This window comes from Colius striatus, chromosome 17, assembly GCF_028858725.1.
Source record: "Colius striatus isolate bColStr4 chromosome 17, bColStr4.1.hap1, whole genome shotgun sequence".
NCBI classification, from domain to species: domain Eukaryota; kingdom Metazoa; phylum Chordata; class Aves; order Coliiformes; family Coliidae; genus Colius; species Colius striatus.
In genome coordinates, this window is record NC_084775.1 from 1,197,170 (window position 1) to 1,268,683 (window position 71,514).

General features: G+C 48.8%; 1 protein-coding gene across 1 annotated transcript; it reads left to right on the plus strand.

Annotated features, from left to right (window-relative positions):
- The first annotated feature begins 27,179 nt into the window (after window positions 1-27,179).
- LOC133627114 (inositol monophosphatase 2-like) lies at window positions 27,180-46,366 on the plus strand. The gene is given in 9 exon segments (XM_062010309.1): window positions 27,180-27,218; window positions 27,412-27,729; window positions 33,885-34,018; window positions 38,410-38,514; window positions 40,863-40,908; window positions 41,745-41,797; window positions 45,178-45,336; window positions 45,519-45,670; window positions 46,251-46,366. Coding segments are annotated over 9 exon segments (1,122 nt in total).
- Window positions 46,367-71,514: the final 25,148 nt, after the last annotated feature.

The window sequence follows — 71,514 nt, forward strand, 5'->3', positions numbered from 1 at the left end:
ACCGTGGGCTGCCCCTGTCAGCAGCAAGTCATGAGTGTCCTGCTGGAGGAGGGGGGATTTTGGGGTCCCCTCCGTACCTTGGAGGCGGAAGGTGAAGACGTTACTGCTGAGGAGGCGCCGGCACATCGTGTTGACACAGGCTGGCACCGCCTGAACGGCCAAACCAAACAGCCCATGGAAACGGGCGGCAGCAAAGGCGAAACCCTGCAGCTCCAGGGCCTCGACCAACCACTGCTCCAGCACCGAGATTTTGGGAGGAAACTGAGGGCAGGGGGCACCCTAAAACCCCCACTAGACACCCCAAAACACTCCCCAAGACTCGTCTGGGTCTCAAAACAACTCAGAAGGCCCCAAACCCCCACTCAAAGCTGAGCGTTTGCTCTGGCACTGACATGTTTAACACCAGGGGAGGGGCTCAGGGTTAGAAGGGGACCCAAAACCCACCAAGACTCCTCAATATTTCCAAACACCCCAAAATGCCTCCTTCCCCCTGTCAGTTTTTTTTTGGCTTATGAAGCCCCAGAAGTCCCTCCCCACACCACAAAATGCTTGTGGCAAAATCCTCCTCCATGTTCCTCCCCTGCTGTGCCCCCTCCCCACCATCAGCGGGTCCTGGCTGAAGAAGCCCCTCACGCTGCCGCTGCTGCAGCCGATGCTCAAGGTGCTGCCGTTGGGCTGCTGGGTGCAGGGCAGCCCCGGACGATAGCAGGACAGCAACCCTGGGCTTGGGGGGGTCCTACATTAAGGGGGGGGGTCTTGGCCAGCCAGCCGATCCCTCGCCACACCAGACCTGCCCCCTCCCATGCGCAAGGCAGCGTGTCCGAGTGGCAGCAGCGCTCTGAGAGCACTCAGAGCTCGGAAAGGCTGGCGAGTGCCCAGGGACATGGTCCCATAGTGCTGAGACTGGGGGGGCAGAGAGTGTGTGTGGGGGTCACACAGGGGACCCCTCCCCACACAAACCAGCCCGGGAGCTCCCAGTGCCTCCCAGAAGATCCTAGTTGACCCCTCAGGAGTCGCTTGTCTCTCTCAGTAGTCCCCAGAAGGCTCTAATAGTTCCCCAGTAGCTCCCAGTTTTCCCCCAGAAACTCCCAGTGCTCCCCAGTATTTCCCAGTTCACTTCCAGTAGCCGCCAGTTCCCCCCAGTTCACCTCTCTGTAGCCCCTTGTCCCTCCCAATAGCCTCCGGAAGCCCCAGATAGGCCCCAGTAACACCCAGGACTTCCCAGTTCACACTCAGTAACTTCCAGTACTTCCCAGTGCCTCCCAGTAGCCTCCAGTTCATCCCTTAGTAGCCCCAAATAGCTCCCCAGTAAGTCTTTTCACCTCCAGTAACACCCAGTACTTCCCAGTAGCCTCCAGGGCAGCCCAGTGACTCCCAGTTCACCCATTAGTAGCCCCTTGCGCCTCCCAAAGAGCCCCCCCAGTAACTCCCAGTCACCCCCACTAACACCCAGTTCCTCCCAGTAGCCCACAGAGCCTCCCGATAGCCCCAAACCGCTCGAGGGGGGGTCTCTGGGGGTCTCTGGTGCTGGCTGAGGTGCAGTCCTTAGCTCAGTGTGCCCATCCACAGCTCAGGGCCTTGTGTCACAGTCACGAAGCTTCTCCTGCTGTTCCAGCGGCGCTTCCCCTGTGTCAGCGTGTGCCCGGCACCCCGCGTCCCGTCCCTGCCCACCACACAGCACACGCCGGCCCCGGCCTCTCGCCCCCTGCCCTGCAGGGAGCCCTCCACACTGACAAGGGCCCCCTGAGCTCAGCCTTCTCCTCTGCAGGGCCGCAGCCTTCGCTGCCCACAGCCATGTGCCGGCCCCTCAGCACTCACCCCTGGGGGCCTGTGTCCAGCAGCTCCCGTCTCTCTCGCCCTGCCTCTGCCTCTGCCTGTGGCTCAGGGGCTTTGCAGAGCCCGCCCTGAGGCTCCGCCGCCTCTGATTGGCTGCAGGCCTGTCACCGCCTTGCGCTGGGCCCGCCCTCCCTGAGGCGCCGCGGCCTCCGATTGGCTGCGCTCACACGTCCATCAGGGCCGTGCCCGCCTGCTGCGCTGCCATTGGCTGTGCGGGGCTCTGGCTCCCCTCTGGGCAGCCGTTGTCGGGCTCTGAGGGCTCCTGTGGCCGCAGCAGGCGGCTGGGACCCTCAGCATGGGGCTGCTGGGCCTCAAGCGCAGGCTGTGTGCAGGGGCACGAGGGGCTGGGTGCTGCCCGTGACGCTTTGGGCCCTGAGAATGGCAGCAGGAAGGCCGCTCTCCCATCGTCCCCGGCAGGTGCCCCGTGCCGGTCCTGCCATCCCTGACACGGCTCTGGAGCTGAGGCCAGGGGCTCCCAGTGTGACCTGGGCGCGGGTTTGCGATGCGGACCCTGAGGAAGCTGCTGTACTACCTGGCTTATGAGGCCGAGGTGCGCGAATTCAAGCGCGAGCACGGCTGGGAAGCACTGCTCGACCCTGAGAGCTGGCACAGTGCCGTGGGGCTGCTGGCCAGGTGAGAGCCCCCTTCTCTCTGCTCCCTCCAACATTTGTCCCCTGCAAACAGGACACCCCCGCAAATGCCCTTGGTGCTGGCTGAGAGGGGCTTGTCACCGAGGGCTGGCCCAGCAGACTGGAGAAGCCTGGCAGAGGCGGGTGCCCAGGAGCAGACACCCCCCAAAGCACCAGCGTCCCCTCCCGTGGGGCCTGGGCTGAGGGCTCGGGATGGGGCGTCCGTCCCAGGGCCAGGCAGGATGCAGCGAGGGCCAGAGACAGAGCCGGGGGGACGACTGGCCCGTGGGCAGCAAAAGAGTGTCGTCAGGAGGCTTTGGGGCAGGAAGGGTGCTTTTTGCTGGTCTTGGGCACTGCCTTTCTCCTGAGAAGTCCAGCCCTCAGCTAGTCAGTCCAGGGCCTTGCCCACCTTAGCGGTGCCCTTTTTCCCCCCACCCCCTGCCAGAGAGATGTGTGGTGCCGCGAGGGGCTCATGTTAGAAACTGATTCACTGCCTGGTGAATCTGCTGAGCAGGGAGCAGCCTTGCTGGGAGGTCCCTGCCACGGCGTTCCTGGTCGAGGTGAGCCTGGTTGCTGGGAGGAGATGGGGGGGAGAGCAGTCAGTGGGGCAGAGGGTGAGTACTCGGTGTGTTTCAGTTCCTGGCCTGCCCTGACATGAGCCCTGTGATGAACGCGCCCTGCAGCTGGAACCGAGGTACCTGGGGAGCGAGAGCAGCGTGATGCGGTGCCTGGTGCTCAGAGCCGTCATCGCCCTCTGCCACGAACCCGCGATGGTGAGCAAGGGGCAGCCGGCCGGAGCCGTGCTGGGGGCCTGGAGCTGGGTGAGGGGAACTGGGGGCTGGGGGCACACAGCTGGGGCTTGGCTGTGCCTTGGGAGCTCTGGCAGCTGCTCCAGGCCTGTTGTAACAGTGCAAGCAACATTCATCCCAAGATGTAGAGAAGCTAGGTAATGCACGTGCAGAGACATACACGGGCAATGTAATGCCACCAACAGTGTTGACTCAAACCCACCCTTCCTTTGCTAGCTACTTCCTTAGATGCTGCTTTCACCCCTGTGATCACCCAGGGCCCAATTGATAACCTTGCAGCAGCTGTTTCTGATAATTGGAAGTAGCTTGCCAGTTGCATTAACTTGTCCCTACCATCTTTATTCAAGCTGGCTGGTCCATGTCACATTTGTGCCTACAAATCCACTGCTGAGCTGCTGTTCCCACCACACTCAAGAAAGAGAATATGATTTCTATTTGCTGGTGAAAGCAACACAGGGAATGGGTTTGTCTGTTTTGGGTTCCCTTGGTCAAATCCCTTCCTTCGGATTCCCCGGAGATGGGCAGAGAGGAACCTCCTGAGGTTCAACAAGGACAAGTGCAGAGTTCTGTAGCTGGGAAGGAACAACCCCCTGCACCAGATCAGGCTGAGGATTGACCTGCTGGAGAGCAGCTCTGCAGAGACAGACCTGACAGTGCTGGCTGGTAAGAAACTGAATATGAGGCAGCAGCATGCCCTCGTGGAGAAGAAGCCAATGGCATCCTGGGGGCATCAAGCAGAGTGTGGGCAGCAGGGCGAGGGAGGTTCTGCTCCCCCTCTACTCTGCCATGGTGAGGCCTCATCTGGAGTCCTGTGTCCAGGTCTGGGCTCCTCAGCTCCAGGGAACTTCTGCAGAGAGGCCAGTACAGGGACCACAAAATGATCAGGGAACTGGAACATCTTCCTCATGAGGAAAGGCTGCGGGACCTGGGGCTGTTTAGTCTGGAGAAGAGGAGACTGAAGGGAGACCTTATTAACATCGACAAATATCTAAAGGGTGGGTGTCAGGAGGTCAGGCCGTCTCTTTTCTCTGTTGTGGCTAGCAACAGGACAAGGGGTAATGGGATGAAGCTGCAACACAAGAAGTTCCATTGAAACAAAAGAAAAAACTCTTTTACTGAGAGGTGAGGGAGCCCTGGCCCAGGCTGCCCAGGGAGGGTGGGGAGGCTCCTTCCTTGGAGGTCTTCAAGACCCACCTGGACATGTTCCTGTGTGCCCTGATCTAGGTGGGAGCTGCTTCTGCAGGGGCTTGGACTGGATGATCTCTAAAGGTCCCTTCCAACCCCCACCATTCTCTGATTCGATTCTATGATTCTGTGAAATCTCTCAAGTCTGGTACCTGGTTCAGGCATTAAAGGTGTCCCGCCTGGGAAGCCTGCTTCCCTTTTCCTTGCAGGTGCTATTTAGAGCATACACAGTTGCTTTTTGAAAGCAAAACCATCACAATAAAACCCCAAAGAAACAGCTGGGTGATTTCCCTTCCCCAGTGCTGGCCACTCTGCAAGGTGATGGCCGGCAGCACTCTCAGGGTGCAGGGCTGGGCCCAGGACAGGCCTTTTGCAGGCACCACACTTCTGGAGGCTCCTGCTAGTGCAGTTCCTGGGCACTGCTCAAGAAATGAGGGCACTTGTCCATAATTGCTAGTTTTGGTGTCCCCCCGTCACTCGGTCTGGCTCCCTGCCCTCATCTTTCACCTCCTCCCTCTCGGTCTTTAGCCCATCACTGTTTTTTTCTTTCTCTTTCTCTGTAGGACTCCTTGTCTGTATTTTCTAACCCCTCCCTGTGTGTCCTACATCCTGTTGCTGTTTTTCCTTTCTCCTCTCCTGCTCCCTGTCCTTTGCCTTTTTCTATCACCACGTTGTGCTTCCTGGCCTTACTTTCCCTCTCCCCCCCACAGCCTGTCCCCACTTTCCTCCCCATCTCTCTTGCTCAGCTGGCTGGAACTTGTCTCTTCTCTCCGGGCCTCCATCCTGCTCCTCACCCCCTTTTAGCTCTTCCTCTGACTCTCTCAGGCCATCGCTGTTCCACCCTCTTGCGCCTCCTTCTGCTGATCCACATCCCTCTGGTCCTTGCTCTCTCTGGATGCTTTGCTTTTCCTCCCCTCCCTTTCTCTGTCCTTCCCTATTCCCTTCTGTCCTAATCCCTGTCCCAGTTCTCTGGCACTCCACTCTCCTGCTGCCTTTTCTGTCTCTCTGCCCCCCTGTCCCTCTCCCTGCCTGTGTCTGTGTATCGCATGTCCTCCTTTCTGCCCTTCCAATCCTCTCTCTGTCCCTCTTTCCTGCTCTTTAGTGTTCTTTTTCCTCCTGCACTCCCTGTCTCCTTAAGCTCCATCCCTTTCCTGCTCCAGCTGTGGCCTGGCTGAGGTGAGGGCTCAGGCCAGCCAGGCCCTTGGGCAGCTGTGGGGTGTCTCCTGCCTGCTGCCCACCCAGGGCTGGTGATGGGACCTCCAAGCTGGAGCTGGGCCTGGCTGGGACAGCCGTGGGGGTGACCCGAGAGCTGGGGAGGGGCAGGAGATGGAGTCAGAGGCCCCGGGCACAGGCCCCGGGTACCCCAGCTGCCAGAGCCCCCGGAGCCGCCCCAGCATTTCAGTCTGACAGCAGCAGTGTGTGGTGCTGGTCACTCTGGCAGGGCTTTCACTCCATTTCCCTTCTCCCCACAGGTGCTGGGCCAGAGGTTTCGCAGGCACAGCCCGGCCGGGAGCTCGCCGATCTGGCTGTGCCGCTGCTTTGGCAGCCGCCGCGGGGTAGGAGGGGACAAAAGCTCTGCCTTGCTGGCTGCAGAGGGGCAAGTTGACAGACCCAGGTAGGGACCCTGGCTGTGACGCCAACCTGATGTTCTTCAGGAGTGAAAAACACAGTGTAGTGTTGGCTGGGGGTTGTTGTTCTGGTATCTCTGGGATTGATGTGACCTTTCATAGGCAGTTGTTGGGATTTCAGCAGACATTTCCAGTTCAGCCCGTGCTGACTGCTGCCCTGAGGTGCAGCTGCTGAGCTGCTGTTCCCACCACGCTAGAGAAAGAGAATATGGTTTCTGTTTGCTGGTGAAAGCAACACAGGGGATGTTTTTGTCTGTGTTGGTTTCCCTTGGTCAAATCCCTTTCTTCAGGTGCCTTCGTTTCCCTCAGTCATGTGTGTGACTGATCCCAGCAGCCCAGTGACTCTCCTGTGTGGTGTGTGGAATCCAGCTGTGCATTTGCGGAAGGGAGATGGGGGACACATGCCCTTGTAAACACGGTCATAAGAGGCATCAGCAGTTGATTTTCGGAAATGATCTTTACAACTTTCCTGTTGTTCCTTTTTGGATCTTTTTCTCATGATCACTGTTCACGTCCTTTCGACATGGCATTGGTAGTGCTGCGTCTCTTCCTAACCTTGGGGAATTTCAGTCAGCTCTGTTGGGAGTGTTTTGTTTGTGTTCCATTGAGCTTGTGGAGGAAACCTCAGGAGAGGTGAGTAACCACAATTAAAACAAGGAGGTAAGATTCAGCCAAGTCAGAAGTGCTTGATGTATTCGTAGGATGGACTTCCTGGGATGCTTGCACAGCCTGTTTGAGTTTGTCTCTGACTGGGACGTATAGTCTTGGAGAAAGGAGCATGGCTCAGAAATGTGCTTCCACCTGAACTCACTTGTAGGCACAGACGTAGCTTGGACCAGCCAGCTTGAATAAAGATGGTAGGGATAAGTTAATGCAGCTGGCATGCTACTTCAGAAACAGGTGCTGCAAGTTAATCAATTGGGCCCTGGGTGATCTCATGGGCAGAAGCAGCATATAAGGAGGTAGCTAGCAAAGGAAGGGTGGCTTTGAGTCAACTCTGGTGGTTGTACTGTGTTGCCCCTGTACGTCTCTGCACGTGCATTACTTAGACCCTCTACGTCTTTGAGTGATTATTGCCTTCACAACAACAACATTTGGTGACCCCGACGTGATTCGCTGAATCGGTTGGATCAAGAACCCTCGGCAGAAAAGCACTTGGATTCCTGCTGGAAAAGGCAAGTAATCTGAGCAAACTGATATAATGGGAAAAATGCTAAGCAAAGAGGAAAGTCCTATTGACACCCTCCAGCATATCCTTGCGGAAAAAGGATTCAATTATGAAAGAGAGCCTTTGCTAAGGCTTGTAAGATGGGGACAGGAAGTAGGTCTCTTTGCTTCCCCCCAAGAAGTATATGAAAAAGGACACTGGGAAAAGCTAGGAGACATGTTGAATAATGCTATTGGCTTGTGTAAATTGGTATCATCCATTATACACCAGCTAGAAGCTGAGCGTGCTGCCGCTGCTGCCATGAAAGCAGAAGCTGCTGCACCATCTGCGTTCCCAGTGGATGCTAAAAGATTCTTTGGAGGTGGTGACTTTATAGTGCCATCGGCTCCACCTCTAGAAGAAAATACTCAGAGATTCTTCGGAGGGGATAATGTTGTAATACCCTCGGCTCCACCTCTGGAAGAGGAGAGCATGGATGTGAGCCCACCTCCCCCAGAACCCCCTAGAGCACCGTTCCAGGAGCCGAATACACACATTGCTTCTCCTCCCCTCCCACCCACCCTTCACCATCCTGCCCCATCCCACCCTTCTGCTATACCTGAAGGAGTACCTAACAGAGAACGGAAGGTACGTTTTACAAATGATATGCCGTTGCCCCTGAGCTCATCAATCCCTGAGTGTATTCCTCTACCATCATCACCCCCAACTTCTAGTGAAGATCAACAAAGACAATTATTAAAGGAAGAGTTAATACAACACGGAGAAGATATGAAACACACTTTGGCCCAGCTGGAGGAACTGATAGAAAAACCAAAAGCAACAGCTAATCAGCTGTTGGAACGAATTAATGAATTAACCAAAACAAAGATTAAAGTTTCATCCCCACAGGTACTCAGAGACCCTCGGCCAGATGATTATGATCCGGCTAAAAAATGGAGAGGCCTCATACGTGATGCGGTAATCGAAGGTGAATTTATTCCGCAAGCCTTTCCAGTAATAACAGCACAAAGAAAACGACAATGGGCACCTTTAGATTGGAAATTGGTAAGAGAAGGCCAGAAAGCAGTAATGCAATATGGCTTGTCCAACCCATACGTTCAGACGTTACTGGATCATATTTTTGCCAGTGGGTTAATGACTCCATTTGACTGCCGGAAGCTTGCAGAAACTTTCCTGAAGCCCACTCAGGTATTATTATGGGAGTCTGAATGGGAAAAAAGAGTTGATCTGACAGTGGTGGAAAACATGGACTTACAACAGGGAGATCCGCGGCGAGTTGTCACAGCAGACATGATGCTGGGTAAAGGAGCATTCGCTGATCCTCAGGTTCAAGCCCGGCTGCATGAAGCTATCTTGCAGCAAACACAGACACTGGCACGTCAAGCATTTAAGATTGTTCCTGATATGGGGGTGCCAGTTCCCTCATATACAACTATTATTCAAAAACCTAATGAGCCTTTCATGACCTTCTTAGACCGTCTAAGAGCAGCTCTGGATCGTGTACCAAACATGTCGGCTGAAGTCAAGGCGGAAATAGGATTACACTTAGCAGTTGCTAACGCTAATCATGACTGCAAAAAGATCCTGCAGGCTCTCCCGCGGACAGCAACTTTGGTTGACATGATAGAAGCCTGCTCTAGAGTAGGATCGTCAGCACATTTAGCTGAGGCAATGGCAACAGCATTGAAACCTTTAGTTCAAGCCCACAAAGGAGATCGGAGGCCAAAGTGCTTTAACTGTGGAAAAATAGGACACGTGAAAAATCAATGTCGGTCCAGACCATTGGTATGGACAAACAGCTCCGCCAGGCCATCTGGGTCCAATGGCAGATTTCACGGTAATTGTTACAGATGTGGCAAGTTTGGCCATAGAGCCACTGAGTGCCGCTCTCGAGTGGCCAGACAAACAATGCATAAGGGAAACGGGTTGACGAGCGCAAAAAGGGCGAGCGCGATGACACAAAAACGCCCTTCAACACCAAGAGCTGCCTGGATGGCCTCAGATCAGCCACTGCAGGAAGCGCAGGAGTGGATGTGGAAACAGCAGTAGATGTAACCATCCACAACACAGAGGTAACAATTATCTCCTCTAACGTTAATGGACCCCTTGGCTATGGATTAAGCGCTTTGCTTTTAGGACGGTCATCGGCCTCTCGACAGGGTATTTTTGTGCTCCCCGGTGTAATTGATGCAGACTATGAAGGAAATATTGGAATAATGGTTAAAGTTTGGCAGCCACCAGTTCATATACCTAAAGGAACTAAAATAGCGCAATTAGTTCCTTTCAGAGCTAAAGTTCCTTTCGCAGGAAGTCGTAAGCGTCGAGACGGTGGTTTTGGATCCACTGGAGTACCTGAGGTAAGACTGGCGGTGCCGCTTTCACAGGGAAAGCCCACTCAGACGGTTGTATTCCAACATCCAAATGGTGAACACATGGTTGGGTACAACACATTACTGGATACGGGAGCAGATGTTACTATTGTGCCATTATCCTATTGGCCAAAAAGCTGGCCTTTAGAGAATTTAGACACCCCTGTTGTTGGAGTAGGAGGAATACAGATGACAAAAATTAGCACAGACCTGATTTCGGTATGTATACAGGGCGAAGAGAATAGATGTGTGCAAATTAGGCCCTATGTAATGAATACTTCAGTTTGGCTTTTGGGTAGAGACGCCTTAAGCCAAATGGGCTTTCGTTTGTCAAATGAAAATTTTTAATGGCGGCCATTGATGGGCGACCAATCCTGAAGTTAACCTGGCTAACAGATAAACCAGTTTGGATTGATCAATGGCCGCTAAGCAAAGAAAAGCTCGCCCACATTCATGAATTAGTAAATGAACAACTAGAGAAGGGTCATATTAAGCCATCCACCAGTCCATGGAATACACCAATTTTTACTATCCCTAAAAAATCAGGGAAGTGGAGGCTGTTACATGATTTAAGAGCTGTTAATGCAGTGATGCAGGACATGGGTGCTTTACAGCCAGGATTACCCTCTCCTGCAATGCTTCCAAAAGAGTGGCCCCTGTTGGTGATTGACTTAAAGGACTGTTTTTTCACAATTCCCTTACATGAGGATGACAGTGAGAAGTTTGCCTTTACAGTACCATCGATTAACAAACAAGAGCCAGCAAAACGATATCAATGGACTGTTTTACCTCAGGGAATGAAGAACTCACCAACTATTTGTCAAACTTATGTTGCCTGGGCGCTGGCACCTCTGCGCAAAAAATACCCTCGTGTCTTATTTTACCATTATATGGATGATATCTTGATTGCAGGAAAAGACCTGGACCAGCATCGCATTCTACAAGAAGTGAACCGACAGTTAAGCAACTCCGGGTTGGTGATCGCGCCAGAGAAGGTACAAATGCACGCCTCTTGGAAATATTTAGGTAATATTATCACTGATGCGCGCATTTATCCTCAGAAGGTGGCAATTAAAACAGATATTGCTAACTTAACAGACGTTCAAAAGCTGATAGGTGATATCCAATGGGTACGAACCATATGTGGTATCACAAATGAGGATCTTGCGCCACTAATGCCTTTGTTAAAGGGCTCAGTAGAGGCTGATAGTGCGCGAAGACTGTCTCGGCAGCAAATCCAAGCAATAGAAAAAATAGGAAGCAAGATAGTCAATAACTACAGTCACCGATATGATCCTGACTTGTCAATTAACATTGCTGTGATAAGTCAAAACCAGCATGTAATGGCAATCTTGATGCAATGGGATTCAGTAGCGAAAGACCCATTGAGGATCTTGGAGTGGATATTTTTGCCATATAATTTACAAAAAACAATTACCACGAGGCTTGAGGCAATTGCAAAAATAATAGTTAAGGCCAGGAAACGTCTGCTGGAAATAGCAGGGATTGAGGCAGACATCATTTTCGTTCCTCTCACAGATGAGTTCTTGAACTGGGCACTGCAACAATCTGATGAATTACAGTGGGCCTTATTGTCATATCCAGGAACTATAAATAATCATTATCCGGCCCATAAATTGTTCTCTGTTAAATTTCAAATGGAAGACCGGCCGTTGAGATCAGCAGTACCCGTTAAAGGCCTGACTGTTTTTACCGACGCCAGTAAGATCCAAGCCAAAGCAGGAGTGGTTTGGTGGGAAAATGGAAAATGGCAAAATCTAACTGTCCACTCCCCAGGCAGTTCAGTTCAACTGCTGGAACTGATGGCTGTAGTTAAAACTTTTGAGAAATGGTCAGACGTCCCATTAAACATCATCTCCGATTCCCTCTATGTGGTCGATGCTGTCACTCGATTAGAGAGAGCGCTGTTGAAAGAAATCTCTAATCAGAATCTGTATAACTTATTTCTGCGACTCTGGCATCAGATAAATGAACGGCAAACTGCTTATTATATTGGACATATTCGAAGCCATTCGGGCTTAAAAGATGGCCTATCAGTTGGCAATGAAATTGTTGACAAGATAGTGGCAGCTCCTTTATTGATACCTACGGGGCCAATAATTGACAAATTTTCTCAAGCCCGAAGATCGCACGATTTTTTTCATCAAAGTGCGAAAATGCTGGCGAAGCAGTTTGACTTGACCATATCGGACGCTCAGGGTATTGTTTCCACGTGCCCTGCATGCCAGAATCAGATCGGCCTAGGAGTAGGAGTCAATCCCAGGGGTCTGGCACCATTAGGTATATGGCAATCAGATATCACTGTCTATGCTCCTTTTGGGCGATTTAAACGTATACATGTTACTATTGATACTTATTCAGCCATGGTTTGGGCCACAGCCTTAACCAGTGACAGTTCTCGAGACGTCATAAGACATTGGAGGAGTTGCTTTGCTGTCCTTGGTGTTCCAAGAGAGATAAAAACTGATAATGGCTCGGGATACATAGCCAGTAAAACACGTAAGTTTCTAAACTTATGGGGTGTTAAACATACTACTGGTATCCCAGGAAATTCTACCGGTCAAGCCATTATTGAACGGACACATCAAACCTTAAAAGGCCTTCTAGAAAAACAAAAAACGGGGGAAGAGGGGGTGAGTCCTCAAGACAGACTAATGAAAGCCCTTTATACAATGAATCATCTCAGAATTGTGGCAAACCGGAATGAACCACCGGCATTAACACACTTTGCCCAAATGAGTCGGGATTTGGATTTTACTGACAAACCTAAAGTTTGGTATAAGAATCCCACTACTGGAGAGTGGCAAGGACCTGCAGATCTGTTAACGTGGGGAAGAGGCTATGCTTGTGTCATTACAGATCAAGGTCCCCGATGGATTCCGGCAAAATGGATCAAGCCACATCAACAGAAAGGACTTAACTGTAAGACCAATGGAAAAAACAGTCTTGAGGAAAGAACCAAGTGATCCACCCTCAATCCATCACTCTATTAAAATGTAAACCCTCGCAACTGTGGCACCACTTAGGCTGCTGTAAATTCCTTCAGCTATAAAAGAATTAAAGAACTTAAGATGACTAACAGATGAAGAGATATTTTCATCTTATTGATAATGCTCACAGATCAGCATGCTAAAGGATCTGAAGAAAAGTCCAGAACCACATCAGGAAAAAGAAATATCAGTGGAGCTACCAAGACCTCATCCCTTCCTGCCAGTGTGCGTCCCTCCTACCAACACATATCAGATTGTTTATTTTGACTTTATGGATTTCTGTATTGTATTGTTCAGCGATGTAGCTGTTATTGACCTTTTGTTGTAAACTCATGGCCATGGGTAAAAATATTTATGTTTTCTTCATGTACCTTTAATTCTGAAATGTGTTGCTAAAGGCTGGCTGGTTCAAAAAAGAAAAAGGGGGGAATTGTAGGCACAGACGTAGCTTGGACCAGCCAGCTTGAATAAAGATGGTAGGGATAAGTTAATGCAGCTGGCATGCTACTTCAGAAACAGGTGCTGCAAGTTAATCAATTGGGCCCTGGGTGATCTCATGGGCAGAAGCAGCATATAAGGAGGTAGCTAGCAAAGGAAGGGTGGCTTCGAGTCAACTCTGGTGGTTGTACTGTGTTGCCCCTGTACGTCTCTGCACGTGCATTACTTAGACCCTCTACGTCTTTGAGTGATTATTGCCTTCACAACAACAACACTCACTTGGATCATCGGTGCTGCAGAGCCCAGGTTGTGGTTTTTGGGTCAGTCCAGTTCCTGTGTGTGTGAGCCAACATCCAGACTTGACAAGGTAGTAGTGGTGAGGCACAGTGCAGCTGGAGCTCTTAGCCAGGCTGGTAATTCATCTGCAGAGCCAAGTCTAAACTACCAAGGTGTAATACAGAGCACTGTGTGGAGAACTACTGCAAAGGCCTTCCAAAGCCCATGACTGAGCGGCAGTCTGAAGTACTTTTGGGTTACTGTTTGTGTGTTGGCAGTCTCCAGCTGTCCTTTTGTGATTGCCTCTTCTCTCCATTTCTCTACAAAGAGAGTGTTTCTGCTGAGAGTGCCTCGGTGGTGAAGCACTCCATGCCAGGCAAAGATCTAGCTCAATGCCATCATGACATTCAGCTCAAAGTCAGCAGCAGCCTTGCTGTTTTCTGTCTAGTGCATCTAAATCCCCTGGCATGTCTTGTGTCAGCTTGTTGTATGAAGGTGAATTTAAAACAGGGACGCTATTTTCTTTACTTTTCCTGCTCCTGGGTGTTTAGTCAGTGTGTGTAAACCATTAGAATGAAATGCAGGGCTTCAGGAGTAGGGATTTGACCCATGGTGGAAATGAGTTTCTGGAGAGCTTTTCCTAAGGATTTCAAAGACATGATTTTCCTCTCAGAGACAGAGGTGTCACAGATGCATTACCAGCCGTTGTCCTCAAGATGCACTTTTGATCCTTGTAATGTGGTCTGCTGTCTTCAGCAAGACACCTGCTTGCTCTTGGTTTCCCTTCTTCAGTTGGTAATGCACAAGACAGTAATCTCCTGTTCTGAGGGACCTTTCCTGTGCAACAGCAGTGCTTTAGTATCTGTGAAAGGAGCTCATAGTTCTAGTCCAGTTCAATTCTCCTCAGTACCTGTTTGTATGACAACAACCTGTTCGATTGCAGGTCTGGTTTAGGGTGCACCCCTCTAAGTGGGATTGCAGTCAGTTACTCTTGCCACACGTGGGTGTGTGAGGCTTTTGGGTCTGTTGCAGTTTTGTTCTCTTTCTATTCTAGTGAGTGCTTTGGGGGCGGCGGGCGCGGGGCCTCAGGGCCCTGCTCTTTGGGGCTCATCTCTTGGGACAAATGAAGGTTTTGCTGCTTGTGTTTGATTCCCAGACCTGAAGATGTCTTGCAGCCTGCAGCTCGTGTGTTGAGATGAGAAGTGCACGATGTTAGATGTAACATCGGGCTGTCCTGTCTGTAGCGGGGTTCTCTGAAGGGCTCTGACACTCCACATTCAGACACTTGCTCACAAACTGACTGACAGCTTTTTCTGTGCTGCCTTTGCTTTCAGAACACACCAATGAGAATGCCTTGATCCCTAAGAACTCGTCGGTTATAGACAGAAGAATGCCACCTGCAGGAGTTAAAGCCACCAGCCAAACGTCTGCTCTGTGAATATCCAAGAAACATCACGTTCTTTGGGAGGGGTTTCAGTATGTTCACCTTTCTTCCTGGCTGTTGGTTTGCAGAGGCATTCAGATTCTGTCTGTCTCCTTCCAGCTGCTGTTAGCTTTTCTTACCATGGAGTAGATGTGAATGGAGCTGACCCACAGCAGAGTTACACTTTTAGGCCTGCCGGGACGTAGGGTGCAAACCACAGCAATGGGAAGCTTTCAGATGATGCGCTTGGGCTTGTTCTTGCTGGTTTTCAAGACAGCAGCCTGATGAGTTGTTCTGGTTTTTCTTTACAGGGCTCCTGAGTCACAGGACTTTGGGCTGAAAGCCTTTCAGCTGCACTGAATGTACCACGAGAGAGCAGTGTCTGTGCACAGAGAGATTTCCACAGTCATTGGACTCTGAGAACACAGCATTTTGATGTTCAGGCTTTAGAGTCTAGCTGCAAGTGCTTCATTTGAAGTTCTGATCCCTTGTGATGCTGTTCCCAGAATGAAAAGGAGTACTGGAATGCCCAGGAGTTTCATGGTGGAGGTGGATGATCCCAACACGAAGGGCGCGATGCTGACGAGCGACGGGAAAGACGCCATCCCAGCCAGTAACGCGTAAGTGGGGAGCTAATTGGACTGGCCAGAGAGTGAGCGAGAGGAACCATGTGTGTGTGTGAGAGAGAGACGGGCCAGCATCTGTCCTTGTGAGGGAGGCAGCAGTGTCAATGTATCTCAACCTTCCCATCTGTCCTCCGTTCCAAGATGAAGACAGTGCAGTCCTGCTGTTGGTGCCCCTGGAAGTTGCTTCATCTTGTAGTGTGCCCAGAACCTGCATTTCTGACCAAGAGTTCAGTGCTGTTCCTGGGGAGTCTTTCTCTTGGAAAGCTCCTTTTGCCTCTGGTTTAAGTTTCAAAGGCTTCTTGTCAACTTTCACCACTGGCTGCTGGCTGGAGATTTCCTCTGCCTTTGATCAGATGGCACGTGTGAAACCGGCTGAAGTTGTGCGGTTGCTCTGAACTGAGCAGGTGCTGCTGTGTGCTGACAAGAGTGGCTGTTTGAGAAAGGGATGGGGAGCACTTGTGGTTTTCTGTCATAGGGCTCCTTTTGCAGAAGCTGTTACAAAGACTTCCTCCTTCTCTAAAATGTGATGACTCGGAGACTAAACTCCTCGTGAGCCTGCATTTTGCACTGACCCTCTTCCAGAGCAGAGGTGGGATTCATTCCATGCATTTCCAGCTGTCAGAAAGGGATTTTACTAGTCTGAGAGGATGACTTTTCCTTTCCCAGTCTTTAATGTTTCTCTTTCCCCACCCTCCCTCTCCCCAGGGCAGCTTAGGTTCGGAAGAAGGAGGAAAAGCCAGTTGGAAGGGAAGGAAATGTTCACTGAGGTCTCCTTAGGCAAGGCTCAATGGGCTGAGGCCCAACTGGCTTCTCCAGGCCATGATCTGTTGTTAGAGAAGCTGACAGCTCCTTACAGACAATGTGGCCAGTTCAGGTCACGCTTGTTCCACACAACTGCCTCCCTTTCCGATGGGCTGTTAACACTCAAGTGCTTTGAATGCAGCTGCTCTGGGTGACCAGTCATTCTTATCAGCCTTTAGTGGGATGTGCTCATGTATCTGTCTCTGGGTTGATTTTAGGATTGACAGCCTTAGGAATCTTGTGTAGGTGAGTAGCTCCAGTGTGGCAGAGGTGAGAGCTGGCTGACAGTTGTAATGGGGCAGCAGTTGCTCAGGAGCAGGTGTCTCTTGACTAAATCTTCTCTGTGAAGACACCGTTCACCTCCTGGCAGGCGTGAGGAGGAGAGAAAGTGAAAAGGTGTAGGTGCTGGGTTTTCTGCATCTCCCTGTTCTGATTTGGGGTAAGCATTACCCCAAAGCACTTTGGAGCATATCAGTGAGAGAAATGGTCTTCATCTCCTCTTTGGTCTGTCTCGTGTAAAAGCACAGAGAGACTTTCACCCAGACTGCAGACTGGTGGCTTTTGTGAGTATTGGTCAGTTTTTGTCTCCGGAATTACGAGATCAAGGTCATTTTTAAGGAAATCTGAAACTGATGAAAGACCTTCAGAGGGGGAATGATGCTGAAGAACGTGTGTGGAATCATGTGAAAGTTATAACTTGGTGGGCTGTAGAGCCTCGGAGCGGGACAGCCAGAGCCAGTTGGGCTGAGCTGCCCTCGGGAGGACTCGGCTCCTTCTTTGGCTACTCGCCTTCCTGCTTGCTTCCAACCATCTCTCATTTGCTGCCCACTTCTCCAACCTCTTCCAAAGGTAAGGATGATCCAACTCTGTACCTCGTGATCCATCTCTAGGCTGAACTCTTGCACCTCTCTAGGCTGGCCAGGGCTATGAGTAGTGTTGCTCTGTGCTAGTTCTGATTGTGGCCCAAAAAGGAGGCACTGGGAGCTACAGAGGAGGGTTTGGGCCCAAACAGAAGCCTCAAGGCTTTTCTGAAACTTTTGCCTTCCTGTTTCTTTCCCTGTGTCTATTTGAACGTGCTGTCTGTGTGTCCTTGCTAGATGCTGCTGAGGCTGTGTGCAATGTCTCTGCGCTTCTGCAGCGTGATCCCATACGCCGTGCCCGGAGCGCTGGCACTGCTGGGCTGCTGGTGGCTCTATTCCTCCCGAAAAGCGCAGGCCAGCGACCATGAGGAACCGGCCACTGCTGCTGAGGAAGCGCTGGAGGAAGGAGGCCCAGAGAAGGAATCGTGGCCCCAGACGGAAGCCTGTGTCCCTCAGAGTCTGTGTTCCTCGTTGGAAGAGGAATGGCCAGAGGCTGACCTTCCAGAGGTGTCAGCGATGACATTTCAGCCCAGCACCTTGGAGGATGACACTGAGAGACAAGAGACAACAGGATGTGCAGGGGAAAGCAGTGTCCCTGCTGCTGTTTCTGTCCCTGTGCAGAGCACAGAGTGTCCCGACAGCGCTGCAGCCAGCCCCGCACAGGCCTCAGGCTCAGGCAGTGACGCAGAGCAGCGGCCGTCAGCAGCGCTGGCACCAACAGGAACCGGGCAGGAGCCGAGCAGTGCCCAGAGCGCCGCTGCGCTGCCGCCATCCCCGCAGGCAGAGCCCCGGGCTGAGGAAGCGCTGCCGGGTGCCGCGCGGGATGTGCCCGCTGGGCTCTGCCCGGCTGCAGCCGCCCCAGCTGATGCCCCTCCGCAGGCGGCCGGCGCTGCTGCCCCTGAGCGGGGGCTGGCGGAGGCGGCGGCAGCGGCTGAGCACACGGCTGCCAGCAGGGATGCTGCGGGGCTGCTGGCGGCGGGCAGCCATGCGCGTGGCGCGGCAGGTAAGGGCTGTGTCGGGCTGCTCGGCACCTGGCTGGGCTGGGACCATGACAAACGGCTGCTGCTCCACTTGGGGCAGTTTTGGTCAGCACTTGGACAGGACTGTCTTGCCTCTGCTGCTGGGATCATTGTGTTTGAGGGGCTGCTGCTGACCTTGGGCCTGCTCCTGTTGCATTGCCAGAGGTGGGCTGGTTTCTCCCCAGGCATCAAGGCTGTGTGATGGGATTTGACCCTTCGTGACATCCTGGGGAACCTGATGGAGGAGCATCCCCATGGAATGCGTAGCAAGTGCTTAGTGTCACCTCTCTAGGAAAGGATCTCATTGCCTGGCCTGCTGTGTGGCAGCTGCACTGTGTGGGCTGTCTGAATGCTGACCTGTGCGCCTCTCTTGCAGGTGTAAATGGCTCTGACGAGGACTCGGAGGACACAGACGGTCCCGAGTGGCAGACAGTGACCCGAAAGAAGCGCGGCCAAAGGGGAAAATCCAAAGTGGTTGTCTGGGCAATAGAGGTGCCAAAGGTAAGCAGCCACTGTCCTGCTCGTGCCTCCTGCCCTGCCCTGCGGAGACGCTTTCAGGTACCGTGGGACCCAATAGGAAGGAAGAAGAGGTGCAGAGATGGAAAGAAGAGGCATGTTAGGGAGACACCCAGGGCTGGTGGTTGCTGGAGTCCTTTTTCTCCAGCACCTTCCACCCTGATGTGTCAGGGTGGCGCTCTGAAAGCCCTCAGAAGTCTTTGAGGGTTCACAGTCCCTGAGAGCAGGGAATGAGCTGTGGTGCTTTCCCCTGTGCAGGAGGGTCACGCTCCCGCTGCCTGTCCAAACCCAACCTCCAAATCAGCTGCAGGAACCAGGAAGATGGGCAAAACGAGCCCAGGGCACAGTGGTGTTTGAGCTACATTTCTCTCCTTGACTCTTGCTTTCTTGTCTTTCATCAAGGTGATAGTTACACGTCTGATTGGCAAGCAAGGACAATTTATTAACAGCTTGAGGAGAGAGTCTGGGGCCAAAATTTTTGTGTCAGCGCCCCTGATGTCGATGACTACGAAGTCTTTCACATCAAAGGTAAGAGGAGCCTTTTTGTTCAGAGTCTAGAGCGTAGCTTGGGGGCCTTGAATTAGATTAGAAATGGATTCAGTGGCTTGGCTAGGCCACGGCTTTTACCAAAATGTTCTGCTCAGGGCTGTTCAAGCAGAAGGATGTGGAAAGTGGCCTGGGCCTGGGCACATGCAGCCTCTGTTGTAGGGCTGAGAATGCATTTGAGCAGCTTTGGCTGCTGGAGCTGAAGCAGCCCCTTTTGCAGGATCCCTTTGGGCTTGAAGCGGAAGATAGCGGATGCTTCTCAGCATCTTGACTGGGAAGGATGTTGGATCAATTGGGGCTGAAAAGTGTCTGTCAATGAGTTGGGTCAATGCAGCTCAGGAGGCTTCTGGCAGCTGGGTTGCTTCCCATGGCAGGGCTGGAGGTGTCCTCAGCCTACCTGTGCTGCTGACCTTGGGTGGGATTCTTGTCTTCCAGGCCTCTCCCATGAAGTTGAAGGAGCGCTGAGCCTGATTGGCAGCAGGTTCAAACACCTGTGTCTCGACAACATCTACCCTCTGCATCCCCCTGCACCGGTGACACGTCCTTCTGTCCCTAGGACTGCAAAGTCCCAGACGCCTCAAGCACTTGCAGCAGAGAAAAAGAAGAGGAAATAGTAGGAAATGGTAGTAAATAGTAGTAATTGTAGTAAATGCCCTACAAAATAAAGTCTAATGTTGCCAAAGAAAAACACGGGAAACAAAGGAAACTTGACAGAAAGTAAAGTACAGGAACTTGAGAGAAAGCCAGAGCCCCAGGCAGCTGCTGCCACCTGGACACAGGCTCTGCTGCCCAGGGCGGCCCCTAGTGCAGGGCTGGGCAGATGGCCAGGGAGCGGCCGAGGCACATGATGCTGAGAAGATAACACTCTCCTGAAATGAAAAGGAGACTCCTCAATGTGTGGGCAGCATGTTCAGAGCAGGAGATGTCTCAATGGTCCCAGCAGGAGTTGGCCATGGTTTTGGGGACCGTGGTGAAGATGGAGCCCAGGTCCGAGAGGGAGAGGCTGAGGAGGAAGAAGTCCATGGGAGTGTAGAGGGGGTGGTCACAGGCTACGGCGCTGATGACGAGGCCGTTGGCCAGGAGGGCAGCCAGGGAGATGCCCAGGCACAGCCCAAAGTGCAGCAGCTGCAGCTCCCCCGTGCCTGCGAAGGGCAGGAGCAGGAGCTGGCTGCTGCAGCTGCTGTTGGGCATTTGCTGCTCCTTTGAAGGAGAGCCTTTTAAAAACAGCAAAGTGCAGAGAAAATAGAAGACAGACTCCTCTGAGCAAAGCCACTCCATTCTTCAGGTAATTACCCTCCCACTGAAATGCATTTCTCTGCTGTGCTGTGTGTTGGCTGTGAGGGGCAGGAGCTCTGCTCCCGTGCTGCTGAGGAGTCAGCTTTTCTGTGTCAGGGCTGCTCTTTTTTGGGATAGAACTCACTTTTATCACTGCAAATTGGAGGAACCTTGGCACAGGACGTGGAAAGGGCTCCTCTCTCTGTGCCTTAGTGCAGTCACGAGAGCTGCAGCGCCCATTAGTCTTTTTCCTCTCTGCCCTGTGTTTTCCCTTGTGCTGCCTTGAAGATGACTTGACACACAAGTAACTCCTGAAAAAGCATCTGGGCCGTAAGTCAAGCAGGACAGTCCTGTTGCAAAGGGCCCTTCTGCAAACTGTGCTCTGTGCCACCCTGGAGATGGAGCTGTCCTGGACAAAGCAGGACACAAGTCCTGCTCCAGAGAAGCAAAGGGAACAGGATGACAACAATCAGAATATCAGACCAATCCAGGGCTGCGTCATGGGCTCGTCTTTATTGCAGGAGCCGTGGCGGCCGGGAGGCTCAGGCCCAGCGGCCGCGCGGCGGATCAGAGCCGGCCGGGCTCAGCCACGGCGGCGGCCGCGCGTCCCGCGGCGGCGGCTGCGCGTCCCGCGGCGGCGGCGGCTCCTCACGGGCCGCGGGCGCCTGGGCTGCCCGGCCCTGCGGGCTCTCTTGGCTCGGCGTGGGCCCCGGGAGCGGTGGCTCCTGCTGCGGCTCCTGCTGCGCGCTCTGCGGCTCCGGGCCCGGGCCATGCTGCCGCTGCCCGAGCGTGCTGCTCAGCCGCTGCCCGCACTGCCGGCTCCCTGCCCCCGGCCCGCTTTTATAGGGCTGCTGGGGCCGGGCCCTTTGTGACAGCGCCACCTTCTCTGGCCCATCCACGCTCTCGGGCACCTTCTCTCAGCACTGACGTCACCAGGGCTGCACCCGCCGCGCTGCGCGTGGGCTCCAGCGCAACGATGGTGCTGACCACAGGGCATCCTACAGGGACCGCAGGGGAAAAAACACCACGACACAGCAACAGAAAGGATTGTGCAGGGCACCCGTCTTTTCTTTCTAAGCTGCTCAGGCCAGACTGAAAAAGCCCAGATGCAGCCAAGAGAGATTCAGGGGACCGGGTGGACACTGAGGGACACGAGGGGATGCTCCTGGTGAGTGCTGGAGCCGCCCCAACCACGGGCTTTAAACATTCCCCAGGGAGCTCAGTGACCAGGATGGGCAAACAGAGCCTGGGCATCAGCCAGGGCCTGGCACAGCAGCTTGTGCGGCAGGCGGCACAGGCAGGGCGAGCAGGGAGGACGGGCAGGCAACGATTTCAGTCCAGCATCTGACACCGTCTCCCACAGCATCCTGGCCACAAAACTGAGACAGTGTGGGCTGGATGATCAGGTGGTGAGGTGGGTTGTGAACTGGTTGAAGGGAAGAAGGCAGAGAGTGGTGATCAGCAGGTCAGGATCTAGTTGGAGGCCTGTGACTCCCGCAGGGGTCGGTGCTGGGACCAGTACTGTTCAGTCTCTTCATTAATGACCTTGCTGAGGGAACAGAGGCACTGTCCGCAAGTTTGCTGACGATACTAAACTAGGGGCAGTAGCTGCCAGCCCAGAGGCTGTGCTGCCATTCAAGCAGACCTGGACAGGCTGGAGGGTTGGGCAGAGAAAAATCTCATGAAGTTCAACAAGGGCAAGTGTAGAGTCTGGCATCTGGGCAAGAACAACCCCATGTACCAGTACAGGTTGGGGAATGAACTCGGAGAGAAGTGTAGGGGAAAGGGTGCTGAGGGTGCCAGTGGGCATCAGGATGAGCATGAGCCAGCAATGGGCCCTCGTGGCCAAGAATTCCAATGGCATGTTGGGGTGGATTAGAAGGGCTGTGGGCAGTAGTTGGAGAGAGGTTCTGCTCCCCCTCTCCTCTGCCCTTGTGAGACCACATCTGGAATATTGTATCTGCTCTGGGCCCCTCAGTTCCAGAAGGACAGGGAGCTGCTGGAGAGAGTTCAGCACAGGGCCACAGAGATGATGAAGGGAGTAGAGCATCTCCCTTGTGACGAAAGGCTGAGGGAGCTGGGTGTCTTCAGCTTGGAGGAGAGGAGACTGAGAGGTGACCACAGGAATGTTTACAAATCCATCAAGGGTGAGTGTCAGGAGGATGGAGCCAGGCTGTGCTCAGTGATGACCAACGATAGGACAAGGGGCAATGGCTACAAACCGGAAGAGAAGAGGTTCCAAAGAGACACAAGGAAACACTTCTTCCCTGTTGAGGTGAGGGAGCACTGGAAGGGGATGCCCAGATGGGCTGTGGAGGCTCCTTCTCTGGAGACATTCCAAACCCACCTGTGTAACCTACTCTAGTTAGTCCTGCTCTGGCAGGGGAGTTGTACTGGATGAGCTTTCGAGGTCCCTTCCGACCCTTAAGATTCCGTGTAACTACAAATAAGTGTGAGGCACTGGTGGCAAGGGACTTGGATGAGCAAGCTCCAGAAAGCGAAACCCCAGCAAACAATTCACCATCAGCTGCTCCACCAGCAACAGGTAATGGGCACCGTAGAAAGAAGCAACGGGTGCTCATGATGGGTGACTCATTACTAAGAGGCATTGGGTGGTGGTTTAGCCCAGGGCCCACCAAGTCATAAAATCACTGCCCGTCCCAAACTGGACAGGAGAGAGAGAGAGAGAGATAACAAATGGCTTGTGAGTTCAGATAAGGATGGAGAGATCACTCAGCAATGAGCATCACAGGCAGAACAGAAACAACTTGGGGAGAAAAAGGTGTGATTTATTAAAGGAACAATAAGAGCAGGGAGGTGAGAAATAAAACCATCTTAAAAAAACCTCCTGCCACCCCTCCTCTTCCCAGGACTCTCCTTCCTTGCCCCCCCAGCAGCGCAGGGGATGGGGAGTGGGAGTTGGGGTCAGTTCATTATAGATGCACTTTGATGCTGCTGCTTCTCAGGGGGAGGCCTCCTGACACTTGCCACTGCTGCACTGTGGGCTCCCTCCCACGGGAGACAGTCCCTCCCCAACTGCTCCAGCGTGGCTCCTTGCCGTGGGCTGCAGCTCCTCCCCAACTGCTCCAGCCTGGGGCCTGCCACAGGGGCAGCTCCTCACTCCCTGCCCCAGCGAGGGTCACACATCAGGAGAGCAGTCCTTCAGGGACAGACTGCTCCAGCCCGGATCCATCACAGGCTCACAAGTCCTGACAGCAAACAGGCTGTGTCGTGGTGTTTTTTCCCTGCGGTCCCTGTAGGATGCCCTGTGGTCAGCACCATCGTTGCGCTGGAGCCCACGCGCAGCGCGGCGGGTGCAGCCCAGGTGACGTCAGTGCTGAGAGAAGGTGCCCGAGAGCGTGGATGGGCCAGAGAAGGTGGCGCTGTCACAAAGGGCCCGGCCCCAGCAGCCCTATAAAAGCGGGCCGGGGGCAGGGAGCCGGCAGTGCGGGCAGCGGCTGAGCAGCACGCTCGGGCAGCGGCAGCATGGCCCGGGCCCGGAGCCGCAGAGCGCGCAGCAGGAGCCGCAGCAGGAGCCGCCGCTCCCGGGGCCCACGCCGAGCCAAGAGAGCCCGCAGGGCCGGGCAGCCCAGGCGCCCGCGGCCCGTGAGGAGCCGCCGCCGCCGCGGGACGCGCAGCCGCCGCCGCGGGACGCGCGGCCGCCGCCGTGGCTGAGCCCGGCCGGCTCTGATCCGCCGCGCGGACGCTGGGCCTGAGCCTCCTGGCCGCCACGGCTCCTGCAATAAAGACGAGCCCATGACGCAGCCCTGGGCTGGGTGTCCTTGGTGCTGGGGCTGGGCCAGGGGGGGACACGCCCTAGGGAAGAAGCCTGAAGCCGGCAGCTCGGCACTTTGGCACTTTGACAGTTGCATGGCAAGGGGATGGGGCGGGATGGGAGTGCCCAGGGAGAGCCCCAGGGCTGATGGACAAGAGCTGCAACACAAGTAGTCTCACCGAAGGAAAAGCCTCTTTAGAGGAAGGCTGAGGGAGCCCTGGCACAGGCTGCCCCAGGAGCCTGTGGAGGCTCCTGCTCTGCAGGTTCTCAGGCCCGGCCTGGACACCTTCCCGTGTGACCTGATCTAGTTGGGAGCTTTAGCAGAGGGCTTGCCTAGATGATCTCTAGAGGTCCCTTCCAGCTCCTACCACTCTGTGATTCTGTCACAGCTCCCACATCACAGGAGCTGGCAAGGGAGCACTTTGCTGGCTGACAGGCTCCCCTGGGACCTCTCTAGAGGAGTAGGAGAGCTGTGGCTGGGGGCTTTCTTCTGATCTGGGGCTCTTTAGTCTGGAGGGGACTGAGGGGGGATCTCATTGATAGTTACAAACGTCTACATGGTGGGTGTCAGGAGGCTGGGCTTTCCCTTTTTCCTGGTGTAGGCAGTGTCAGGACAAGAGGTCATGGAAAGAAGCTGGAACAACAAAAGTTCCATTGAAATGTAAGGAAAACTATGTTTCCCTGTGAGGTGAGGGAGCCCTGGCCCAGGCTGCCCAGGGAGGGTGTGGAGGCTCCTTCCTTGGAGCTCTCTGAACCTCTATGGACACGTTCCTGACAGAGATGGACCTGCTTTAGCAGGGGGGTTGGACTAGATGATCTCTGCAGGTCCCTTCCAACCCCACCATTCTGTGATTCCGTGATTCCCTGACCATGGCCAGCTTTGAAGAATGGCTTGTTCACGTCAAAGCTGGCATCACAAACCCAGTCACAAGGTGTCCATCCTACTCCTGTAGAGGGGTCCCACGGCAGCCTTTATTTGAGTCTGGGCTGAGCAGACTGACTGCACACGAATGAGGAGAGCTCCCACCTTCGTTTTTCCTGTAGAATAAGCGTTCCTACTCTCCTCTCTCGGTCAAGCACTGGAGTCTGTTTTGCTCAGGACCGTCACTGGCAGCGATCCCTCCCTGCCCTTGTCTCCATCCACAACAACCTTGGTGATCTTTTTACTGCCATTTCGCTGGGGCCTCTGCCATCCTAACGAGGGTGGGGGTGGATGTGGGCACCGAGCAAGAGACTGTCGTGCTGCTGCTGGGCTGGTTGGGCCAAACCACCACACACACACACCCCCCCTACTGCTCTCACCAGTTGCCCCCAACAGAGAACACTAAACCTGAGGACTTGTAGTTCCCACTCAGATGCTCTGGCATTCGGACCTCCATCTGTGCCTAGAGCAGAGAGATCCCTTGCCCTAGAAAGCACTTGGATGTGCAGGTATTGGGAAAGCAGGACAGGCTGTGGTGATCAGCTGCAAGGCAAGGCCACAGAAGTGGACTGATCAGCCCCCTGTGTACGTGTGACCTGCTTCTTTCAACCCCTTTTCTCTCTGTTTTCCCACCTCTGCTCCTCCAGAAACCACCTGATCTCACCCTTTGCCTTGGTTTGGTCCTTTCCTACACATCCCATGGCAAGATCCGCGAGGCAGCAGCACCCATCCTGAGTTGCCACGGCCATGCTGGTGTAATAAATAATACAGAGTGTGTATTGATCATAATATAGAGTGTGTATTGATCATAATATAGAGTGTTTATTGATCATAATAAATATAGTATTTAAAATAATAAGAGTTTAAGAAAAATATGTGTTAGGTGTGACAAACTTAATATGGAGTGTTTTAGAGAGATAAGTGTTTTAGAGAGAGATAAGGTCAGCTCTCAGTTCTGTTTGTTTATAGATATCTAGGGGTGGACCGTGAAAATGGGCTATGGGGACACTGTGATAGTGCTTAAAAATAAGTAATCGAGAGGGAACAGGAGTACTGCTGGACCCCAAAAATGCCCAAATTAGGAATACCGGGACATCCGATCTACAGCAAATGCAGAGGAAAACGGACCAAATTGGGAATATCAGGACATCCCATCTACAGCAAATGCAGAGGAAAAAGAACTTTAAATCCTAAGGATGACCAATGAAGATCTCCGACGTAAAAGCTGGACATTTCGGAACCCAATCATGGACTATGTTCAGGCGTGTGGACAGCATTGAAATCTTATATAAGGCGGGAAATAGAAGGCCAAAGTGTGCCGTGGCGGAACTACTGTGTTTCCCCGGTCACCCAGCGCTGTTTTGCTCATTTGCCGCTTGCTAAATGTCTTTATTTTATGTTAAACATTAATTAATAAATTCCTTTATAGAAGAAAACAGATGTGACAACTTTTTCGTCCGTAACAGATGTAGATTCAGAATCTCTCAGCTGTCTGCCACTGGTCCCCCCTGCTCTGCTGGCTCCAACTAATGATAATTTGGCTTATGTGTTTGTTTTAACAATAGGTTCTTAATTCTCTTATTGACAAATCCAAAATGTCATACAAAGAGAAATGGATAATCTGAAGGGCAATGTATTTGTCAGCATCCGTTTCCGTTCCCAAGCACCAATAAACTGATGAACCTAACAGTTTGCTACACTGTCTCCTTCTCCTCACACCTTCCGCTGCCCGGGCCACTTTTCCCACCTTTCCCCTTCATTCTCGCGATGGGCGATGCCAGCCGCCAGCTCTTCCCTCCGAGCGGCGATAACGCTGGCGCCCGGCCTGCCGTTCCCTGGGACCGCCCTTCGCCCCGGCACACCAGCGGGCCCCGGGCCTTCCGGGCCCGGCTCACAGGAGCCACGGGGCGCTGGTACCCCCGAGGGGCGCTCGGGCTTGCGGGAAGAGGGGCTCGTTATCTCGGAGGAAACTAACGCCTCAGCCCCAGCCCCAGACTGGGGAGCCCAGCCTGGCCGGCGGTAACGGCCGCTGTGCCATGTCGGGCGAGGGGCGGCTGGGCCACGGCAATGGCGGTGGCGGTGGCGGCGACAGTGCTGATGGCGGCGGTGCGGGGCAGGCCGGGCCGGCGGCCTCTCCGCCACATCCTGCCCTCGGCGGCTCGGCGCGGCCTCGGCGCTCCTCTCGGAGGCCCCCTCCCCGCCTCTCCCGGCCCTTCTCCGGCCCCGGGGCTCAGCTCCAGTCAGCGCCCAGCAGGCAGGCGCCGCGTTGTAGCCCCGCCTTTCCCATTGATGGCGGCAGCCGCCGGGCCGCCTCCCTCCGGCCCGCTCCCCCCAGCGGGGAGGCGCCACGGCGCGGAGTGACAGCGGCGGCTGCGGCGCACCGGGCGGGCGGGCGAGCGGGCGGCGGTGCGTGGGCCGGCCGCCCTCCTCCGCGGCCGCTCCTCGGCGAGGAGCCGGGCCCTCCGCGGCCCCCTGCCCCGGCCCGGACAGCGGAGTCGCCGCCGCTAGGAAGCCGTGCGAGGAGGAGGAGGAGGAGGTGGGGGCGGTGGCCGGCGGCGGGGACCCCTGGAAGGAGTGCGCGGAGGCGGCGGTGCAGCTGGCGCTCCGCGCCGGACAGGTGAGAGGATCGCTCCCCGCCCGCGCCGCGGAGCGCTGCCCGGCGGCGGGACAGGGGCGCGGAGAGGCTGGGGGTGCGGAGCAGGCTGCCCTGCGGCTGGAGCATCCTTCTCCCAGGCGGCCGTACCGGCTGCGCTTCGAAATGAAAGAAAGAATTGTGCTAGAGGCGGGCGGTTTGAGGAAGCGCCGTGTGGGCATTAGGCTGGTGGGGCAGAGCTGGCGGGTAGGTGGCAAGCGGGCCAGGCCCCCGCTGCCGGAGACCCCGGCCGTCCCCTTCGGCCACCCCCTTCGGCCGCCCCCTTCGGCCGCGGGGGTCACGTCCAGCTAAGGACGAGGAGCCCCTTCAAGTGAAGGCCAGTTTATTTTGTAACTGGAAGTATTCTGATTTCACTTCAATAATACGGTGGAAAGAACTGTCAGCGTGAAGGTGGTTTTAGTAACTTTTTCAAATGTACACCGAGCGTTTATTCTATTACTGTCACGTTTTGAAGTGTGTGGTGATGTTAAGGTTGAATTTGTGTATAACTGAAGCTTTACGCTGTGGTGCCTTTATCCAGAATGTTGTGTATGTGCACGTTCCAGGACCAGCATTTAGTTTTGAGCAGCTCGTGCAGAGAAAAAATGCCCGTGTCAGGGAGGCTTTTTCTTCTTCTTTTACATACCGGTGTCTTCAGAGTAACTGAATTTCACTTGCTGGGGATAAATCGGCAGTGGCCTTGCAAAGATCTCCGTTAGCTTAGTTAAGATCCGTGTTTTGACACAGCAGAAGGTTGGTCATCTCAGGAGACATCCTGGCCGCACTGTGCGCAGCAGCAAAAATTGCACCAACTCTACCAGAGCCAAGAAATGGGATCAGCAGATTGTTCAGATGAGAAACTGAGTAAAACACAAACCTCAGCAACATGTATTTCTCTTCTGCTTCCATCTGCTCTATTTTGAAACTCACGTTGTATCTGTACACTATGATTTAAGAGCCTCCCTTTTCTATCTTGAGTTTAGGACCTGTAACTTTTCCTTAATGTGTGTTATTAAATGTATTTTCTCCTTAGTAGAAAGACACACACAAAGATGGAACAGAATGCCAGAGGAGAGGAGACTTGTTTTAGTAATACAAGGGAATAAGTGGATAATCCAAATTGGGATGACAGGTCATGCTCTCACAGGCTCTCCAAACAGCAGTGTCTCCAGCATACTCATTCTGCCAGCCATTTCACAGGAGAAACTCATGACTTGCTCACAGCCATAACCATCTCCAGACATTTAAATTGCCTAGAAGACCACAGCTGAGTACCTCTTCCTGGAAGATATAAACATGCCAGAAAATTCATCCTGGTATCTTTTTAGCTCACAATTTGCCATCGCTACAGTGCAACTGGCAGGAAATGCCCAATTCATCGGCAGCCCAAATTTAAACCAGTCAAAGATATTGTTTAAGTAGGACTTTGGAACTGTGTCGGGTCTTTATTAACTTTGTAACGTTAAGGTATGTTTTTAGTTCCAAAACCCATCAGAGATTCTTGTGGAGGAAAAGGTGCAAATAGGGCTGTATCTTTTATTTAAGTGTCAATCCACTTCTAGCTGTCCCCAAAAGAGTCTAGAGACAAGAACACAAAATGCAGTGTGATATAGGTTTGGTAGGACTGGATTTTTGTTGAAAATTGACTGATCAAATGGGTCACCAAAAATAGTCGATTCCGCTGGTCATGTTCATCTTGTTCTTCTGCTTCTCTTCCCACCCCTCAGAGCTCTCCACTTTTGCCTCCATTGCTAGAAGTCTGCTTGCACTCTTTCTCCCCAGATCTGCCTCCTGTTTCCATGCCTGCTTGAAATGTCACCACTTTAGCCTTGCTTTTAAGGCCCTCCATTTTTCAGGACCATGGCAGGTTAGGAAGGCTTGGAATCATTAGAAAGTTTCTAAAAGAGACTTGGTGCAGGGGCCAACCTAAAGAAAGGCATGCAGGTCAAGATTTTGAATTTTTAGGGAAATGTAGACGGTAATACAATTTCCTGGTGTCCCCTTTTGTCCCCAAACGTGACTGTTTGGTTTACATTTCATGAGTTGGAGTAAAATGTATCTTCGTTCCAATGGATCGACATCTATGCTTTGGTATAGTTTCTTCTAAACTTCAAAGGCCATTAAAGAAGTGATTGCTTGAATATTTGTCAAAAGTTGTGTTGCTGGAATAACTTCTATTCCCAGGTTAAAACTGTGACATTCTCGCCCATCCTCTTACTTAGTTTCATTATTTTTATGAATGATCACAGACTCTCATTTAATACGTATGGCTTTTTCATAATGAGAGTGGCCATGGTTTTGTAACCTTGGTAATTGACCTGCATGAAAATGATGCAAAACCTGCTCTGTGAGGCCACATGTAATTGCACTTTTTGAAACCATTCTTCTGCAAGGTCTTCTATGAGTATGCTCTGCTTGCTGTATTCATGAGACTGTGCTTGTTGGTTTAGTATGACTTTTTGCTTAAAAAAAAACAGCATCCTTGATGCTGTTGAGAGCACTGAGTAATATTTGCAGAGTTCTCTGAGATTACAGTCAGAGAAACTTCACCAAAATGAGTGATGTACATATGGGTGAAAAAAAGGGTAAGAAACTCAGACTGGAAGCCATCACATTCAGTCCACACTAAGTACTTTTTGACTCTTTTTTTCAGAGGATATTTTTGTGAGGCATAAGAGACCTCACAGAATCCCACTGAAAAAAAAGGCATATCCGCTGATTCTAAAAAGCCAAAGTCTTTTTCCCCCATATTTGCACCCAAGGGATATTGTTAGGCTGTTGTCTATGGAACACAGACAGTTTTTTTTAACAAACTGGATTGATATTTCCTAAATTGTTTGCAGATAGTTATCCTTTTTATCTAGATGTTTAATTATGTGTTTGGGCAAATATTTCAGGACAATGTTGCAGGCAAGTAAAACCAACTTGGAATTCCCAGGATAAGGTGAGATAAAATACTTACCACAAGGACCTCACTGGAGGTGGCTGTCCTGGCAGGTACTGGGGGAGAAGGCGTCTTTTCCCTCTGTCCTCTTCATTCTCCTTTGTGTGAATTAGTTTCACAAAGGTGTTAGGAAAGGAGAAGTCCAGGACCATGACTGCACTGTGCCCTGCTCCGTGGGAAATGAAGAAGGGAGAAGGACAACTTCGCTCTTGCTCTGTGATGTGGTCTTCGTGCATGTACTGCTTGATGTAAATGCCCATCACTTTGCATAACACCCCCCCCACCAAATGCTCCCAGACAGGGTATTAGGATAAGATCTAGGCAATTCTTTGTTAGAGGGAAGGCAGCATGGGATAAGTGTTAAGTGGCTCTGCTGTAAATAACCACACTCCCAAAAACCAGCTGCTTAGAAATTGTTGTAAAATTTCCAGTCTAGATACAACCTATAATAGAGTATAAAAGACATTTACAGACAAAATACAGCATCTTGGTTGCCAGTTTTGTTGTACAATAGTGATAAGGAACAATCAGCAGTTTTCATTTCATCAACCTGTAGTTCTTCACCTGTAGATCTTTCACTTACCTATTGTCTGTTAGAAAGAGAGAAGCTTTTCTGGAGCTTCACGCCCAGCTGGGAAGACCAGGCAATTGCAGTAGGTGTCTTCAAACCTTGTTGTAAGGCTTCTGCAAGGAAAGGAGCTGAGTGATGTTGTTGGAGTAGTCTGAGGCCCCGGGCTGTAATACTCTGTAGGTAGATGATTTTTAGGGATTATTCAACATAAGCTGAATTCTGGACTACTCTGAGCTATTTGATGAATTTGTGAAGAATAAAGCTGTTTCCCCAATGATGCAGGGAATGTGGTCTTTGTGGGGGACACTAGCTTGGATTGCATACCTATACAAGCTGATGCAAATGCATATGAGTCCCTTTTGTCAGACCCTTCCTAGAATGCAGAGAATTATCAGGGATGAATCCATCCCATGGCACCACCACAGGTGAGCTGATGCAGATGGTGCCCATATGTAGCTGATGACCTCAGCATAGCATTGTGACTTCCCTTCTTCTGCTCTTCCCTTGACACATCAGTTACACAAGAGGCAGGGAGAAGCAGCACATCGTAGGACTGGGTAATGTGTGTCACAGCCCCTCAGCACAGGTCTGCAGAGGAAGAGAGAGGTGAGAAGGCCATCAGACACTGCTTCTGATCAGTCACACCCTTGCATAAGTCGCACCTCCAAAGTGACTGGAGCTTCAGGCTGGCACGTGCAGATCAACAGAGAAACAGAGTTAAAAATGGTCAGGAGCAATTGGAGAAAGGGTCAGAAATGAAAAATAATAAATTCAGTGCTGAGAGGTGCAAAGGATTGTGTTAAAAAGGGAGAGATCAAGTGCTGGATCACAGGGTGAAGAGCAACTGACTGCAGAGAACAACCACAGCAGAGAGCTTGCACCTCTCTTGTTTTTGCAGCAAGGCTCAGGTGTGATCTCACTCCCTCGTTGAGCACATACTGATTTAAATGGCTACAAAAATCTCCTTAATCTTATATTAAAACTGAGTAGAAGTCAAAACCATGGCACTGCTAAGAAGTTGTTGAAATCTTCTCTATTAAAAGGAGCATATTCCTCATCTATTTCACTATGCAGAGTTCTGAGCCCTGTTCTAAGCAGGGCATTTACTTGTGTACAGGCAGTATAAAAGTAAAGAACAATTAAATTGTAACAGAGTAGCATTTTTTTAGAATACACAACCAAGATGGCTGTATTGTTTTGAATTTTACTTTGTACTGAAGAGGAGCTCGAGGGCATTCCTAGAGTTGTGCTTTTATGCTCCTACAGCAAAACCTTCAAGAAAACCATGGAGGGCATTGAGGGGAGTAAAAGAAGTAAGTGTAGTTAATATTTTTATATACAATAGTGAAGCTCTGCAAGACGTCAAGCTGAAAAGTTTTAACCTGCCTTCACAAGCTCAGTAAATAGGCATAACTAGTGTTTTGAATACCTTCATTAGACACCTTCTGTACTAAAGCAACAGTTGGCCATATCCATTACTTGGCAGAACAATCAGCACACTCTTCAAACACAGTATTTTCTACTATGAAAACCAAGAGGCGAGACTGAAATTTGGGAGTTGCTGGTTCCCCTTCCCATGCAGCACAACTGTTTTCTTTGGTCATCAAGCATTTCTCAACACTTTAAAACTACTTTGATATTTGGAATAGTAGTGGATAGTGGAAAATTAGTTAAACAATTGAAATATTTGAAAGTTTTGGAAGGGACTTGGAATATTGGTCTTGTTGCTGCCAGTTTTAGTTAATATAATTCTGTACAAATAAGAGGTGTTTAATGTTTGGGAGTTTTTTTTGTTTTCCTAATTTCAAATAGTTTATCGTTTTCACTGGTTATAAAAATAAGTCAGCTCCATTTGCATCCTGCCTTCTTATTTTAATGAAAGAACAGAAAAAAACCAGAAATAAGATGGGAAAACTAGAAGAAAGCTTTTAACTGTTTTCCCATATGTGCATTTGCAGTTGATGTGGTTTAGTTCTGAGTTTATAACAGCTAAATCCTTAAAAAACATGTCAAAGACTTTTCTAGAAGAGTCCAGGGTTAGATCACTGGTTCCATACCTAGGGAAAAGTCTTAAGTTTTTTGTTTTATTAAAGACATAGAAATTCTTTGGGAATTAGTGGGTGGTCAGCTCTTGAAGTTCCAAAAACCCATATACTCGAGATAAAATAAACAAGTGGGGTTTGCCTTATTGCATGTCTTTTAAAGTAAGAGAGCAGTGGGGTATTGACCCTGTAAATTAAAGAAAAGAAAAGAAGCAGAGGGAGTTTCCATGAAAAATTCCTGAGTGTTAAGGCTCTTTCTTATCTTACATGTATTTTTTGTAATTTCCTAATTGGCTACAACTGCCATCATCCTTTTATTCTCTTAGTTGCGTTCCGTTCCTCAGTCCCTTTCTGAACTGTCAAGAGTGGTTCTCACAGAATGATTCAAAATGGTGTGTTTCCAAAGACTACTCATTAGCTCAGAAGGACTTTTTTAAAAAGTCAGAAGAATGAGAACACACTCTGGTAGAATTAGGCTTACAGTTGTTTTTTCAGGATTAGGTATAATTTTTCAGTAAATATATTATTTTAGTGTGCACTGGATGAATGGCCAACAACTATGGTCTGTGAACTTCTGTTTCAGATTATTAGGAAAGCTCTAACAGAGGAAAAACAAGTGTCCACAAAGACATCTGCTGCAGATCTTGTAACAGAAACTGATCATTTTGTGGCAAGTTGAATTATTTCTGTTCTGAAAGAGAAATTTCCTTCCCACAGGTGAGTGCCTATGGGATGATTTTTTTTTCCTTTAAGAGCTAAATATCTGACTGGCACTTCAAGGGAATTTTAAAAGTATCTATTTCTCATGTATATTAACCTATTGCTGTTGGACATTTTCACAGGACTCCTTTGTTTAAGAAGTATTACTTCCCTATACGTAGTACTTTATATTTTATTATCTTTATGTTTCTTAAGATATATATTGAATAGTCGTGTTTCCCCTCTAGGGGTATCATGTACAAAGGTTCCATGTGGATCTCCACTGATCAGTCCTCTAGTGTATAAGAATTCTTCCCAGGATATCTATTAAAATATAGTTGAAATTAATGATAGCAAATGTCCTGTCCTACAGACCTTTCTTCTGCTTTCTTTTGCCATGATAGGTAAGCATTTGCCAAATCAGGACAAGTACCGTATTTAATCACATCCACCCTGTGTTGTATGGAGTCCTAAAATGAGTGAGGAGCAGAGTTGTTTATCGTCATCATTTGATGCATGTACATGAAGAGATTATAAATTAGTATATGGGGTGTCAACCCAAGGTTTTAAAAAGAGATCAAATTATTGGCTTCTCTTGAATTATTATGGTCAATTTGAAAAATAACCATTCCTAGCACCTGTGCAGAATAGAGAGAGATTCTATGAGTTGTCTGGGTTTGGTTTGATGCAGAGGGTCTGCATCAAACATTTGACTTCAGTCTACATGGATAAAATGAATCTTCCTGCAGAGCCAGTGCAGAGCCTGTGTATCCTTTAAATGCTGTATGACTTCTTTCTAACTGTGTGCATCTCTGACAGAGATGAGCCTTACACTCCAGCACTGTGCAGAAATCAACAAAGATGAAAATCTGGAGGGCTCAGCTACTAATCTGGTTATCGACAATGCTGCTAGGAAAAAAAAACCCAACACCCCACCATAAGAAGGAACAGAAAAAACATTGTATACTAAATATGGCTTTCTAAATACGTGTTGTGTGTGATCACATCCTGAAGCAGTACTGTGCAGCACAATGTGTGGTTCTTGGCCACCATTCTCAAGAGAGTGCCAGGCTTTACGAGCCTATTATTTGTGTAATATTCCTTCGACTATTGCTGCCTGTGCTCCTTTCTCATCTCCACTCCTGTGTTGTGGGGTTTTTTTGCCTTGAACAGTCTGCCAGAGAACATAAAACATACACATAAAATAAGATTCATCAGAAGTGCTTAATTGAACTCAGAATGGGAACAAAAGTTTTAAGGTCAGTGTAAGACCTAGAAACTGAAGAATCCCTGACTTTATTAACTCTGTACAGTTAGCTTCTGACTTTATAGGCAAATGAAGGAATTGCTATTTCTTCAGTATTTTGCTGATGTTGGTTATTGGGTTTGGTTAGAGTTTGTTCAGACAGTAAATGCATTTATGTTAAACAATTGATTAAACTAGATTTAACTAGACTAGATTAAAACATTTGCAATGAGGAGTCCACAGTAGCAATCAAGGTTTAAATTCAAGTAAAACAAAAACTTCAAAAGATCGTGCACACTTTGTTTAGTCTGTTACTTAATCTTGCTGTTGGAAGCATTCTGCTACTTCTTCTCTCTTGATTCTTATGTTCTCTGAATCAACAAATGTACCTTAAGAGGAACATTAAAAAGTAAAAAAAAATTACAATACATTAAAAATTTAAAAGGGTTCTCATGAGAATCTGTGCCATTTGCACTGTGACAGTGATGAGTCTTGAGATATTGGAAGTGTACCCAGAAGTAAAGAGAAGTATTAGGAAAACACGTGAAAAAGAGAATTCTGTCCCACGTTTCATTCTTCTTCTCTCCACTTGGTTCAGTGATATGTATCATCCTCATTCACACTTCATCCAAGTTTTCATCTCTCACCACCCTTTGGTACTCTGACATCCTTCAAGTGAGTTTTTTCAAAAGGGGATTTTTCCGATAGATCTTTGAATTGTGGATAGGCACAGCCTGAAAGGCTGTATTGTTACACAAGTTGTCATCTTCAGTTTTAATTGTGGCCTTAATCCTGTAGACATTACAACCACGACACAGTCATTATAGAGAGTGACATCCAGCACTAGCTTCCTGGCCTTCTGCTCTCAGGCCTCCATACGGGGATAGGTGAGGGGACAGCCCTGGCTTGAACCTCCTGCATTCTACTGGATGACACTCTTGCTGCAGGTTTCAGCACTTACTATGCTACAGGTTTCCCTGCTGTTCCAACAATGAGTTTCAGAGTGGCACCATGGTAAGAACAGATGTATGATGAGAGTTGGCTAAAATCACTGGACTCATTTTCAGTGGGAGAAAACTTTAATCCAGATTTAAGGAGAGCTCATAGGCTGTCAAATTAACTACTGTGATAACATGGCTATACCTCCTGCTTCTCAAGCTGTTCATAAAATTTTGTCTCCAGTATTTCAAGCCAAGTGTTTTGCTTAGTTTGCATATTTTTACAGGACAGGAAGCCATAGAACAACACATCTCACGTTGACCTTGAGCAACTGTCACAGTTCCTAGTGTTGTATAACAGCAAGGGGCTTACTTTAAACTGTTAGCCCAAATTTCATTAAATGTGTAGCTAATTTATCCTGCATCCATTTTGGAAAAAATATTCTTGGACATCAAGACTGTATCAATGGCACTGCTGTTCCTCAGCTTCATGTTAGCATTTCTGTATGTGAGGACTGCAGCGTCACATCCCAGTGCAGGAAAAGGTGAGAAACAGACTTACAATACTTGAGAGCAAAACAACTCACACAGAAGTAGTCTTGTCTTTAAAGAGGTTACCATTTCATCTGTCTTGAACTGGCAAGGAAACAGCTACAGTTCAGGCTTTGGCTGTGGGGGTTGGCAGAGGGTTGAAGCAGAAGCATAATTTATGGAGAAGGTGGACAGTCTGAGAATGTGCTCCATCTGCAAGAAGATGAGCTTCCTCTGCAGCCAGTAGCACAGCCAAAGTGTGTGGTTGGGTTTATATGCTAATTACAAGATTTGTAAAAGATTTGTATCATTTGTCAAAATTATACAGCACCATGACAAAATAATGAAATATTTACAGCAAACAGTCTGCAAAATATTACGTTTGAAAGAATTCCAAACGCTTGTTCTAGTCTTTCTCATTTCTCAGTTCCACACCAAGACTTTTCCTTCAGCTTTAATAGAGATGAAAATCCTAGTAAACATTTCCTTCTTCCCTCTTCATACCAACTAGGGGCCTATAATGCCATCAAAACAGTACTTTTTTTACTCAGGGAAAGCATTTGGAAAGTTCACAAAGTCTCCTCCTGTGTTGTCTGCGGAACATTTTAAGCTCACAATTGCAAGTGCTATGTGGCATCATGCAGCACTTGTTGAGAGCACAAGAAAAAATAGCTGCTACTCTAGCCCTGGGCAAGCAGCTATTTTATTTTATTGGGTTTTTTTTCTCTTTGTGTCATCAAGAGGAGTTTTTTCATCTTCAACTGTTTGGAGGAGATTCTGAATACCACTACCAGCTATTTGAATGAGAAACCAAAAGCAAGATTGAGTGCTAGCAGTCTGATTCTGCACCTTCTGTACATGCAGCACTTAATTCAGATCTTTGAGAGTGACAGCTGCACAGCACTTAAAGAAACAGGCCGTGAGCAGTTCATGGGAGAGCAGGGATAATTAAGGTCAGCAGGAAGTGTACCAGAACTGGATGTTCATTTCCCAGGGAAAAAGGAGGGTATCTACTGAAGGAAAAGGATATCTACTGAAAGAAATTTGGACAGAACAACAGAACAGAAGATGAGCTCAGATTTCAATTTGTGCCTTCTGCATCCAAACAACAAAAAACCAATAACTTGTTGATTTTCTCTAGGTCACGGGAAAAAGAAAGTTTAGCTTTGTAAACCTCATTTCTTGAGTCAGTCTACTGTAAAAAATTCAAGTAGGAGTGAGATTGTGGATTTTCTAAGAGTGTGTTATTTCCTAATGACTGAATTTGGCTGCAGAAGAGAAGCAGCTACAGTTTGCAGTTTATATTACTTACTGCAATAGACAGTCCTAACCCATAAAATGACATTCTGCATTAAAAAACTCCTTCTGAAGTTCCAGGGGTGCCAGTTTAGATCCATTGTTGTATTCATTTTCATGACTTTTTTATATTTTGGGAAACATAAATGGAGTCCCTTTTTACCATGCAAAATAGTGTGCTATGAATTTGAGAACTCTCCTTCAAAGTTTCTATGAAAGCTCCTTATTCCGAGAAGAAAAAGCAGTATGTACGTTTATACATATAGATATAGATATAAAAATTAATTAAAATATACAGATATTAAAAATTAAGTATCTCTTCAAAAAGAGAAAGATGGAATTTGTCTTTTCACGTCACATCTCTAAACCACATTTGTTTTACTCCACACCAAATGCAGGTTTATTGCAGAAGAGTCCACTGCTGCTGGTTCAAAATGTGTCCTCACTGACAGTCCGACCTGGATTATTGATCCTGTTGATGGAACGTGCAACTTTGTGCACAGGTAAGTGGACAGTGAACTGGGAAGTACATAAAAGAGCAAAATGTAGCTTCTCACAAAGCCTCTCTTCTTCTTGAAAATGTTTTACCATGGTAGATTTATTCCATTGTCTTGTAAGTAGGTGTCATGCTGTCCTGGTTTCGGCCCATCAGGGAACAAAGACCACGATTAGCCTCAAGTACCGAAGAGGCTGAGAATTGCTCGAGGGCAGGGAGGGCTTAATTGCTGCTTAAGGTTCAGGACAAAACAGACCAGGCTACTTGGTTTGGGGAAGAAAACAGAAAATAATTTAATGCAGCATCAACTAAAACATACCCACAAAAACCCAAAACATAACCAAAACGAAACAAAACAACACAGAGGAATACGTCAATGAAGAGTCCAACCAGCCTTTTTAAGAACACCTTCCCGCCACACCTCCCCTCTTCCCGGGCTCAGAGCCCTGATCCCGGGGTTTTTACCTTGCCCCCCACCCTGAACGGTTCGGGGGGGCAGGCAGTGGAGGTCTCAGTCAGTCTGCTCCCAATAGCTTCTGCCGTCTGTCCCTCCTCAGGACGGGTGAACTCCACACCAGTCCTCCCTGCGAGTCCGTGGGGTAACTCACACGCATGGCAGCCCTGCACGGGCTGCTCCGACGTGCACCCATTCCAAAGGCTGCAGCTCCTCTCTGCCTCTCGTGTGGGGCTGCTCTACGGCGTGCAGGCTCTCCAACACGGCCTGGGCCATGGCCGTCTCCCCACACAGTCCCTCGCCCGTCCGGGCTCACTCACATGGAGCTGCTGGTGGCTCTCAGTCCTGCCACGGATCTCCACAGGTTTCAGGGGCACAGCTTGCATTCTCGCCACGGCCTGCAGAAGGGTCTCCGGTCTACTGCTCCTCCTTCCTTCCTCCTCTGGCTGAAGGGTCCGCGTGGTCGCCTCCATCTTGTATCCCTCTTACACCTCCCGACCCGCATTCCAAATTCCCGTCCCCTAAATAGTGATCGCAGAGGCGCCAGATTGGCCCAGCCAGGCCGGAGGTGGGTGTGAACCCAGGAGCCGGGGGAGAGTCCGCAAACTCTTTACCGGGTCTTCACTGCAACCCGCTCCCCCTGTTACTAAGCCAAAAGCTGCTCCTTGCTAAACCAGAACACATGCCTTTATCTTTTTGTAGCTCCCTTAGTGTATCTGAGGGAGTGTGTGTTTGTGCTGGGGAGAGCTCTATACTGTTATCTAAAGGTAAGCTAAAGTTTCTGCTGATTGCTTAATGGCCCACAGCTCTTGACTCACAGCTTGTTTATATATAACCGCACATGAACATGCAGAGGCTTGAGCTGAACTGGAGGAACAAGGCTGTGCTATGATGACATTTGGCCTAACGCCTTATGTGGTTGTTACCTATTCCTTGTAGTGGTGACGTTTTCTCCCTTTCAAATACAAGTGCTTCAGTTTTCCTAAGAAGTACAACCTTTGCACATATGTAAAGTAGAAAAAACAAAGTTGTACATAGATACTGTTTTTAGACTTACAGAATACTGCTCTGCAAAAGTAAATCTAGGGCTCGTTCTCACAGAAGTGCAAAACCTTTAATTCATCATTTAAGTCCTAGAAGTTGTAAATGAATGACTGCTTGTAATACTTCTGCTTAAAATATGTTCTGCCTTGTACTTTGTGATGTAACATAACTGCAGTTTTCATTAAATGAGAACAAAATAACTTGTTGGTGCAATTCCCTAGAATTCAAGGGGAGGTGGAGGGATGTCATGTGCTTTTCTTCAAGTGACATTTTCTCTTACTAGCAATATTTCCTGAGCCTTGCCTTCACAACTCTTTTTAAAACTTGTTTTTAAGAAATGAATTCCTTTCATTGTTTAAAGTGTAATAATTATACTTTAGTCAAAAGGAGCAAATTAAATACATGATGGTGACTGATGAAAGAGAGGGTAGAGGAACTGGTTTCTCCTTACGTTGATGTCAGCAGCAAGGTATCTGTGCAGCTGGATTGCTATCTCTGATGCTTGAACTTGAACAGATTGTGCTCTTTAAAGTGATGACTTGTTATAACAACAGTGATGATTTTATACTGGGTAATTCAATTACACTAAGGCAAAAAGATCACTAAAATATACAACGCGTTTCGTGTAAAAAGCCTGGTATCTTCCTGTGCTTATTTCTTGCCTTCTCCAATAGTAAATTCAGTTTTAACGACACTGACAAAGAGGACAACAAAGGAGAAATAGTACAATGCCAGGAGCATTTTGACACAAGTAAAACCACAGAGCTCCATGTGGGTTTTTTTTGCCTGAGGGAGTTGCATAACGAGTAAGTCAAGAGATTTTTCATTAGTGATGGGTCTTTTCTTATTTTTCACAGATTTCCGACAGTGGCAGTGAGCATTGGATTTGCTGTTAACAAAGAGGTATGAAGTATGTTCTTTAAGATGAGTGTCTGAGATGTGGGTAGAACCCTCAAAATCACATGGGAACTTTCAATAAAATACTTTTAGAAAGAAGCTAGCCACTACTCAGGTTTTTCCACCCTTTTTTAATTCATGTGGTCATACTCTACTAGTCTAAAATGATAGTCCTGCAAAACCTACTTGTGCAAACTGGCAATTGAAAGATAATTCTTACAAATTATTATAAATATTATTATAGGATTTATGTGGGGAAAAAAGAGAGTACTGACGTGGGCAAGGTTTTGTAAGACAAAACCGTGGTGAGTTAAATAATAGTGTTGCCTATTTGTAATTGAAACACATCTCCCAGTGTTCTTATATTAGCATTATTGCTTCTTTCCTACAAGCGGTATCTGTGAAGGCTAACTGCTGCTGTGAGGCAATTCAGAACTGATTTCTGTTAAGACCTCTCTGAACTTATGGGCCTAGTTAATTTAATCTACCTTTATGGTTTTCTTAACATGGAGAATAAGTGTATTTCCCACGAGAGCTTGATTATTGGCGGGGGGGTGGGGGTGTGTTAAGTATCCAGCCTTCATATGTGCCATTTTCAGTCTCCTAGCTATACCCGATCACGCTACTGCCTTTTCTCTGTATGTTGTCAGCTTACAGTTTGATATATACAGAAGAAGGAGCTATTCAAAGGAATGTACCTTTTTCAGACTAATTGCATGATCTCAAATACATGTATAGCTGTAAGTGAAGCCACCAAGAGTTCCATGCAATAACAACATAGTTTTCAGGTGCGCTAGTGCCTGTTACTGGTTTAAACAGCACAATGTTCTGTACTTCTCTAGTTAGACTTTTCAAACATGGAATCTGCAGAGAAACACTTCCATGCTTTTCTGAAGTTTGTTCATTCCCAAAGATCCTTTTAAATACTACATATTATTACCAGACAGCTTTCTCTAATATTTATGTTTTCTAGAACACCATCATGATTTTGATGCTGCATAATTTGGGTTATGTAAACTGAACAAAGCTGAAACAAAAATAAAGAATGATGTTAAATCTCCCTCAGTAAACAAATGGGAAAAGCAGAAAAAAGTATTAAGCTGAAAAGGAGCCAAAGTACACACAGGGGAACTGACCTGAATGTAAGCCTTGAATGGTACTGAAGAAATTCCTGCAAATGTCTTCAGGGAAAGAGTCTATTAATAGTGTCTTCCTCAAAAAAACCCCTTGCCAGATGCAATGTGAATGGTGAATCAAATTCAGAGTACTGTGTCGGCTGTGAAGTGTGTTATGCCTGTAGGCACACATGCTAACTGTAAACTAAAGGATGAGTGCTTCATTAGGGGTTCTTTAACAGCTTGCTTTTGTGTGCGGTATGTTTCAATATGCAAATAGCTAGCAATACTTCATCAACATTTTCATGGAATTATTTTATTGGTAAACCATGTTACAGATCTATCTGTTTGCCTAAGGATAACAGATAACAATAATCACATGTATGTAGTGAAGTTTTCTTTTAATCAATCAAAATGCAGATGAGAACAGACAGAAGCAGACATGTGCCAAAAATGTACATCGTTGTACACAGGAGGTGATAAAAAATTTATCCCAAAACCAGATATCGTGAATTTGAAACACAGTAAATTCAAGCAATTGAACATACAGACTTGTTGTAGTGCCTCAAGCAGACCCTCAAAACTTCCCTGAAATTTGGGAAGTTTAACTATTCACCTGGATTAATTATGAGCTGGATCTCCCTATTTGGAGAGTTGTAATGTCAATGACCCCTAAGATTTTAATCCTTGATTATATAACACCTTTTTTTTCAGTGCTTGAATATCTCATGTTCCACAAAAGCCCGTGCTGGCAGAGACTAAAAACATGTGCTCCCATTTGGGCTGGCTGAGCCACTTTTGAAATGGCCTCACTCCTTTTTGCAGTCAGAGTTCTGGTTTCCAGATGGGCAAGGAACAGTTTTGGCACGTGCCACTTTGTCTTCCTTTCTCTGGACATCCAAATCTAGAACAAAGCAAGGAAGTGGACCTTCTGCCCTTGCAAGTGCTTTGAAATTTGCCTTTGTTTTGAGAGACATAATTTGGTGGTGGCCAATTTCACTAGTGAAGATGGATCTTCTTTAGTCTCACTTCTTTTGATGTTTTAAGTATATAAAATCACAGTTGCTCTTCTTCTGTGAGGACTGTGGCTTCAGTGAAATAAACCAGCCCTGGAAGAGAGGGTGTGTTTCCCTATGCCCACCACTGGAAGTCAAGCAGCCTTCAGCAATGCATGATGTGTTGGAGGTCTAGGCTGTCACGTTACTTCATGCCTTTTGTTTCTAGGAAATGTGACTGTTGGATAACATTGATCTGCGCTATACATTTATTATTCACATTTAATCATTTGAAATCACAGTCCAGGCAAACACTGTTCTTTGTCAATGCCAAATTTTGTAGAGGTCTGGTATGGGAGTCCAGGCATCAGGATGCACCTAAATGAAGGATCCATCTTCCCTTTGATCTTGAATGGTGTTTCTTCTCATGCTTAGGTTCAGGTCAGGCCTTGTATGTGCTTCTGTGGTCAACAGAATTGTTCTTTTCCTCATAAATCTATCCGTATCACCATTAAATCTCTTCTACCAAGCCTCCTTATTTTTCTGGCCTGTACTAATGTAAGGAGTAGCCTGTAAATTTTCTCCTGTACCCTGAATTCGTGAAACCCCACTGATACTTGATCAGCCAGCTCATTTTCCTAAACAGAGACCTCCCTCTTAGTCTCTTCAACTAATTTCTACCTATGGCCTTTATGAAAACTGAAGAGAGCCACTTATCTGTTAGAAATTCATTTTAGAACTCAGAAGAACAACTTAGTCATGACCTAGCTGTGACTGGTGTGGTATGAATGCTTGGTGCATTTCAGCAATGAGGTGTGCTTTAGATATTCTGTAATTATAACTTGGGCCTGTTATGCAAAATTATCTGAGGCAAATTGCTTTCACCATCCAGAGTTTTCACTGATGGCTAAACAATGAATACCCTGCAGCGTGCCTGGATGGGTGTTACTGTATTTGAATTCGATAATTTAAAAAGTGATTGTTAAATCTGTGTTCCTACAGTTATGCTTTGTGATATCTTGTATCTTTCAATCTAATGACGTACCTGTTGCTCACCAACCGTTTACCGCATTGCTAGAATCCATACTCTACTTCTGCAATACTAAATTCATTGTTAGCCTGTTTAATTAAATGATGTCTCCAGCCTAATTTGAGTTTGAAAACCCCCTTGCTACTTCTGCTAAGAATTTTCAACTTAGGCAATTAGCTGTAATAAGCAGGCAGCCGTTCTCTAGCGGAATGAATGCCTCGCCTTTAACCCACAGTAGAGGTGACAGCTGACACTTGGACACAGCCTAGTTACTAAGTAATGAACGGCTAAACCTTTGAGTTTTGTCATGCCTTTAATGCCTCCAAGTTCAGCTGGCACAACAGAAGCAGAGACACTTGGCATTTGATGAACCATCTCCATCTACATTGGCATACGCTTGTTATAGACTAGCAGTATGCAGATCTCAGAGGTGGACGACTTCAACACCTTGCAAGTCACTGTGGGTCTTTCCTTTGACTGTACACAAGGCTGACATCCTCATCTGCTGTGGGGCAGAATTGCCCTTGCTGAATGCAATACAGAAATAACACTCATATTAGTATTTCTTAATTAAGATACTGGTTTCATTTGTAATAGGTAAGGGTTCTTCTCAGTCATAAGGTGTCGTCAGTCTCTGAAATGTCAGAATGAGGAGGAGCTATTACTGAATGACTGGTGGTTTAGGTAGAAAGTTTCCTTTGCTCTTACTGTATTCCCAAATAGTTTATTAACAAATTTCATTGAAGTTCCCTATTCATGAAATCCTGTTTTCAAATATAATTAGATTAAAATCATTGCTAATCCCTCGTTTATTTTATTATGCTGGGTCCCCCGTTTATTTTTAGTTGACCGCTAATGTTAGTACATTTGCCAAAAGCTGACCGGTCAATGAAATCAAATGGTGTGTATAAAGAGAAGGAATGTAAGAAGGCATACTTCTTTTTAATCTTTCTGTTCTGGTTTTAAAAATATCTGTTTAGATCAGACTGTTTGGTATGAGAAATCTGGTCTTGCTTGAATTTTTATGCAAAGCTGTCACTTATCCTATGAAAGAGTTAGAGGTATAAAATTTGGGCATGAAAACTGTTTTATTGTGAAAAGTCCATTAGTGTTGTGTTTAAAAACAAATTTCTAGAATCTGCCTGGAAGCTGTTGAATTACTGGAAGCAACTGCCTACATTGCAGATATCTCAAAGGCCTTAATTTTAACAGAAATTGGTCCAAAACGTGACCCTGCGACTTTGAAATTGTTCCTTGGAAACATTGAGAGATTGCTCAAGGCCCAAGCACACGGGTAAGATATTTTACCATATATGTCTCACATTAGTGACCAAAAGTCATTAAAAGCACTCCCTCCCGCCCCCTGAAAGCAAAACCCAGACAAGTATGTGGCATGTTTTGCAATCTTGACACATAGGTTGAAATCAAAGGCCCTTTCTGCTTTCCATTACCATGTGTCCTTCTCGTGGGGTTTAGGGTCCGTGTGATCGGGAGCTCAACCCTGGCCCTGTGCCATTTGGCGTCCGGTGCTGCAGACGCCTATTACCAGTTTGGGTTACAGTGCTGGGACTTGGCAGCAGCCACTGTCATTATTAGAGAGGCAGGTGGCACCGTGATAGACACTTCAGGTGAGTAAAATATCATTGTCTCTGTTGACTTTTGGGTGACCGAGTGGCTATTTTGGGGCAACTTGTGTTAACTCAATACAGTCTTCCTATGGCTCTACCTCATTTCTAGCAGCATCCTGTAGAAATGTCTGTACTCTCCACTAGAGTCTGGCTGATTATTCATGACACAGTGATGTAATTCCAGCACAGGGTTTCATCACATCAAGATCTTCTGAGTCAAACTCTATTTTGATGACTGAATAATTCCTTTAAAGTATCAGATTTACAGTGAAGAACTAGCCCAGGAGAATGGTAGATGCATTCAGATTCCAAACAGATTTGGGGAGACATCCTCCTGAGAAAGGATGATTCCAGGTTATTATTTTACTCATTTAGACAGTACACATCTCACAGTAATTGTTTACTGGTGACTCCAGATAGGAGTTGCTGAATAAGATTGTCCTTCCCACCCCAAAAAGAGCCACGTATGAAATTGTTTCAGTGTTTCTGAACCTCCTGAATGACAACATGGTTTCTATTTCAGAACACATTGCCTTTTTACATCGTGTAAGACAGTTCTCATGAATCCCCTTGTTCTCAGGGGGACCGCTGGATCTTATGTCCTGCCGAGTGATTGCTGCGGGCACCAGAGAGATGGCTGTGTTCACAGCTCAGGAATTACAAACCATTCACTACAGACGGGATGATGAAAACTAAATACTTAGCTATGGAGTCTACTCTCCTAAACTATGTTAACCTTTGCAAGATGGGTGGCTTAAATGGTACGTGATTTCAGCAGGATGCTTTCTGTGGAGATTGTCTGTGTCAAATATTTTTAATAAATTTATTACTATGTGGAAAGGCATAGGGAGATTTTTAAACCTCTAAGAATCTTGTTTCCTTTTGAATATGTATCTCTTTCAGCAGTATCTTTTTTATAAGATAGCATATTTTACTTGTAGTAAATTAGTCTCAAAATGAAGTTATCATTTCATATCTGTGGGGCTGATATTTAGTCTTTTGTAACACGCAGCTAAAAATGGAACTTTATTTTTACAGATGCAGATCTCAGGTAAACGAGCTTTAGGACTGTAGTAAGGACAAGTAGTTGAAAATGTGTGCCTATAATACCCTCGTTCTTTGATGCTTAAGAATGCAATAAAAGTGACGTTATTGTTTCCTAACTGTCATAGCTATATATCCATATATATGTATATCATAGAATCATTTTGGTTGGAAAGGTCTTTTAAGATCATGGAGTCCAACCACTAACTTCACACTGACAAGCCCATCACTAAACCACGTCCCTCATCTACACATCTTTTAAATATCTCCAAGAATGGGAACTCCACCACCTCCCTGGGCAACCTGTTCTGTTGTTTAACTAGCCTGTCAGTGAAGAAGGTTCTCCTAATATCCAATCTAAACCTTCCCTGGTGCAACTTGAGGCCTTTTCCTCTTGTCCTATCACTCATTACTTGGGAGAAGAGACCAACCCCCAGACTTCACTACCACTTCCTTTCAGGTAGTTGTAGAGAGTGATCATGTCTCCTGAGACGCGTTTACTCCAGGCTAAACATCCCGAGCTCCTTCAGCCTCTCCTCATAAGACTTGTACTCCAGACGCTTCACCAGCTTCGTTGCCAGCCTCTGGACACACTCCAGCACCTCCATGTCCTTCTTGTAGTGAGGGGCCCAGAGCTGAACACAGTAGTTGAGGTGCAGCCTCACCAGTGCTGAGTACAAGGGGACAATCACTGCCCTGGTCCTGCTGACCACACTATTTCTGATACAGGCCAAGATGCCATTAGCCTTCTTGGCCACCTGGGCATACTGCTGGATCATGTTCAAACAGCTGTCAGTCAACACTTATGTACATCCATGTATATCTGTGTGTATGTGTGTGTGTATAGATACACACCTATACACGTATATGCATGTATACATATACATATCGGTGTCTTGGATGTTCACAGCAATGTAGAGAATGCTTAGAAGAAAGCTAATATTTGAAGTTATTTTCAGGTAAAGAGCATAGGTTGTTTAGGTGGTTTTGGTGGGGGCTGTCCAAATGGCAAATAACAGAGCTGATCATGAAAAACGTGTCATGATTTTACAAACTGTCCAGGTAGTTCTTGTTTCCCTTCATCCCTCTGCATTGGGATAAACCATACTGTCCTACAGGCCTCTGTAAGATATTTAAACCTTTGAACTCTTACTACCATAGAGTAATTGTAGTTAAAACCAGGAATATCAACTCCACTGAGTTGTTCACAATATTAATTACAACACGCAATAGTAGGCCAACAGAATAGAGCACAGTATCAAGGAGCTGTTGATTTTGGAGCAACTTGGAGCAGAACAGCAGGATTTGAACAAATTACAGGCAAGTTATTAAAAATATGAGATATGCTTGAAAAAAAGTTGTAAATCACATGCCCTTTCTCACAAAGTCGTAATCACACTTTTTGATTAGAGAAATGTGTAAAATCAGTTACATACATTTCCTAAATACACAGTTGCTGTCCATCCTCGTATCTAGCATTGGTGTTAATTCCCAGTTGATCATTTCTGTTCATATTAATTGTTAAGTTATGAGCACATGGAATATACAAGTGTGTCCAGAAAAGCAGTTGAGATTAAATGACTTCTATATTCTTATTTAAAAAAATAGTTAAAGGGTACTTAATTTTTGCAAGAATGCAAATTAAATAGAGGAATGAGTCAAAAAGCAAGTTGGTTAAAAGTTTTTAACTTTATACACTGCATGTGTAGACTTTGTAAACATGTTGAAATATCTGCTTAGAACATACAAACTAAATATTTTTTTAAATAATCTTACATATATTTCTTGCAATGAAAAACGTTTTTTACTGACGATAACATAAAATTCTGTGTGATGCTTTTTTCACAAGAAATATGAAGTATTGACTGTGTGAAGAATGTTTAAATACAACTAAGTGCCGCAAAGTTTTCGGCTCTTGGCCTGAAAAACCAGACCCGAAGTCTGCAACCCAGACTCTAAGTCTGAAACACCCAGGCTCAAAGCCTGAAACACCCAGGCTCGAAGCCTGAACAACCAGCTCCAAGCCTACTTCATGCGGCGATCAACCCAGGGTCCGATTCTCAGCTGGGTGGGAAGAAATCAGTCCTACTCAATGTGAGTGATAGCAGAAATCCTCTTTTATTGAGAGCAGGCTCTAACTTATATACACAGCAGCTTCAAAGCTAGCTCAGCAACAGCAGCTAATAGATTACATTCTCATGTTCATCCTACTTGCGGTTTCTGCCATAAGCAAGCTCCCTCACATTTTCCCATCTTGTTTTTCCCCCGAAGTTGTTTTCCACCTTGGGCTGTTAGCTCGATAGCTGAAAACAGCCCGACCTTGAGCTGTTAGCTCGATAGCTGAAAACAGCCCGACCTTGAGGGAGCAGAAAGCGGCCTGCTGTCTACATGACAGCAACTGCTTTAACCATGGCTCTGACTCTGGTCTTGATTGTGCATTAAATTCATATAACTAGAACTCAGATTGCCTTGCCCCGTCGGGCCTAACATTATACCCTGGGATCCATGTCCATGCTCCCTTAACCACTCCTCCACAAATCCCCCGTTTTGTTTTTGCATGATCAAGACAGAGTCAGTCAATGTGTGTACTGTCTTCATAACACAACTATATACTATTCTAAACATTACAAGCAAAAGCAAAATAACCAAAATCCATCTTAACCCTTCTTTGATTAACATAGTCAACCAAGGTGACAACCCCCAAAAGCTGATTGAAGCCAAGTATCAAAAGGGTTATAACCCACCGTAATATTCTTAGCGTGAGCCTTTAAATATGCCAAAGCTTTGTGAATAGATTCACTATGATCAGAAAGATTAAAACAACACATGCCTTCAAAGTCTTGGCATCCGTGCCCTTGTGCCAATAGCAAAAAATCAATAGCTGCACGATCTTGCAATCAGGCATGTGTAAGGCTTTTCTGGTCTGCTAACAATTTTTCAATAACATCAGTAGTAACATTAGCTTGCTGCTCCGACCAACACACTAGCTTTTCTAACGGCCGTAAGGCCTGGGCTGCAGCCAGCCCAGGTACAAATGCTGAAGCAAATACATTCGCCGTAATGGACCACAATTGTACTTTACCATCACAATCTCCTTTTAAGTTGTGGGTGTTTCTTGTTTTCTGTAACTTGGTAATTTTTAACCAGTCCTGCTGTCGAGGAACAAAGTAAGTTAGTTTCCCTAAATAACATGGTTTCTAGATCTCTCTCTTGATCTACAGTAAATGCCTCCTCCTGAGCAATGAGGATATCATGCATACAATGATACACAAGTGCATGTCTAATACTACTTACATCACTAATCAAGCCTTCTAATGTCATTGAGGTTTGGTTACTTTGTTTGCTAAGCCAGCATCCTAATTTGCATAGCTGAGTTAATAAAGCAGATACTCTTACACCTGGAGCAAATATACTAGTTGCTATTATTGCTGAGGGAGACCAAAGGTAACATGGTCATCACATTCGCCAGTAAATGCATGCACAAATTGTTTTGGACAATGATGTTTCTAAATCATTGTGTGATTAGGCATCAAGATCGTCAGTTGTCCCAAACTGCGTGGTTCCCTTTGTAATCTCGAGGATATTCCAGGCCATGCCTGGTCCCCACAGATCAGAAACATTCCCTTTGGTAACTGTACAGGCACAAGACTAGACCTGGGTCTTTTTGGTGAAGTATAATTGCAGCAAGATGTTGTGCTCTTATACACGCCCAGGATGGGATCCACATTCTGTCCCAAATGTTTTGGTATTGCCGGTAAAATTAAACATAACACAAAAATCCATCTTTATAGATCCCAATAATTCTAACTCCTGTGGCTCTGTTGTCATTATTGGCAACCATGAAATGATCAAATCCCAGCTGTCAACTTTGCCATTACCCTTAACTAAGGGATTTGTTTTTAATGCATTTGGTACAGGCCATTGTGCCACATCTGATGGAACTCCCACCAAACAGGTAGAAAAAGGATTATCTGGAGTGGCCATTGATAAACATATTGTAGACTGAGTGATTGCTTTGGCCAGTGTAAGCCACATGTTTTGCTTGGGTTGCTGAAATTGCCTAAAACCATTTACCACAATCATTTGAAGCATCAACAGTGTGACAAAATCCTTTTTTTTTTTACTTCTGATAAAAAAAAATCCTTCACCACTGAGTCTAAAACACAAACCACCTTTTAGCTTCTCAATGCCAAAATGTTCTGTTCCTGACACCTAAAACACCTCAGAAAGTTTCCACTGTAAGAAAACCACTATTCATTATCACATTTACAGCAAAAGGCATAACATCACGACCAACAGTTTTTACACTCGTTGAGGCAAGGGACTGAGGATGGAAAGGACGAGCCCAGCGGTCCGTGAGGGCCGGGGCCGGCGGTGTCGGTGCGATGTGTGGGGGGGGACACCGGAGACACCGACCGGGCGCGGGAAGCGGCTGCGCGGCGGCGGCTGCGGATGGAAGGGGCGGGGGGGGTCTGGCTCACTCCGTGCCGGCCCCGGCGCCGGCGGCGCAGCCGCTATTACTCTCTCCTGTGTTTTCTTTGTCTCCCCCCGCGTGCCCGATGGTGCCCAGTCTAACACGGGGTTGCGCTCCCCCACTCTCCTCTGATCATCCTGCGCCGCACCCCGGCCCGACTCCGCCCGCTCGGCATTGCCCTGCGAGTCGTCCCAGGGGTAACTCGGCGGGCTGGGCTCGAATGGGAAGCAGCTCTCCCGCGGGGGCTCTGCTCCGAAGCCCCTTCGCCTCTCTGACTTTGTAAAAACTCCTGTGTAGAGAAGAACTCGTTTTTTTCTTTTTTTTCTCAGCACGCCCCGCTCAGCGCCGGGCGGCACCGGGCTGTGTCACAGCGGTACAGGCTGCGGCACCGGGCTGTGTCACAGCGGTACAGGCCGCGCACCGGGCTGTGTCACAGCGGTACAGGCTGCGGCACCGGGCTGTGTCACAGCGGTACAGGCCGTGCACCGGGCTGTGTCACAGCGGTACAGGCTGCGGCACCGGGCTGTGTCACAGCGGTACAGGCTGAGGCACCGGGCTGTGTCACAGCGGTACAGGCCGCGCACCGGGCTGTGTCACAGCGGTACAGGCTGCGCACCGGGCTGTGTCACAGCAGTACAGGCTGCGGCACCGGGCTGTGTCACAGCGGTACAGGCCGCGCACCAGACTGTGTCACAGCGGTACAGGCCGCGCACCGGGCTGTGTTACAGCGGTACAGGCCGCGCACCAGACTGTGTCACAGCGGTACAGGCCGCGCACCGGGCTGTGTCACAGCGGTACAGGCTGCGGCACCGGGCTGTGTCACAGCAGTACAGGCCGCGCACCGGGCTGTGTCACAGCGGTACAGGCTGTGGCACCGGGCTGTGTCACAGTGGTACAGGCTGCGGCACCGGGCTATGTCACAGCGGTACAGGCTGCGGCACCGGGCTGTGTCACAGCTGTACAGGCTGCAGCACCGGGCTGTGTCACAGCGGTACAGGCCGCGCACCGGGCTGTGTCACAGTGGTACAGGCTGCGGCACCGGGCTGTGTCACAGCAGTACAGGCCGCGCACCGGGCTGTGTCACAGCGGTACAGGCTGCGGCACCGGGCTGTGTTACAGTGGTACAGGCCGCGCACCGGGCTGTGTCACAGTGGTACAGGCTGAGGCACCGGGCTGTCTGACAGCGGTACAGGCCGCGCACCGGGCTGTGTCACAGCGGTACAGGCTGCGCACCGGGCTGTGTCACAGCAGTACAGGCCGCGGCACCGGGCTGTGTCACAGCGGTACAGGCTGCGCACTGGGCTGTGTCACAGCAGTACAGGCCGCGGCACCGGGCTGTGTCACAGCGGTACAGGCTGCGCACCGGGCTGTGTCACAGCGGTACAGGCTGCGCACCGGGCTGTGTCACAGCAGTACAGGCTGCGGCACCGGGCTGTGTCACAGCGGTACAGGCCGCGCACCAGACTGTGTCACAGCGGTACAGGCCGCGCACCGGGCTGTGTCACAGCGGTACAGGCTGCGTCACCGGGCTGTGTCACAGCGGTACAGGCCGCGCACCGGGCTGTGTCACAGCGGTACAGGCCGCGCACCGGGCTGTGTCACAGCGGTACAGGCTGCGGCACCGGGCTGTGTCACAGCGGTACAGGCCGCGCACCGGGCTGTGTCACAGCGGTACAGGCTGCGGCACCGGGCTGTGTCACAGCGGTACAGGCTGCGGCACCGGGCTGTGTTACAGCGGTACAGGCTGCGCACCGGGCTGTGTCACAGCGGTACAGGCTGCGCACCGGGCTGTGTCACAGCGGTACAGGTCGCGGCACCGGGCTGTGTCACAGCGGTACAGGCTGCGCACCGGGCTGTGTCACAGCGGTACAGGCTGCGGCACCGGGCTGTGTCACAGCGGTACAGGCCGCGCACCGGGCTGTGTCACAGCGGTACAGGCTGCGCCACCGGGCTGTGTCACAGCGGTACAGGCCGCGCACCGGGCTGTGTCACAGCGGTACAGGCTGCGGCAACGGGCTGTGTTACAGCGGTACAGGCCGCGCACCAGACTGTGTCACAGCGGTACAGGCCGCGCACCGGGCTGTGTCACAGCGGTACAGGCTGCGGCACCGGGCTGTGTCACAGCGGTACAGGCCGCGCACCGGGCTGTGTCACAGCGGTACAGGCTGCGGCACCGGGCTGTGTCACAGCGGTACAGGCTGCGCACCGGGCTGTGTCACAGCGGTACAGGCCGCGCACCGGGCTGTGTCACAGCGGTACAGGCTGCGGCACCGGGCTGTGTCACAGCGGTACAAGCCGCGCACCGGGCTGTGTCACAGCGGTACAGGCTGCGGCACCGGGCTGTGTCACAGCGGTACAGGCCGCGCACCGGGCTGTGTCACAGCGGTACAGGCCGCGCACCGGGCTGTGTCACAGTGGTACAGGCTGCGGCACCGGGCTGTGTCACAGCAGTACAGGCCGCGCACCGGGCTGTGTCACAGCGGTACAGGCTGCGGCACCGGGCTGTGTCACAGTGGTACAGGCTGCGGCACCGGGCTGTGTCACAGCGGTACAGACTGCGGCACCGGGCTGTGTCACAGCTGTACAGGCTGCAGCACCGGGCTGTGTCACAGCGGTACAGGCCGCGCACCGGGCTGTGTCACAGTGGTACAGGCTGCGGCACCGGGCTGTGTCACAGCAGTACAGGCCGCGCACCGGGTGTGTCACAGCGGTACAGGCTGCGGCACCGGGCTGTGTCACAGTGGTACAGGCTGCGGCACCGGGCTGTGTTACAGCGGTACAGGCCGCGCACCGGGCTGTGTCACAGTGGTACAGGCTGAGGCACCGGGCTGTCTGACAGCGGTACAGGCCGCGCACCGGGCTGTGTCACAGCGGTACAGGCTGCGCACCGGGCTGTGTCACAGCAGTACAGGCCGCGGCACCGGGCTGTGTCACAGCGGTACAGACTGCGACACCGGGCTGTGTTACAGCGGTACAGGCCGCGCACCGGGCTGTGTTGCAGCGGTACAGGCTGCGGCACCGGGCTGTGTCACAGCGGTACAGGCTGCAGCACCGGGCTGTGTCACAGCGGTACAGGCCGCGCACCGGGCTGTGTCACAGCGGTACAGGCTGCGCACCGGGCTGTGTTACAGCGGTACAGGCCGCGCACCGGGCTGGCCTCCAGTGGCGACAGGCTGTGCTTCCATGGTCTCTTGTCGCTCCAGTTTCTTTAATACTTCCTGCAGGAACCTGTCCGCTCCCTTGTCTGTCTCCTTCAGCCTCGGTGCAAGGGTCAACGCCTGGGCTGCAGCCATGGCCATTCGCTGCTCTGCTTGCATTTCTTTTAAAGTATTTAGCACGTGTCCCCAAACGAGACCTAGATCTTTACTGATCTTACTATTGTCCTTATCACCACTAATAGTGGCTTCCCAGAGAAGGTTTCCAATTTCTCCCCACTCACCAGAAAAGGGAGGTGAGACATAATTAGTCCCGATACCAAACCGTCCAGCTGTTGGCTCGGCTGCAGTCTCAGGCACATCAAGCCGCTGAGTTACAGCAGCGGCCAAATCCTTTTCCAACTTATACTTTTTCAAACAGTTAATTACTTCTCTCCACGGTTTTATCAGTTTCCGAGCAGTCTTATCTTCATCTATAACCAAGTCCCAAAGACAAGTCCCATATGCTCTCCACTCCTCCTCATCAAAATATTTCTCAGAGTCCTTACAAAAGCCTTTACAATTACCATGTACAAGTAGACCAGACAAATCGGTCAGTTTAAAGTCCACCCCCCGCTTTTCTAAAAAGCGATGTAAAAGTGAGAGTGCTGCCTCCTTATCCATGGTGCCGGCTCCTCGTCTCACCGCAACCTGTAGTCACTCCCCCGGGTACAGCAACCTCTGCTTGGGGTCCGGCAGGCTTCCTCCGACGACTGCCTCTGCCTCCGGATTTTCAAGTCTCAGCTCCCCGCAGGCAGGCTCCTTACCCGGTAACACCCAGTGATGTCCCTGTTCGGGCGCCATATGCCGTGAAGTTTTCGGCTCTTGGCCTGAAAAACCAGACTTGAAGTCTGCAACCCAGACTCTAAGTCTGAAAAACCCAGGCTCGAAGCCTGAAACCAGGCTCAAAGCCTGAAACCCAGGCTCGAAGCCTGAAAAACCCAGACTCAAAGCCTGAAACCAGGCTCGAAGCCTGAAACCAGACTCTAAGTCTGAAACCAGACTCTAAGTCTGAAACACCCAGGCTCAAAGCCTGAAAAACCCAGGCTCGAAGCCTGAACAACCAGCTCCAAGCCTACTTCATGCGGCGATCAACCCAGGGTCCGATTCTCAGCTGGGTAGGAAGAAATCAGTCCTACTCAATATGAGTGATAGCAGAAATCTTCTCTTTATTGAGAGCAGGCTCTAACTTATATACACAGCAGCTTCAAAGCTAGCTCAGCAACAGCAGCTAATAGATTACATTCTCATGTTCATCCTACTTGCGGTTTCTGCCATAAGCAAGCTCCCTCACATTTTCCCATCTTGTTTTTCTCCGAAGTTGTTTTCCACCTTGAGCTGTTAGCTCGTTAGCTGAAAACAGCCCGACCTTGAGCTATTAGCTCGTTAGCTGAAAACAGCCCGACCTTGAGCTGTTAGCTCGTTAGCTGAAAACAGCCCGACCTTGAGCTATTAGCTCGTTAGCTGAAAACAGCCTGACCTTGAGCTGTTAGCTCGTTAGCTGAAAACAGCCCGACCTTGAGCTATTAGCTCGTTAGCTGAAAACAGCCCGACCCTGAAGGAGCAGAAAGTGGCCTGCTGTCTGCACTGACTACGTGACAGCAACTGTTTTAACCATGGCTCTGACTCTGGTCTTGATTGTGCATTAAATTCATATAACTAGAACTCAGATTGTCTTGCCCCGTCGGGCCTAACATTATACCCTGGGATCCATGTCCATTCTCCCTTAACCACTCCTCGACACTGTTAACTATTATCTTGCTGAAATTTCCTGGCTCCTGGTACAAACCGTCTCTCACTTTTTTTAAATTAGAGAAAAAATGGTGTTGCTGTGAGACAAAAGAAGAAAATGGGAGTAGCTGACGTCACATTTGATCTGTACAAGCTGAACCCTAAGGATGTTATTGGCTGCTTCAACATCAAGGCAGCGTTCTAGGAGATGTACTCTATCTCGTATGACATCAAACGTATGGGAGCAAAAAGTGTATTGCGCTAAGTATGTTCCCACTCCTGATCAGGTTTACATGTTAATGGAAAATCTGTGCTTGCTTACTGGTCTCAGGAAGCAGCTGTAGTATTTGTATTAATTCTCACATACTGGCCAATACACTGAATCTTTCTTTGTAAGGTGAATAGCTGACTTGTAAAAACTTACTACAGCTTTTTATGGTGGAATTCTAAATTTCCCCTAAAGCAAAAATCTTATCAGCTTGTATTTACTACTAGGCTCTAGATACAGTCTCTGTTTCTGGAGAGAATTTCCTCAGGCTTCTTTGATTTGTTTGAAGAATGCAGGAGGCCTAGGAAGAAGAATCAGACTGCTTAAAGGAGGGGTTTTAAGAGCACAAAATGAGAGGAATTTGAGATCTAATGGCAGAGGTCTTATAGCTCGCCCAAGCTTTTCAATACCTGGCTGCTGAATTCACCACGTGAGCTATATGGATTCAAAGGAAAATGGGAGAGATATAACACTCTCTGCTGTCTTAATGGGAATTGACCATCTGCAAAATGCTGCCACCGTTTTTAAGCCAACTGGTCTCTAAGCAAGCTAACAATTGGACTCTGATCTTAAAGGTCTTTTCCAACTGTAATGGTTCTACAAGGACTGCTGTCTCTTGCAGGACTGTGACACGACCCACACTGTGGTGGGTTGTGATTTTAGTAAAGTTAGCTTTTGAGAAATACTGGCTTACGTAGGGGCAAAATAATACCTGTTCTGTCCACTGCTCTCAACAATGTGGTGAAAGCTGGTGCCTTGTCAAAAGCAGCTGTGTCCTGCCCTGGTTGAGGAAAACTTCTTCTCTGTTCAGACACCTTTACAGAGGTGCCATACTTGGACAGATGTTCAAGCTGCGGCCCTGAATTCCTCTACCCGACCTTTCAAATTCTGGTTGAGACACAACAGTATAGTGTTGCTGTGCTTCATTTCTTGAGGACCAGATCTGTTCTGTACAGAACAGATTATATGCCATAGAGTTTTCACTTTCACTGAGCAATAGGTAGTCTTTAGTTTGAAGTGTTCAAGTAGTACCTTGTTTCATGATAAAGCTATTAAACTTTGTAATACTAATCTTGCTGCTTGTCTTTCAGTCTGATTGACCTCTCCCACCCTATTTAGGTGGTCCCTCCTTTAATCTTTGAGGCCACAACTATCATGGCTGCAGATGAGACTCATTACTCTGTCTGTGCTGTGGTGATTATTCAGCTGTAGCAATGGCTTCATCAGGGTTTCTTCAAAGCAAAGGTTTTCTCTTGAACAGCTGCACTCCTCCTGCTCCTGTGTTTGTCAAGTCTCTTGAGGCAGAAACAAACTTTTATTTCTGGCTGTGTGCTGTGGAGGCAAGTATCAGCACTGGAACTTGCACTGCTAAGGAGAGTTTGAAGTGACAGCTCTGCCTCCCTGCCGGCACAGTACAGCTGATGAGGAAGAAATGACACTGGCAAACAGCTGAAGTAGCTGTGGAGTTCTTCTGGAAGCACTGTTTTGTTACAGAGTTGAGCTGCAAGGGAAGTGCTGCCCAGGGAGGGTGTGGAGTCTCTTCCCTTGGAGGTCTTCAAAGCCTGCCTGGACATGTTCCTATGTGACCCAATCTAGGCTGACCTGCTTCTGCAGGGGGGTTGGACTAGATGATCTCTAAAGGTCCCTTCCAACCCTAACATTCTATCATTCTATGATAAGCGTCACAGTGGGAAAACAGTCTGCTAGCAAAGAATAGGGGTGACAGAAGAGAGAACCTTCTGCACTCTTGAACACAACAGTGAGGTGGCCTACCTGCAGAGTGTGAAGGGGAAAGAACTTTAAAATGCTGTTCAGTGGGAGGGGCTCGAAGCATGCCAGATCTGATTAATGCATTTCCCCTGTTTCTCCCTGTAGTGTCCAACTGAAGGATCAACCGTTCGGTTCAACAAAGAACTTGTTCCATGGCTTAAGTGACAACTGGTCTTGTGTGCAAGTGACACACTGCAGCTGCTCAAAAGCCCAGTACCAGCTGCAGCTTTCTTTACAACTGTAAAGCTCCGTGGCCTGTGTTATCTGGTGGAGGGAAAGGCACACTTGAAATGACGTGTGTGTGGAAAGCATGAGTAAGGGTACAGTGGTCTTTCTTTTTTTTTTTTTTCCTAAAGGCTTCCCAGGCTCTAAGTACAGAGTATTCTACTCTTTGGAAGCATCGGCTTTTGACTGCAAACCTTCTTTAATCCCAGTGAGGAAAAGGAGAATTTGTAGCAAGAAGACTTGGTTTCCTTTGCTAGAGCTCAAAGGAGAAAGGAACAGCAGCAGAGAGTTCACAGCTGTGTTTATCTCAGGAACTCAGAAAGTCTTCCTCATCTCTTACAGAAGACAAAGGCCAGGCTCATTTCTGTGTCTTCAAAAACTGATCCCTTTCCAGTTTTGGAATGGTTCCAGTTCTTGCCTACCACTTCCCCAATGCCTCAGCTTCATACTTGTGAGGGCCTACTTAGCTTTTGGGGAATGAGGCTTGAATATAGCTCTTAGTACTGTTCCTATTGTTTCTTGGAGAATGGAAGAAAGATGCAGCTATAATCAAGTTGAATAAGTAACTATTCAAATATTACAGTCTCTATTCCTCTGTGATCCTGTGGTGAGCCGCAATTTATATCGTATACCTTTGCTTACCTGATCTTAGTTTATGGATCTGTATGGATTCTCAAACAGTGTTCCGTATTTCAATGTGAATACTTTAAAAATCTTCAATAAAAATGGAATAGCTGTTAACTGAGAATTCTTAAGGCTTGCAGCTTGAACAGCATTAATTTGCCTGGCTTCACATTTTTTGCCGTTGAGTACCCGTTGTAATGCGATTGCTCAGCTTCAGAGCTAATCAAATTTGAGCTGCAGCTTGGGGACACGTGAAGTGTTGTGTTAGTGAATGGCCTAAAGGTGAGACATGAAGTGGATTCGGGCTGCAGGAATGCTGCTGGGCTCTCCCAGGCAAAGTTTTAACCAGTGGTTCTCTGGTAGTTTGAGTGATGACTCAGCAGGAGGCCTGTAAAATCTCTAACGGGACAACAGCCTGCTTTATCAAGAGTGTTTTCCAGTTCAGATACCATGGCAATAGTTTTCTGTTAATCAATGGCTACAAAAGTATTTTTTCTAAAGCTGGTATAAAAATGACTGTCTTCTCAGAAGTGAGAAGGAGTGAGAGAGTTCTTAAATAAATCTGCCTAACTCAACCTAAAGGTTGTTTGTGGGAATGGAAAGGGGCAATGTCATCCTGTTGGTGATTATTTTTTAAACAAACGGTTTTCTTTCTAGGAAGGTGCTTCAGCTAATGTCCCATGCAGCACAGATAGCTGGACAGTTTCTTCTCTATACTGGAACATAGATGTTGCAGCTGATGGGTGAATACGACGAAGACGGCACGTGCACGAGATCAAGGCGGGAGTAGTGAGCACAGCTGCACTTCGGATGTCGGATCCTTTTGCTTAAAGACATTCTCTTGCCCAGTTTTGATTGTAATTACAGCAGGGGGGGATATCTACTGGTGGGAACTAACTTTTTTTTCCTATTTGGGAATGCTTGCAGGCCTTAGTAATAAAATAAGTGTGTGGTGTTCACAGGCTCTTAACACAGAGGAAAAATGGGTGCCTAATGTCTGTGAATTCAGCAAAAGGAGGGAGAGCAATTTTTTTGCCCCAGTAACTCAAAATGGAGAATAAGTTTACCTGGAAACTTGCATGCTTTGTAACCAGTGGAATTTCTTGCACCGATCAAAACATAGTTGGATTGGTTTTTCATGGCTATCTGAGTGGCCTTCAGAAGAGACTGAGGTGGGGGACGTGGACACTGTGGATTTTTCTTGTTTTTAATCCTTAACAGTTCTGGTATTAGTGCCCGACTCACATAGAGATACAAAAGGGTGAAGTGTACTGCTTTGCTCCTGCTAACAATGGAACTACACAATACAACTGAGTCTTGGTTCGGTGACTGCCTGCTCTCATGAAGTCTAATTGGAGAAAGTGCAGCTACTAAGCAGAAGCTTAAAATTTAGCCTTACTTTCCTTAAAACAATGGAAAATGTTTCCTTTTAACTACTTGTATTTTCCTTCAAATCTACAGAAAGTTCAGATTTGTTCAGCTCATACCAACTGAAGAATCGGATTTATTTCTTTAATGGGTCTGGTATTCAGTTCTGCCTGAAGTAATGAATTATTTGCTATGGTTTCCTGAGTCTGGCTTACAGGCAACCTGCTGAAGCTTCCTTCAAGATTTGAACCTTCACTTCTGTAGTGTTTACTGTTCAGTTACAAGATGATGCTACATCCCAAGATGTACTTGAGGTGCATGTAGATGCTGGATTTTGATGTTCCTGTGGTCAGGGAGAGCAGCAGGACACTATCTAGTCTTGTGTAACGTATATATATGCTTTAAACTGGTTATTCATGATTTTTAGTCTCCCAAGTCAAGCTGTATTAAAGGGCAAAGTTTTTAATCCTTAGGTAGAATTCTCGGTAGTATTCTGTTCAGTTTAGAGAACTGTTAGTAGGACCAACTTCCAGGAAGGTTTTCCTAAACAGCATAGGAGACTGGAAAACAAACCATGTTAGGTATCCTGTGTCAAAATTCAAACTCCCGTTGCTGAAGGAAAAAAGCCCAACTTTGGTTGCTCATAGGTGTTGCTCTTGAGGTTTTCATTTGCTTGCTTGTGAAAAATTTTAGCAAGTTGTTATATTCTCGCTTAAGACTGAAAGCTGTTAAGGAAACAACAAATACAGGTAAATGTGTCTGACCTGACAGTAGGTGCCACCTAGGAAGAGAAGCTCTGATGACAAAACCCAAACAAGCAGGGCAGGGGAAAAAAAAGCAGTGGGAGCAAGAGGAAAAAGACCAGCGTAGGCCCCACAGTGCTTGGATACCTATCTCAGCAGACATGCCATTAACTGTGTGCATCAGCTGCACTAATCAATTGTAGGAAAACTTGCTCTGCTAAAAGAGCATCAGTTGGACTGAAAAGACCAAGCATCATGGTTGATGAGATCTATTCTCATCTGTCAACTGGGTCTGTTCACTTAAATGTCACTAATGTAGGAATATTGATCTCACTTTTGTCTGCAAATTTCACCTTTATATGCTTATTTTTTACCTTCACTTTATGGAAGTGACTTAGCCATCTTTGAGCTGCATCTTTCAAATCACTGTTATGATAAAAAGCAGCCTAAATCCAAATGTTAAAGGAACTGATGGATGTAAGTTCAGCAGGTCTCTGCACACGTTTCTTCAGTAATGGTATTCTGAATAAGTTGACCACTAAGAAAAAGCGTGGATTTTCCTGATTTCTATTGTTTCCCATCTACTTCTGAGTATTTGCTGGAGGAGCGGGGTGGGCACACTGCTCCAGACAAGAGGAGGACTCATTCTTTCTTAATTTCTCGTGGGGAAGAAAGCCTATAGCTTGCAGAACTGTCAGTTTCCCTTCAGAAGAAAGTATTAAACTGTTCTGTGAGTAATAAGAGAGGTTATATTAAAATGGAAGCTTTATATTTAATCTGTGTTGGTTTTGACACACACCCACTCCCAAATGATTGTTGCCGTAACGGTTGGCCAAAGTCTTTCTGCCCCTTTCAAGGAATTGTGTTTAACTGATAGAGTGCAAGGACATGTCAAGAATTCTTTTAGTTTTTAAGCACCACTTTTTCTCTCAAAACAAGCACATCTCTTGAAAGCAAACTATGTAATGCTGCTAAGAATATTTTTGTTGCTAATGACGGGAGAGCCAACAGTAAACCCAGCTAACTTGCACAGTTCAGTATTGTGTTGTGTGAATTGCCTCTTCAACATCTGTAATACAAAAACTTTTGCGGGTCTGAGCTGTGTAGGTCTCAAAACTGCATTCTGTAGTTTTCAGTGGCTCTGTCTAAAACTTTAACTTGGTAACAGTTAAACAGTTAAAATGTTAACAGCTGCTGCTTTGACAGCTTAAGGCTTAAAACTTCAGCTGCTGCAGGTCCTGTGAGCTGTGAAGTCTCCACCTCAGAGCATCTCCCTCTAATTCAAAATGCAAACAACTGAACAAAGTAACTCAGCTCTGATGTTTTCATTATGGGAGACACAACATGGAAGTTGTGTCTGAAATTGTTCCGTTGCTTCCAGATCTGTGTTTTGCCACAGGCCTAGGGAATGAGATTTGCTGCTGTAGCAGCTTCTTTACAGAGATAAAGTTTTGGCTTAGAGTCAAACTGAAGTAGTTTGTCATTTTCTGAGTTGGAAGTGGTTTGATTTTTGCTTTTTTTACAGACTGCTTAGGAGGCATAGCTTTTACTTCACCTGTGTGTGCTACACAGCAAAGAATAACTTCAGCATTATCTGCCTCTCAGAAAGTTATATACATTTCCTGTACAATATCTAGCAACAGACAAAAAGAAGCACAGGCTCTTAACTGCAGGTATGTAGTTAAGAAGCTTGCTATTCTGCTTGGCGTTTTTAGCGTTAATTTTTCTCTCCATAAACTCAGTTAACCTGCACTTGTTACTGTTGCAGTCAAGGCTGGCAGCAGTGGTTTGTTGAAGGTGTGAAACATATTTAGCCCTTTTGCTTGCACTGGCCCCTTTTGCCTGTTGTTCTGCGTGACTTAGTAGCAACGCTCCAAGGCATACTCTAGTTACCAAAAAGGGAATTTTCACTGAAGTACTCGATCTTGTTGACTTAGGCACTGTTCATGTTCTGCAGGCAAAAAAAAAAGTTGCTCTCTTTGTGACTAGAATGAAGAATCCAGTAGCTTTTTTGTGTATGTGATTTATCATTACTTCATTTCCTTCCTTTCATAAGGAAGTTGTTGCTTTATTGCACCTCCCTATTCTTTCAGGAGAGAAATAATTACAAGCTCTTCTGTCCACGGGGAGGGAGAAAGGCAAGGTCTAAATTCCTGAAACCATTTGGAATATGGTCTAGGAAACATCCTAAATTGCCTTCCTACAGAAAAGTAGGTCAGAAAAGTAAAAGAAAGAAAAATAGGATTTTGAGCTGTAAGGGTTTTTCCTGAGTAGAGAGGTAGGTGTACACAACTTAGGAAATGTTGGTGATTCTGAACATGAACTGTGAAGATAACTACATATAATCACATTTAACTGACCAGAATTACAACTCTAAATCATTTCAGCATACATCTTCCTGAGATAGCACTGGAACTAAAGACACAAGCTTCTTTAATTAAAAACAAAGTTTTAAACCAAAGTACAAGGTGTATGTTGATGACTCAAGTTTTACTGGAAGTATTAATATCATTAACATACCACTTCAGTTATGTATCAGTAAGTACTCTTGTGGAGTTTAGAATTTATCACTGCTTTCTCTGCCCTGTGTTGTCATATATGCAGTTAAGATGTTTATGAACATGAGGATTGCCGTTTTGCTGAAGGGAAAAGGTAGTATTTCACCACTTCACAGTTTTCAAGCTCAGTAGTCTAACTATGAAAATGGAGGTGGGTTAGGAATGTGTATTAGTGATGGCAATGTTTTCTGATGTGTGGTGCCAATTTTAAGGAACGATGTCCATGAATAAAAACCAAATGGTAGCTTTGCACGTTGTCTCTGTTAATTTCCAGAATAACTTCTTCCTGATATGATAATGAATGTGAATGGATCTATGGTCTTGCACAGACAGTTTCCAAATGCTGGACTTTGGCAGTGAAGTAACTAGATACTGTTTTGCAGCTCTTAACTCTTTACTGCTGACTCATTTTCTGGCATCAAACTGTGCAAACTACGTTTCCTTTCATAGAAAAGGAATGCCTTCCTCCATCTTTTACCAAAGCTTCAAAAGACTACAAACTACTGAGTACAGGAGATAGAAGGCAGGGGCAATCTCTGGTTTTTGCTAAATACTGTAAGAATCAAAGACCTATTTATAATGCCTGATGATAACTCCTTACAGTTCTTTACCCACAGATACATTAGTACACATTTTATTGCAGGGAAATATGAATTTAGTTTAGTGAAATCTTAGGTTTGTGTAGCTCAAGATTAACTTAGTCTTTGTCAGGAATAATGTGTGTGTGATCACTCTAGTGCACTTCTATCTAGTAAGTACATGCTGTACTCAGCTGAAGGAGTTTTTCAGAGCTTGACTCCTGAGCAGTTCCCCTCTTACAACCAAACCAAGATCTGATTTCTTGCTGGTGAAATGCACCAAATGCTACTGCATTGGGTTTAGGGGCAAGGTGTTGACAGTGGGAGGTGGAGAGGTGCTGTGGGCGGCAGCCTCTGCATCATAGAGACCTGCTTCCAGCTGGCTCCAAAATCCACCCACCACTGCTCAAATTTGAACCCTTCAGCCAAGCTGGTGGTGCCTGTGTGGAAATGTGTTTAAGGAAGAGTAAAAAATGTGCAGCGGCTGTGAGAGAAGACTGAGAAACGTGAGAGAAACAGCCCTGTAGAAACCAAGGTCAGAAAAGGAGGAGGAGCAGGTACTCCAGATGCTGGAACAGAGCATCCTTTGCAGGCCACTTAGGACCTTGTGTCACAGCAGGTGGACTTGCCTTGAAGGAAACTGCAGGCTGTGGAGAGTGCACGAATGAGTAGTATCACTGCAAGAGAAAAGCCCATGCAGGAACAAGCTTTCTGGCAGGCCCTGTGGCCCAGGGGGAACCCACATTGGAGCAATTACTGAAGTACCATATCCTGTGGGAAGGGCTCACACAGGAGCAAAGGAAAACGCTGGGAAGGAAGGAGTAGCAAAGAGGATGTGTTGCGGAGTGAGCACAACTCCATTCTGCTGCTCTGCTTGGGGCCAGGGAAAGGATGTAGAAGAGCTGGTAATGAAGGAGTGCTTTGGAAGAAGAGGCCAGGGAGGGGGGGGTGTGCAGTGAGGGGAAGGTGGTTTTAGTTTTCTCTTTGTTTCTCACCATCCTGCTTTACTTTTAAATGGACGATAAATTAAAGTGACCTTCCCTATGTTGAGTTTGTTTTGTTGATGTTGGTAACAGGTGAGTGATTTCTCTGTCTTTATCTTGACCCACAGGCTTTTTCATCTTAATTTATTCCTATGTCCCGTTGAGGAAACCAAGTGAGAGATTGGTTTGAGGGGCTTCTGGCAGCCAGCCAGGGTTAACCCTCCACAAGCACAAAACATTATAGGTAAAAATAAGAAAAACTCAAACTCAAACAATAAATAATCTTCTTTAAGTATAAGGACCACTGATTGATGATTGAGATAAACAAACAGAAGCTTACAGTATACTGTATTTCATACCTGAAAAACTAAAGTGCAAATGGTGTCACTTAAGTGATTCCTGTAACAAATGTCATTACTTGAGGAGCTCCTGCAGCTGGAGCTTCCTTACCCGCACGGGAAAGTCACCCAGAAAAGATGCCTATAATAGTTGCAGAATATTGTCCTAATCTGCTCCTGACTCACTACGTGCTTGTGCTTTCCAAATAAAAATCAGTATCTTATAGAGTAGCTGCTGTGTTTTCAGAGGCTTTTAACAATAAACACATTTTATCTGAAATCAGAAATTACAAAAGAGTTGCTGCAAATAGCTAGTTATTCCAGTCTCCCAGAAAAGGTATTTCATCCTTGAGTGAGATGATCACGCTGGTGTTCTTCATCATTATAAGCATTTTCTGCAAACTTGATCAAGATTAGAATTTCATCTAGAAAAGTACAGCTTCTAATAGTTTCAGTGCTGTGACCTCTGGATTCAGTAACTAATTCTCTCAGTTCCTCTTACTCTTATCTGGCCCTGACATGGCGCTGTGCTTAGTTTTCAGAAGAGTTGTGATCAATAAAAACAAGGCTCTGTCAGGGGAGTTGTCCTGACACAGGACACGCTGACACAGGAACAGATGCATCTGAGTGGGAACTACAAGTCGTCAGGTCTAGTGTTCTCTGTTGGGGGCAACTGGTGAGAGCAGTGGTGGGGGGGGGGTGGTGTGTGTGTGGTGGTTTGGCCCAACCAGCCCAGCAGCAGCACGACAGTCTCTTGCTCGGTGCCCACATCCACCCCCACCCTCGTTAGGATGGCAGAGGCCCCAGCGAAATGGCAGTAAAAAGATCACCAAGGTTGTTGTGGATGGAGACAAGGGCAGGGAGGGATCGCTGCCAGTGACGGTCCTGAGCAAAACAGACTCCAGTGCTTGACCGAGAGAGGAGAGTAGGAACGCTTATTCTACAGGAAAAACGAAGGTGGGAGCTCTCCTCATTCGTGTGCAGTCAGTCTGCTCAGCCCAGACTCAAATAAAGGCTGCCCTGGGACCCCTCTACAGGAGTAGGATGGACACCTTGTGACTGGGTTTGTGATGCCAACTTTGACGTGAACAAGCCATTCTTCAAAGCTGGCCATGGTCAGGGAATCACGGAATCACAGAATGGTGGGGTTGGAAGGGACCTGCAGAGATCATCTAGTCCAACCCCCCTGCTAAAGCAGGTCCATCTCTGTCAGGAACGTGTCCATAGAGGTTCAGAGAGCTCCAAGGAAGGAGCCTCCACACCCTCCCTGGGCAGCCTGGGCCAGGGCTCCCTCACCTCACAGGGAAACATTGTTTTCCTTACATTTCAATGGAACTTTTGTTGTTCCAGCTTCTTTCCATGACCTCTTGTCCTGACACTGCCTACACCAGGAAAAAGGGAAAGCCCAGCCTCCTGACACCCACCATGTAGACGTTTGTAACTATCAATGAGATCCCCCCTCAGTCCCCTCCAGACTAAAGAGCCCCAGATCAGAAGAAAGCCCCCAGCCACAGCTCTCCTACTCCTCTAGAGAGGTCCCAGGGGAGCCTGTCAGCCAGCAAAGTGCTCCCTTGCCAGCTCCTGTGATGTGGGAGCTGTGACAGAATCACAGAGTGGTAGGAGCTGGAAGGGACCTCTAGAGATCATCTAGGCAAGCCCTCTGCTAAAGCTCCCAACTAGATCAGGTCACACGGGAAGGTGTCCAGGCCGGGCCTGAGAACCTGCAGAGCAGGAGCCTCCACAGGCTCCTGGGGCAGCCTGTGCCAGGGCTCCCTCAGCCTTCCTCTAAAGAGGCTTTTCCTTCGGTGAGACTACTTGTGTTCAGCTCTTGTCCATCAGCCCTGGGGCTCTCCCTGGGCACTCCCATCCCGCCCCATCCCCTTGCCATGCAACTGTCAAAGTGCCAAAGTGCCAAGCTGCCGGCTTCAGGCTTCTTCCCTAGGGCGTGTCCCCCCCTGGCCCAGCCCCAGCGCCAAGGACACCCAGCCCAGGGCTGCGTCATGGGCTCGTCTTTATTGCAGGAGCCGTGGCGGCCGGGAGGCTCAGGCCCAGCGGCCGCGCGGCGGATCAGAGCCGGCCGGGCTCAGCCACGGCGGCGGCCGCGCGTCCCGCGGCGGCGGCTGCGCGTCCCGCGGCGGCGGCGGCGGCGGCTCCTCACGGGCCGCGGGCGCCTGGGCTGCCCGGCCCTGCGGGCTCTCTTGGCTCGGCGTGGGCCCCGGGAGCGGCGGCTCCTGCTGCGGCTCCTGCTGCGCGCTCTGCGGCTCCGGGCCCGGGCCATGCTGCCGCTGCCCGAGCGTGCTGCTCAGCCGCTGCCCGCACTGCCGGCTCCCTGCCCCCGGCCCGCTTTTATAGGGCTGCTGGGGCCGGGCCCTTTGTGACAGCGCCACCTTCTCTGGCCCATCCACGCTCTCGGGCACCTTCTCTCAGCACTGACGTCACCAGGGCTGCACCCGCCGCGCTGCGCGTGGGCTCCAGCGCAACGATGGTGCTGACCACAGGGCATCCTACAGGGACCGCAGGGAAAAAACACCATGACACAGCCTGTTTGCTGTCAGGACTTGTGAGCCTGTGATGGATCCAGGCTGAAGCAGTCTGTCCCTGAAGGACTGCTCTCCTGATGTGTGACCCTCGCTGGGGCAGGGAGTGAGGAGCTGCCCCTGTGGCAGGCCCCAGGCTGGAGCAGTTGGGGAGGAGCTGCAGCCCACGGCAAGGAGCCACGCTGGAGCAGTTGGGGAGGGACTGTCTCCCGTGGGAGGGAGCCCACAGTGCAGCAGTGGCAAGTGTCAGGAGGCCTCCCCCTGAGAAGCAGCAGCATCAAAGTGCATCTATAATGAACTGACCCCAACTCCCACTCCCCATCCCCTGCGCTCCTGGGGGGGGAAGGAAGGAGAGTCCTGGGAAGAGGAGGGGTGGCAGGAGGTTTTTTTAAGACGGTTTTATTTCTCACCTCCCTGCTCTTATTGTTCCTTTAATAAATCACACCTTTTTCTCCCCAAGTTGTTTCTGTTCTGCCTGTGATGCTCATTGCTGAGTAATCTCTGCATCCTTATCTGAACTCACAAGCCATTTGTTATCTCTCTCTCTCTCTCTCTCTCCTGTCCAGTTTGGGACGGGCAGTGATTTTATGACTTGGTGGGCACCGGGCTAAACCACCACCCCATGCCTCTTAGTAATGAGTCACCCATCATGAGCACCCGTCGCTTCTTTCTACGGTGCCCATTACCTGTTGCTGGTGGAGCAGCTGATGGTGAATTGTTTGCTGGGGTTTCGCTTTCTGGAGCTTGCTCATCCAAGTCCCTTGCCACCAGTGCCTCACACTTATTTGTAGTTACACGGAATCTTAAGGGTCGGAAGGGACCTCGAAAGCTCATCCAGTCCAACTCCCCTGCCAGAGCAGGACTAACTAGAGTAGGTTACACAGGTGGGTTTGGAATGTCTCCAGAGAAGGAGCCTCCACAGCCCATCTGGGCAGCCCCTTCCAGTGCTCCCTCACCTCAACAGGGAAGAAGTTTTTCCTTGTGTCTCTTTGGAACCTCTTCTCTTCCGGTTTGTAGCCATTGCCCCTTGTCCTATCGTTGGTCATCACTGAGCACAGCCTGGCTCCATCCTCCTGACACTCACCCTTGATGGATTTGTAAACATTCCTGTGGTCACCTCTCAGTCTCCTCTCCTCCAAGCTGAAGACACCCAGCTCCCTCAGCCTTTCGTCACAAGGGAGATGCTCTACTCCCTTCATCATCTCTGTGGCCCTGTGCTGAACTCTCTCCAGCAGCTCCCTGTCCTTCTGGAACTGAGGGGCCCAGAGCAGATACAATATTCCAGATGTGGTCTCACAAGGGCAGAGGAGAGGGGGAGCAGAACCTCTCTCCAACTACTGCCCACAGCCCTTCTAATCCACCCCAACATGCCATTGGAATTCTTGGCCACGAGGGCCCATTGCTGGCTCATGCTCATCCTGATGCCCACTGGCACCCTCAGCACCCTTTCCCCTACACTTCTCTCCGAGTTCATTCCCCAACCTGTACTGGTACATGGGGTTGTTCTTGCCCAGATGCCAGACTCTACACTTGCCCTTGTTGAACTTCATGAGATTTTTCTCTGCCCAACCCTCCAGCCTGTCCAGGTCTGCTTGAATGGCAGCACAGCCTCTGGGCTGGCAGCTACTGCCCCTAGTTTAGTATCGTCAGCAAACTTGCTGACAGTGCCTCTGTTCCCTCAGCAAGGTCATTAATGAAGAGACTGAACAGTACTGGTCCCAGCACCGACCCCTGCGCGACTCACAGGCCTCCAACTAGATCCTGACCTGCTGATCACCACTCTCTGCCTTCTTCCCTTCAACCAGTTCACAACCCACCTCACCACCTGATCATCCAGCCCACACTGTCTCAGTTTTGCGGCCAGGATGCTGTGGGAGACGGTGTCAGATGCTGGACTGAAATCATTGCCTGCCCGTCCTCCCTGCTCGCCCTGCCTGTGCCGCCTGCCGCACAAGCTGCTGTGCCAGGCCCTGGCTGATGCCCAGGCTCTGCCCATCCTGGTCACTGAGCTCCCTGGGGAATGTTTAAAGCCCTGTGGTTGGGGCGGCTCCAGCACTCACCAGGAGCATCCCCTCGTGTCCCTCAGTGTCCACCCGGTCCCCTGAATCTCTCTTGGCTGCATCTGGGCTTTTTCAGTCTGGCCTGAGCAGCTTAGAAAGAAAAGACGGTTGCCCTGCACAATCCTTTCTGTTGCTGTGTCGTGGTGTTTTTTCCCTGCGGTCCCTGTAGGATGCCCTGTGGTCAGCACCATCGTTGCGCTGGAGCCCACGCGCAGCGCGGCGGGTGCAGCCCTGGTGACGTCAGTGCTGAGAGAAGGTGCCCGAGAGCGTGGATGGGCCAGAGAAGGTGGCACTGTCACAAAGGGCCCGGCCCCAGCAGCCCTATAAAAGCGGGCCGGGGGCCGGGAGCCGGCAGTGCGGGCAGCGGCTGAGCAGCACGCTCGGGCAGCGGCAGCATGGCCCGGGCCTGGAGCCGCAGAGCGCGCAGCAGGAGCCGCAGCAGGAGCCGCAGCAGGAGCCGCCGCTCCCGGGGCCCACACCGAGCCAAGAGAGCCCGCAGGGCCGGGCAGCCCAGGTGCCCGTGGCCCCTGACGAGCCGCCGCCGCCGCGGGACGCGCAGCCGCCGCCGCGGGACGCGCGGCCGCCGCCGTGGCTGAGCCCGGCCGGCTCTGATCCGCCGCGCGGCCGCTGGGCCTGAGCCTCCCGGCCGCCACGGCTCCTGCAATAAAGACGAGCCCATGACGCAGCCCTGGATTGGTCTGATATTCTGATTGTTGTCATCCTGTTCCCTTTGCTTCTCTGGAGCAGGACTTGTGTCCTGCTTTGTCCAGGACAGCTCCATCTCCAGGGTGGCACAGAGCACAGTCTGCAGAAGGGCCCTTTGCAACAGGACTGTCCTGCTTGACTTACGGCCCAGATGCTTTTTCAGGAGTTACTTGTGTGTCAAGTCATCTTCAAGGCAGCACAAGGGAAAACACAGGGCAGAGAGGAAAAAGACTAATGGGCACTGCAGCTCTCCTGACTGCACTAAGGCACAGAGAGAGGAGCCCTTTCCACGTCCTGTGCCAAGGTTCCTCCAATTTGCAGTGATAAAAGTGAGTTCTATCCCAAAAAAGAGCAGCCCTGACACAGAAAAGCTGACTCCTCAGCAGCACGGGAGCAGAGCTCCTGCCCCTCACAGACAACACACAGCACAGCAGAGAAATGCATTTCAGTGGGAGGGTAATTACCTGAAGAATGGACTGGCTTTGCTCAGAGGAGTCTGTCTTCTATTTTCTCTGCACTTTGCTGTTTTTAAAAGGCTCTCCTTCAAAGGAACAGCCAATGCCCAACAGCAGCTGCAGCAGCCAGCTCCTGCTCCTGCCCTTCGCAGGCACGGGGGAGCTGCAGCTGCTGCACTTTGGGCTGTG